The sequence below is a fragment of the Lactuca saligna genome, chromosome 1, assembly GCF_052625555.1.
Source record: "Lactuca saligna cultivar CGN05327 chromosome 1, ASM5262555v1, whole genome shotgun sequence".
In the NCBI taxonomy this organism is placed as follows: domain Eukaryota; kingdom Viridiplantae; phylum Streptophyta; class Magnoliopsida; order Asterales; family Asteraceae; genus Lactuca; species Lactuca saligna.
In genome coordinates this window covers 61,575,632-61,647,720 of record NC_136417.1, presented here as the reverse complement: position 1 = coordinate 61,647,720, position 72,089 = coordinate 61,575,632, and the positions used below count along the sequence as shown (strand labels likewise).

Genomic DNA, 72,089 nt, shown 5'->3' with positions numbered 1-72,089 from the left:
TGCTTTATCTAGTGTTCAAAACAGAGAGGGATTTAAATTATTAATTTTAGATAAAGATGGTAGACTAACAAACAAAACTTCCAATGTTGTTTATAAGGAAGTTTTTCGCAATCTATAACCAACTTTTTTGTAGCATCTTTTAGTTATTTTTAGCAGAGCACATTTCATCCATCATAATAAGTAAATACTTTATAATTACGTATTGTTTTTTTTATGTTAATTTCATGACAGACATCTTTTTTTTGTTTTAAATGAAATCAATTGTGATGTTTTTTTTGTCATTACATAAACGTATGTTGCATTATATAAAGTATTTACTTTTATAAAATATGTGGATTTACATTTGAAATTAAATACTTAAAGTTCACAAATTTATTCTAAATAGAAAACATATCCTAAGAAAAAACAGAAGAAATCAGCAAAAATTCTATTAACCTAACGTACAATCGACATGAAAGATAAGGAAAAAAAGTAAAAAATAAAGGTTTTAAAAATCTCCATTTGTAATTAAATACTTAACAATTTTTGTGTAACTACATACCTACAAATAAAATCCTTATAAAAAAATACAATATTAGTCTTCTAATTTAATGATATATTATTTATTACATAATTAAATTTAAAATTTTATTTAACATTAACACCCGTGGGTTCCACGGGTTTTCACCTAGTATATATATATTCACGGACGCCTCCTCCTACGGTTCCAACTGCCTTTCCCTCCCTCTTCGATGTTCCTAGCAATAACCCTTAGATGATGACTCCTTCACCACCCATCATCGGTGCCTTTCTTCACATCCATCACTTGCGATTTAGGAATTCATTTTATTGGATGCCAAATTGGTCAAGAACTCAATTGCAACCGCTAAGCTTTAAACAACAGGTGCGTAATCCCAGGAGTTTTTCATGCTATCGATTCTTCTTTTCGAGCAATTAATCATTTCATATCATCATCTCTTGTGTTACTTTGGTTATAGTATTATAAGTATAAAAATTATGTGTTCTCAATGATATTGATAGAATATATAAATTTTTGGTTCAATTTCATATATTGGATTTTGAAGTTTTCAGGAAATTTTTTTCCATTCTTTTTGGCTAGGTTCTTATTATTTGTAAGAACAAAAAAAATCAAATCAGATTCATTCTTGAGCTTTCCTTTGAAGATCAAATATTGGGTTCAAACTTTTGTGTTTGTGACTAACGGTCTTCTTCAACGTAGATTACAATTAAGTTATTTGGTTCATGGTTCGTTATTCATTAAATCTAGGTGGTGATATGCAAATGTGAGGTTGGAACTAGGGGTGACAATCATCGATCCAACCTGTAACTCGATACTGACCCAACATAATAATAAACGAGTTTGGGTTGAGATTTTTGATCTGCCAACCCACAAACCCGTCAATCCTGTTTATTTCATGGGTTGGGTTAGGTTACCTCTTTGGGTTCGGAAGTCAACCCGCCAACCCGATTATATATATATATATATATATATATATATATATATATATATATATATATATATATATATATAATGTTTAAAAATATATATTTAATTGAATATGTGATTATCGTTTAATTGTTTTCCGAACACCAAAATTACAAAACATCTTTTATTCGACGTAGCATCCCCTAACCCCTAAGAAACCCCAAATAAAAAAGAAATTTAGTCTTCAGTCTTCAAACTCATGACTCCATGTCTCCCGTCTCCGTCGATTGATGCATCAAGTCATCGACAATCGCAGTGTCGCACGCACACCACTCGTCTTCTCGTTCTCCAGCTGTCGCACACCACTCGTCGTCGTCACTCCTCCTGTTTATGACTTTATGTTTATGAATTTATGTTTAATATGTAAGACTTTATGACTTCATTTTATTTGTATTTTTTTAATTTCATTTTAAAACGTGTTGCTTATTAAATGGTTTATACGGCTTGGGTCTGACCCACTGACCCACGAACCCATGAACCCATATACTTATACGGGTTATATGGGTTGGGTTGGGTTGATGTTTTCAACCCATCAACCCGTGACCCGCCAACCCACCAACCCATATATTATATGGGTTGGGTTAAGTCAATGTATTTTGACCCGCCAACCCGAACTCAACCAAATTGTCAGGCCTAGTTGAAACCGGTACATGGCAGATAGGAACTAGGAAGTACCAAATTTACAGTTTTTTATTTGAAACACAAACCGAATATATATTCTTTCACATTGTAAATAATGAGTTTGCAACTATGGTAGATCTATCTCTTTACTTGCTTCTTTACAATCTTGGTAGGGGAAGGAGATGGAAGGTGGTTGTGATGATAATGGTAAGGGTGGAGTGGACGGTGGTTGTAATGGTGATGGTTGGGTGTTTGGTTGTGTGTGGTGTAATTGATTGGAGAAAAATCTATAGAACTCAGAAAAAAATATGTGGAATTTAATTTACAATGATTTTTTTTCTAAAGGATATTACATGGCATCTAAAAAAGTAAAATTGCAAATTTAGCCTAATCCATTGATTACTTTGTGGAAAATAGCCAAAAAAACCCAAATTACATTTTTAGCCACCAAAATCGCAGATGGATTAAATCCATCTGCGGTTTTAGCAAGTCATCTGCAAACGTACAAGTCGCTAAAGCACAGTCGTGCTTTAGTGACTTGTATGTTCATTAAAAACTTTTTTTTTGTTTTTTTTTATTTTTGTTGTATAAATACATGCAGTCTATTCTTAAAATCAAAAATGAACTAAGTTCGTCTATGATTTCCTCTCATTCCAACTGCGATTTCGATTTTTTTATTACGAAATTGATAGGATTTGACTACGAAATAACATTATTATATATGAAGTTTTGCAAAAAATTATCACTTTAGTTGTTATTTCTTTGGAATTTTTTTTTAAAACCTCTTTAATAAAATGAATGAATATTTGGTTTGCGTTGTAACTGATGGGAGGTGGAAAGTTATGGAAACAAATCTTGAATATGTATGTCTACAGGGAGGTATTTCTGAATTCGTTTTGATATATTCTGAGTATATTAGTTATAGTGAGTTTTTATCTTTGGTGAGAAGAAAATTCGCTTTGTTAGACAAATATAAAATTAGTTTTCATTTCCATCATCCTAAATTGAATCATTATATAGCCATAGTTGAAGACATAGATGTTAGAATGTTGTTCAATGTAATCAAATCGATTGGAGGAAGGGATGTGAAAGTCTTTACGGCTGCTGATGAAGGTGATGCAGTTACGGAGGGTGGCGAGAGTGGAAATGAGCCGGTTTCTAACTTATGTAGCGATAAAGGGAGCAACAATCCAATAAGTACTTTCATGACACCTAGTATACCTCAATTTCATAGTATTGCTAAAAATGTTAATGTGAGGTATTCATCTATTCACTATGTAGATCCTGAAAATTACAAGTACATTGGTGATGATGATGTTGGTACATATCTTAATGATGTGGGTGGTCGTTATGTTGATGTTCCCCAACAAGAAGTTAAAGTTATGAATAAGGGTGGTGGTTTCAAAGACATAACTTTGCAGGTATTAACTTAATTTTTAATATTAATGTTTTATTAAACGTTATTGATCTTAACTTCTTCATTTTGTCTATTTTTTAAAAATCTAGAGTAACAACACTCACCCCTTGGGCCGATGATATTGTAAAAGAAAACAAAAAAAACTTTTACTAAGTGGGATGTTCGCATGATCTTAAATACAAAATGCAAGGTCAAAAAGGGGGCACAAAACCTGATTGTTGATTTCTAACAAACGACATGTACATGTAGGCATTGACAACTTGATGTCATGTCATAAGATGTTTAACAGTCAACAATTACCAAGACTGCTCGAGGTTTGCATTAAATGCTTACTTTACCGAAACACTGAGGAAAACGTATGAGGAATCAATAAACCTTTTGCCAAAGCCATCAAAATGGGATATCCATGATGATCTAATGATTGTTAAGCCACTTATAATGGATAAACGTTAGCCAGGCAGACCAAGAAACACAGACCGCATTTCATCCCAAAGCGAGGGTCTAATTAGAAAAGAGTGTTCTACATGTGGTCAAATAGGACACACAAGAAACAATTGTACTGGAAGAGCGTCCGCTAGTGGAGCACGTCGCACGATAATTTCTACTACAAAAATGACATTTAATATTGGTGGTTCAGCGAGTTACTCACAAACCCATGACTTTAATTTTGACATAAAACAACCTTGAAATGAAGAGTTGTTAACTTATTATGTATTGTAATTTTTTAATTAAATGTTACATGACATTGTTATGTTTTCATATCTCATAGTCAAACTAGTTCATTTCACAGTCAAACATCGTTGATCAACAAGACAAGACAATGTACTTGTCTGCAGTTCATAGTTTAACTTTTTGAATTCATAGTCAAACATACATACCTGTAATATAATTTCTTCTATAAATGTGTGTAAAGTCACTCCATGAAATTTATCTGTGAAAGTAAGTCATATTTGATAGAATAAATAAGGCGAATGGCATGTTGTAATTGTGGAGGTGAACGTGTCATTAGGATTTCGGGTACGGCTAAAAACTCAAGAAGATTATTTTACGCTTGCCCATATATGATATCATGTTCTTAACTTCATTCATATTTACATTTTACACCCTCATGATTATATGACAACAATTCTTATTGTTAATGTTTAAATTTACAGGAATCAAAATGCAGGTTTATCAGTTAGGTTGATGGAAAGAATGACCAATCATCTATGGTAATAGGTAAAGTAGCTAACTTTAATAAACATTTTCAATCAGAAAATAAGAAGTTAAAGATAGCCTTGGTTTATAGTTGAGTATTGTTTTTGGCAATTATTGTTTACAAATTGTAATCTTTTTAATATTGTTTTGATAGTTTTGAAGTTGTTACGTCAATAAATTATGGTATTTGTTGTTATGTTAGTGTACTTGTAACGTTAAAACAAATAGTGGTGTCGTTGTTATGTTGTAAGTATTAAAGTTATTAGTAGGTTATTGAATTGTTGTTATGTTTAAACTTTTTATTTGTAATGTTAAAACTAAAAATAGACTAATGGTGTACTTGTTTGTAGTTGTAAGTAACATTAAATGGTTAATAATCAACTCCAACATTCAATTCCATATACAAATATATAATCCGACTACATAGGACCAAGACTCGACCCCCAAAAAATTTTTATCATCCGTTGACGAAACTCTAGAGCTATGTTCCTTGGGTCAATAAATTCACGTATTGGTTGGCATGAAACTAATTGTTCCATAAACATATAAACAAAAACACCACAATCTCCCAACTAACTACTTTGTTGGAGAACATTTGTTTCGAAAATGAATTGCATATTCAATGGAATCCTTAAAATGTTCCTCCAGGCCCAATAGTCAATCTTGTCTAAATAAGCTGCCACCCGAGCTTCAAATTTGGTAAAGGTTCCATAACAGTTGAATTTTTCATAAGCCCGTCTACCAAGACTATCATAAAGATGGACCTCCATTGACGTCAATCGTAGTTCTCAAATAACCAATGATTAGGGAATGAATGAATCGGCATTTTCACGTATTGGTTGGCCTGAAACTAATTGTTCCATAAACATAGAAACAAAAACACAGCAATCCCCTAACTGACTACTTTGTTGGATAACATTTGTTTCGAAAATAAATTGCATATTCAATGGAATCCTTAGGATGTTCCTCCAGGCCCAATAATTAATCTTGTCTAAATAATCTGTCACCCAAGCTTCAAATTTGGTAAATGTTCCATCAGAGTTGAATTTTTCATAAGCCCCGCTACCGAGACTGTCATAAATATGGACTTCCATTGACGCCAATCGTAGTTCCCCAAATAATGAATGATTAGGGAATGAATGAATCAGCCTTAGGACCTGTTTAAGGTAAAAAAAAAAAAAAAAAAAAAAAAAAAAAAAAAAAAAAAAAAAAAAATTATGTTTACATATCAGAATACAAAAGCATAACAACAATAACGAAAAAATTTTCAAAAAATAAAATTCAGTTTACCGTATCGACATCCCAACAAGTAACCATAAAGTTAAAGTATGTAGCAATACCAGACATAAACACCTTTCAATCGTACCCATCCTCCGGACCATGACAAGCAAAAAAATTTGGAGACATTATTGTATGTCGGTCGCTATCAAAACGTCTCTCCATCAATAGTCTATACCAAATGGTAATATGCTGCACAAAATTATGATACTTTTATTATTAACTAAAAAAACAAAAATCTTTTAAAATAATAAATTCAAAATTATTTACCGCTGCTTCGAACCATCCGTAGTGTGTATGCCCAAACAAGGCGCTCCAAAAATCTATATCTAACACCAAATTATACAAACGATGTTGCACATTATATGAATGAAATAAATAATTATGGATCACAACCTCACCGCCTACTACAAATATACAAACGATTTTTAACTTTCAAACTAAAAAAATAACATATTCTAACAATACTATAATAATTTTATATACAATTTTTCAAGTTATACAACTATAGAAATGACAAATAACATATTCTAACCATGCTATATAACTTTCTCAACTTAAACCACTAACCAAAAATATTGTAAACATTATTGTAACAATTTATTTAACTTCGAACTTAAAAAAAAACAACATATTCTAACCATATTACTAAATGTACAACAAGCCAATACACATTCTACGCAGTCTATACTTGTATATTCATACAACCACTAACAAAATAACATTAAAACTTCAAGGTTACTAATAAATAATAATAATATCTATCAAATACAACAAAATTACCCAATCACAAACAATATATTTTCATTTTTTACACTAGCTAATACAATAAATAATGAAATAATAAAAACATATACTAAATATATGTTAATTAAAACATAAAAAAAAGCTAAAACTAACCATATTTTCGGGATTGTTGAAAAATAAAGAGTGAAAAATGAAGAAAAAAATAGTTTTATAGTTTTTTCAACTGAAAATTGCAGGCGGAACCGGCAAAATCACAGATGGATTAATCCAGCTGCTAAGGTACAGAGTTGTGCTTTAGGTGCTTGTACCTTCGCAGATGGAAGGGCAAAACTGCAGATGGGTCATTTCCATCTGCGACAGTGGTTATAATTGCAATTTTGATTTTTTTTTTGGCGTTAATCAACTATCACTATAACACTATTATTCTACTACTTTTATTTTGGAAATAAAACAAATTCTAAAACATAATTATGTAAAAAATAGAAGTCGTCTCTAATAATTTTCCTAATTAAATTCTCTGACTCATTTTTTTAAGTCATGCATTTCTTGTTTTCCTTGAAGTTTATCTCACTAGTCAACACTTGCTGCATATCATAGTTCTATTACCTTTGTTCAATAAAAAAAATGACAAAAATAGTCATTTACACTAATTATATTACAAAAATAGTCAAAAAAAAAAAATCGAAGTTGCAAAAATAACCACGAAATTCGCAGATGCAATAGTCTCATCTGCGAAATGAGCTTTCCATCTACGAATATACAAGCAGCTAAAGCACAACTGTGCTTTAGCTGGTTATACATTCACAGGTGGTTTATTTTTTATTTTTTATTTTTTTCGCTATATATATTGAACTTGTAGGGTAAAACCGCAGATGGAATAGCCCCATCTGCGATTTACTCTGATTCCATCTGCGAAATTGCGGTTATTTTATTATTATTATTATTATTATTATTATTATTATTATTATTATTATTATTATTAGTTTGACTATGAAATCAATTGGTTTGACTACGAAATGATGTTGCTATATAAAAAGTTTTGTAGAAAATTATCAGTTTGGTTGTTATTTGTTTAGGAAATTTCTCTAAAATTCGCTCTAAAAATGATTGAATATTTGGTTTGTCTTGTAACCGGTGGGAGATGACAAGTTAATGGAACTAATCTGGAATACGTATGTCCACAGGGAGGTATTTCTGAATTTGCTTTGATATTTTCTGAGTATGTTAGTTATAGTGATTTTTTTATTTTTGTTGAGAAGCAAAATTGGTTTGTTAGACAAATATATAATTAGTCTTCGTTTCCATCATCCTTAATTAAATTATTATATAGCTATAGCTGAAGACATGGATGTTAGAATGTTGATAAACGTAATTAAATGTAGTGGAAGAAGGGTTGTGAAAGTGTTTGTGGTGGTTGATGAAGTTGATGAGGTTAATGGGGGTGGTCAAACTAGAAATCAGCTTGTTGGTAATTTATGCAGTTATAAAGGGAGCAACGATCCGATAGGTACTTTCAATACTCCTAGTGTACCTCAGTTTCACAGTGTTGCTGAAAATGTAAATGTTAGTTATTCACCTATTCACTATGTGGATCCTGAGAATTACAAATTTGTTGGTGATGATGATGTTGGTACGTATCTTAATGATGTGGGTGGTCATTGTGATGATGTTGCCGAACAAGAAGTTAAAGTTATGAATAGGCGTGTGGTAGATAAAAGTAAAAAGAAAAAAATTCAAGTCAACAAAATGAAAAAAAAAAGCATGTTTACGGGCATTATGTTGATGTTGGTGATGTACGTTTAGATATAACCGAGCTACAAAGCAATTCCGATAGAGATGAGTTGGGTGATGAAGTTAAAGGTAAGTTTTCCGATAACCTTTTTCACGGTATGCCCCCTGTACCAGCATGCCCAATTGATATTAATGAAGATATCCCAACAAAGATGGTAGACATGAATCTTCAAAAGATTGAATGTGAGAGTATATTTAAGAACAAAGAACTTTTAAAGCGGTGTATTGGTAAAAAAACGTCTTCGAGAAGGTTTCCAGACGAGGACAAGTAGATCCACCAAATCAAGGTATGAAGTTGTGTGTGTTTCGAAAAATTGTTCTTGGTTACTAAGAGCAAAAGCAATTAAAAATTCTGATGGCCTTTTCCAAGTGAATAAATTTGTTGATGTACACACATGTTCTTCAACATTTTTGCAATCTAATCATCGACAAGCAAACAAATATGTTTTGGGTGAATATGTTGCTGATGTTTTGGCTGAAGACTATAGTAGAGTTTATCGGGGAAAAGATATTGTTAATGATATGAATGCTCAATTGAATATCAATATCTCATACCATCAGGCATGGCGTGCGAAGCAATATGCATTGTTGTTGTTAAGGGGTACCAAAGAGGATTCTTTTACCAAACTTCCGGCGTATTGTCACAATCTGGTCTACGGTGACACATATTAAAACAGATGCTGATGACCGATTTGAGTTTTTGTACGTCGCATTCGGTTGCTCGGTAAGTATTATAATATTTTATTAACTTTTTAATTTTTATTTTGGTGTATTTGAATAGATATACAATGTATTGTAGGTACGCGCTTTTGTCAATTTTTGTAAACTGACCCTAGTAGTAAATGGAGCTCACCTAAAGGGCAAGTTCAAAGGTACCATGTTACTTGCAGTTACTAAGGACAGACAAAACCAAATATTACCGGTTGCATATGGTATATGCAAAAATGAGTGTACCGATTCTTGGACATGGTTTTTTCAAAAACTATGTGATTGCATAGGAAATATGCAGGAGCTTACAATTATATCTGATACGTCTCCATCTATGGCAACATCCGTTGCCAACATTTTTCCTCACGCTCATCATGGAATATGTGGTGTCCATTTATATTTCAACATAGTATCTAGATTCGGCAAGAGTAAGATGGTTAAAGGAATTTTTTGGGAGGCGTGTAGGGCGTACACAGTTGATGATTTTGATGCTGCCATGGATGTTATGAAAAAGATAAAAGAACCAGTATGGGAGTACTTAAAAAGTATAAATCCAGAAACTTGGTCAAGGACACCTTTTAAAGGGAACATATACAATCTTATGTCGTCCAACAGTGCGGAGTCTATAAATGCATTATCTAGACACGCACGTAAGGTGCCAATACTTATGTTGATCGATTTTTTTCGTGCTACAATGCAACAATGGTGGTTTCAAAGATGTAACTTTGCAGGTATTAATTAAAATTTTAATATTAATGTTTTATTAATTTTGATGTTATTGATCTTAACTTCTTCATTTTGGCTGTTTTTTTAGCGGAAGCAACAACAATACTTACCCCTTGGGCCGATAAAATTGTAAAAGAAAATAAGAAAACTTTTACTAAATGGGATGTTCGCATGATCTCAAATACGAAATGTGAGGTCAAAAAGGGGGCTCAAAATGTGATTGTTGATTTCCAACATATGACATGTACATGTAGGTATTGGCAACTTGATGGGATACCTTGTGGTCATGTCATAAGATGTTTAACAGTTAACAATTACCAAGACTGCTCGAAGTATGCATTAAATGCTTACTTTACTGATACACTAAGAAAAACATATAAGGAATCAATAAACCCTCTGCCAAAGCCATCCGAATGGGAGATCCCCGATGATTTGATGATTGTGAAGCCACCTATAATGGATAAACGTCAGCTAGGCAGGCCAAGAAACACAGACCGCATTCCATCCCAAGGCGAGGGTCCAATTATAAAAGAGTGTTCTACATGTGGTCAACTAGGACACACGAGAAATAATTGTACTGGAAGGGCGTCCGGTAGTGGAGCACGTCACATAATTTCTACTGCAGAAATGGCATTTAATATTGGTGGTTCAGTGAGTTGTTCACAGACCTATAACGTTGATTTTGATATAAAACAACCTTAAAATGAAGTGTAATTACAAGTTGTTAACTTATTATGTATTGTAATATTTTTATTAAATCTTACAAGACATTGTTATGCTTTCATATTTTAGTTTAGTTTGTTGATTATAACAATTAATGAAGCCTTTATATTATAAAATATAGTTTGCAGATTTTTTTTTAACAATTACAACATATTATTTAAAAAAACAACAAATGATCCTTTTGCAACCTAATCTGTATCATGATAATATCACAACAATTTTGTAACTAATTTTTAAACTCGGGGAACTGCAATGGGTACTTCTCTTTCTCTATTGTTATATAGTCATCCCTAATTCTCATTTTGTCTTCCAAACGATCCTATTTTACCATAATGTGTATCAACTGCTCATCCTTCTCAGTAAGCCATTTTTCAGTCGTTTTGATTGCCTTCTTACCCTTTTTTATCTAATATTTATTCTTTTTTATTTTGTTTTTATTGAGGTCTATCCATTCTTAAGCTTGTTTGCATTCCGATGCAATATCATTAGCACGTTGAGTGAGAAGTCGGGATGACTCTTTGTCCTCTTCTTGTTGTTCTTCAGCTTTCTTCAATTCTTCAAAATTTTCATGTGACATCTATGACCCGGTTGAAGAGGGTGTAAAAAAAGGTGTCACAACTAGAAATTTTGTGTCTTGTAATCACTATACTCAAGTAAATGTTAAATTCAAAAACTCAAGAGCATGTATGATGCTTACTCAATGGAAAACTAAACCCCAATTCACTACATCAAGTAATTGGAAACCCTAGAAGTTCTTGATTAGGTCCATTTTGGACTAGGACTTCCTTATTGGACCTAAATGGACCAATAAGCTTCCAATTTGACTATCATGAGCTTAGGACCCTTAAATAGGCTCTAATTGGAACCACATTTACTTATTTCAATATTTTGGGCCATATTGGGCCTAGAATGAAAGGAATTAAAAGCTTAGATCCATGAATAACCTAAACTAGTCCAACAAAAATGCAAAAATCCTACCACATTCTTTTAGGCTTAAAACATACCCAAACAAACTCTAATATTGGGCTTAGGGGCAAAAAGCCCAAAATTTTCCTTTTCCCTTCCAAACTCTCGGCCCAAGGCCCAAGTCCAAGAAGAAATGGAAGAGTTGACTATTTGCTTGCCACCTCACTAGTAACCAAAGGACTTCCATGCAAGAGACCCATACTTCCATGCACCATCCTTTCATGCATCTCTCTTCTTCTCTCTCTCTCTCTTGCTCTCGGCCATATTCAAACACACACACAAAATTCACTCATTCTTCTCTCAAAGATACTCTCTCATTCCTTCTCCATAATTTCGAGATTTAAGGAGCTTTCAAGGAGAATCCATCATCTAAGGTAAGTTGATGACTAATCCATGATCTAGCTACTTCATTTCATCAAAAATCTCTTCTAAATCTATTCCAACTTGTGATCATGCACCTTAGAAGTCACCAAACTCGAGATCTTCAAGAAAAGGGTGCTAAGGCCAAAAATCACTTCATTTCTTCCATCCTTTCTTCAAAAACCGAATCAACACCCAAGGTGAGCTTCATACCCCCTTATTTTCGGTTTTTATAAGTTTTTGTGGGATAGAATACAAGCAAAGGTGTAGATCCATCATTATGTGTATGTTTTGGTTGATTTCTATGTTTATATGTATGTTTTGTATGATTTTGATGCTAGATCTAGTTATGAATTGCTAAAAACCGAGATATATTTTATACTAGCATAAAATATACTACTACATGCAAAGTATACCAAGAAAAATAGCCAAATGGCTTGACAACACTTATTTTGGGCTAAAAACTCATTTTTTTGACACAAAATGTTAAAAATACAAAGTTGAAGGGCCTAAAATGAAATATTACAAAATCTGATGGGTGAGATGAGTCAAAACAGTTTCCATAATGTATTTTCTGAAAATATACTATTTGGAGGATTAAAAGCATAAATTTCAAGCTTAATGGGCTAAAAATGACAATTTCGGCCCAATAGAGCCCATTATGCGAAATTTTCTGTTTTGGAGGGCCAAAACTGTGTTTTTCTGTAAAACAATGGACCACTAGTGTCACAAGTACTTTTCAAAGGTTTAAAATGCTTTTCAAATTTAAAAAGGACCAAAGTTGCAAAAATTTTCCAATTTGGGCCAAAAATGTAAAGATTGCGAAAAAGAGGGGTTACAACCGAGAAAACTGCAATTTCAGGGACTTAAACTGTTTTCAATGAAAAATATGCTGAAAAATATTAATTTCAATAATTTTTGGTGTTAAAATGTCAAGAAAAATGGTTTAAGGACTAAACCGGAAATTATTTTACCTAAAGGGGTGAAAAAGTAAATTTACAAAATAAAGAGGGGTTGTAAACAGAAAATTTTCAATGATAATTCAATACACTCGTTGTGAACAAAGATTGACACTACGACTCTTGATGGATTACAATACACAATATCACCAACAATCGTTACCAAACGAATTGATTCGGTCTCGAATCAATAACAAATCCAAAACTACTAACACTACAACGCTCAATACACATATGGAACTCTTGGAACTCTTTACTCTCGTGGAATTACTCAATATGTCGACGTACACTCCTTAGGCCCAAAAGTTGCAAATCATGCTTGTCGAGCCTAGCTAGCCCGATGACATGATCTTTAGGCCCAAAGGACACTTGCTTACATGTAGTTGGGTCTAATACGACTCGACCGCGTGTAAAAGGACTTTCAATGGCAAACATGCTGCTGGTCCCCAAGGGTCCTTCAGTGCTGCTAGTAAAGTCGGGAACTCACGATTGCGGGTTGGACTTCGGGCCCTTCGCAATTGCAATGGTCTTGAACGACGTAGAGAAATACCGAGGGTTTCGCACCTTCACTTTTTCTCCTCGGTCGTGGGACTACACAAGCCCGGGAGGATTGATTTGCGTGAATAACTGCGAGTGACGCCTAAGGGATCGCTAGCACGGTTGTCAACTGGACGTTTTCATTAACGTACGTTACAACAATTCACCACCCTCTGTATACTCAATGCCTCCGGAGCTCAACGAACACCTCTAACGTAACGAAATAACAGTACACAAACTAAGTAAAGCAAAGTGATAGGAAAACGTCGGGTTTTCCTAGGGTTTTCAACAAGTACACTTATGAACTACATGTCGAATTTCACAACTCTTACGCTTACATCTATAGAATTCAAACAAGCATACTCACGGATCTTCACATATTTTTACGCTATTCTATTTTCAGAAAATATCGGATTTTCTGGTGGTTTTTCAAAACATTACAAACATTGGATTTCAAACATTACTTATGAACTCACCAACATTTCACATGTTGACGTTTTTCAAAATACTTGTATTCTCAGGTAACAGATAAGTGAAGAAAGGACTGTACTCTATAATTGTTTTGCGGTTGTTTAAGTAACAACGAACAATGTATTTTGGAATGTAATATTTTGAAACAATGAAATGGATGTAAACGCTACCAGTTGTATTATTCCAATTCTTGGTGATGTATGATGTTACATTTAATGTATATTCACTGTGATGGTATTCAATTGAGTCACAACAGCCCCCGGACGTTTCCGCCGTCTGGTTCGGGGGTGTGACAAAAGGGTCTACCGAATCACAGTAGTAACAATCTACTTCGTTGCATGAGCAAACTTCGAATTTGTGTGAGGAACTCATAATAAAGTCGACATTGTAATAAACTTGTGTTATAAGTGGTATTTATACATATAGATGGTAATGACAAGTCCAACTTTTAAATGACTAGATAGTAATGACAAGCCATTGCAGTAACCTACAAATTGTAGTGGAATCCTTAAGTGACAAGACATAAATGACAGTTTGACACGATAAATCACTGCATAAAGTTTGAAAATCGTAGTCCAAATGCAACCATTTCATAGTCAAAGTTTTAATTCATAGTCCTGTATTTATTCACATAAACAAATGTTTAAGATCTAAAAACCAAACCTCAAGGGTTCTCAAGGAAGCAACATGTTGTTGCTGTTCATGAGACCATGACCCCTATTACACCAACAACCAGGAGACCATATGTTGGAATCTTCCCAAATGCAACAAGTGCGGTTTCCATCACAATGGAGAATGCAAGGAATTTCAGTGCACCAGTTGCAACCGAAGGGGACACACTGCAAAGTACTGCAAGACTTACCCTCCCCAGAACCAAAATCAGGGAACCAACAACAACAACCATCGCAGCAACAACAACATCAATGCCGGCGGCAATAACGCAGGGCCTAGCCACACCTGCTTCGGATGTGGGAGGACTGGACACATCCGCCGAGACTGTCCTAACAACAACAATTTAAGAAATGGAGGAACAGGAAGGATGTTGACCATGGGTCAGGGTGAGGCTATTCAAGACCCCTCTGTTGTTACCGGTACGTTTCCCTTAAACCACACTTATGCATGCATCTTATTTGACACCGGAGCGGAGCGAAGTTTCGTAAGCAATAAGTTTAAGCATTTATTAAAACAACTGCCCCAAAAGCTAAATGAAACCTATACGGTGGAAGTGGCCAATGGGAAAACCGAATCCACTGGGGAAATCTACACCGGATGTACCCTAACCCTTAATCAACACGTCTTTCGAATAGATCTAATGCCAGTGTCAATTAGGAGTTTCGATGTGATCATCGGCATGGACTGGTTAAGCCCCCACCATGCTGAAATTATGTGCCACAAGAAGGCCGTTCGTCTTCGTCTTCCAAATCACGAAACCCTAGTAATTTACGGAGACAAATCTAGCATGAACCTTCGCCTCGTTTCGTGCATCAAGGCACAAAAATATCTACGAAGGAACAATCTGGCATTCCTGGTTCACGTGGTGGATAAAACCAAGGAGGAGATTAACGTTCGAGACATTCCTGTAGCGTGTGAATTTCCGGACGTGTTTCCTGAAGATCTTCCGGGAGTACCCCCAGAGAGACAGGTTGAGTTTCGAATCGACCTCATTCCAGGAGCAACTCCTCTCGCTAAATCACCCTACCGGCTAGCTCCTGCCGAGATGCAGGAATTATCCAGCCAACTCAGCGAACTTTTGGACAAGGGATTTATTCGACCTAGTTACTCGCCATGGGGAGCTCCGGTGCTCTTTGTCAAAAAGAAGGACGGATCTTTTAGAATGTGCATCGATTACAGAGAGTTAAATAAACTCACAATCAAGAACCGCTACCCACTCCCACGAATCGATGACCTATTTGACCAGCTCCAAGGAGCTAGTTATTTTTGTAAAATAGATCTACGGTCCGGATACCACCAACTCAAAGTCCGGGAAGAGGATATTCCAAAAACCGCTTTCCGAACTCGCTACGAACATTATGAATTTTTCGTAATGCCCTTCGGTCTAACGAATGCCCCTGCCGCATTTATGGACCTAATGAATCGAATCTGCCGACCGTTCCTTGACAACTTTGTTATTGTTTTTATCGATGACATCCTCGTCTATTCTCGAAGCAAGGAAGAGCATGGCCAACATCTTCGACAAGTCTTAGAAACTCTGCGATCAGAAAAGCTTTATGCCAAACTCTCCAAGTGCGAGTTCTGGCTGCGGAGTGTGAACTTCCTAGGTCATGTAGTCAGCCAAGATGGAATCCATGTGGATCCCTCTAAGGTCAAAGTTGTAGAAGGATGGGCAATCCCGATAACGCCCACAGAAATTCGTCAATTCTTGGGTTTAGCAGGCTACTATAGGAGATTCATTCAAAACTTCTCTAAGATCGCCAAGTCACTTACCTCACTTACGCGAAAGGGCGTACCATTCAAACGGACAGACAAACAAGAGATTGCGTTTCGAACCTTGAAACAAGCTCTCTGTAGCGCACCTGTACTATCTCTGCCTGAAGGAACGGAAGATTTTGTAGTCTACTGCGACGCGTCAAATCAGGGCTTAGGTTGCGTTCTCATGCAACGTGGGAGAGTGATAGCCTACGCATCCCGCCAACTAAAGACGCATGAAGTAAACTATACGACCCATGACCTAGAGTTGGGAGCTGTAGTCTTTGCCCTAAAGATTTGGAGGCATTACCTTTACGGTACAAAGTGCACCGTCTTCACGGATCACAAGAGTCTCCAACATATCTTGAACCAAAAGGAGTTGAACATGAGGCAACGAAGATGGGTTGAATTGCTAAACGATTATGAGTGTGAGATTAAGTACCACCCAGGCAAGGCCAACATGGTAGCTGATGCATTAAGTCGGAAGGAGTACTCTAATCGTTGTACGAAAACTCTCTCGATAACCATTCAATCTCACCTGGCCACTCAAATTGCAATATTCCAGTCAGAGGCTATGAAGACGGAAAATAGAGCAAGCGAAGTATTGCGCGGAATGGAAAAGAACCTGGAGGCAAAGGAGAATGGAGTATACTATTTCATGAACCGTATTTGGGTCCCTAAACTTGGAGGGTTTAGAGATGTTGTCATGAAGGAAGCCCACAAGACGCGATACTCCATTCATCCCGGTTCCGATAAGATGTATTTGGATATTAAACAACACTATTGGTGGCCTAACATGAAGGCGGAAATCGCGACCTACGTCAGTAAGTGCCTTACGTGCGCCAAAGTAAAGGTGGAATACCAGAAACCCTCAGGATTGTTACAGCAACCGGCAATCCCTGAGTGGAAATGGGAGGGGATTTCTATGGATTTCGTGACCAAGCTACCCAAAACGTCGGATGGATTAGACACCATACGGGTAATAATCGACCGACTGACGAAATCTGCCCATTTCCTGCCAATTAAAGAATCTTACAAGATGGAGAGATTGACGCGTTTATACATTCGAGAGATCGTGAGACTCCACGGAATACCAACATCTATCATCTCGGATAGGGACAGTAGGTTCACGTCACGATTTTGGCAATCACTCCATAAGGCGATGGGAACAAACCTCGACATGAGCACCGCTTATCATCCACAAACGGATGGTCAAAGCGAGCGAACCATCCAAACGCTCAAAAATATGCTCCGCGCATGCGTGATAGACTTTGGAAAGTCTTGGGATACCCACCTACCCTTAATCGAGTTCTCATACAACAATAGTTACCATTCGAGCATCAAGGTGGCTCCTTTCGAAGCACTGTACGGGCATAAATGTAGATCACCGTTATGTTGGGCTGAAGTAGGTGACACCCAGCTAGCAAAAACACATACGTCGGACAAAGCACTAACGGGACCGGAGATCATCCGTGAAACCACAGAAAAGATCGTTCAAATCAGAGCTCGATTGCAAGCATCGCGTGACCGACAAAAGAGCTACGCTGATAAGCGACGAAAGCCCTTAGAATTTCAGGTCGGTGATCGAGTACTGTTAAAAGTCTCGCCCTGGAAAGGAGTTATTCGTTTTGGGAAGCAGGGAAAACTAAATCCACGATACATTGGACCTTTCGAAATCGTCGCCCGAATTGGTCCAGTAGCATACAGACTGCAACTACCCGCAGAGCTAAACGGTGTACACCCCGTGTTTCATGTCTCTAATCTGAAGAAGTGTCTATCAGAAACACTCGTCATTCCTCTTGACGAAATCGAAATCAATGAGAATCTCCTGTTCATTGAGGAACCAATTGAAATCATGGATAGGGAGGTGAAGCGTACTAAGCAAAGTCGCATCCTGATCGTGAAAGTACGGTGGAACGCAAAGCGTGGGCCAGAATTCACGTGGGAACGCAAAGACCAAATGAAGCAAAAGTACCCTCACCTATTCTAGCATTCTCAAATCTAGCTTTCAAACAGAATTTCGGGACGAAATTCCCTCTAACGGGGGGATGATGTCACAACTAGAAATTTTGTGTCTTGTAATCACTATACTCAAGTAAATGTTAAATTCAAAAACTCAAGAGCATGTATGATGCTTACTCAATGGAAAACTAAACCCCAATTCACTACATCAAGCAATTGGAAACCCTAGAAGTTCTTGATTAGGTCCATTTTGGACTAGGACTTCCTTATTGGACCTAAATGGACCAATAAGCTTCCAATTTGACTATCATGAGCTTAGGACCCTTAAATAGGCTCTAATTGGAGCCACATTTACTTATTTCAATATTTTGGGCCATATTGGGCCTAGAATGAAAGGAATTAAAAGCTTAGATCCATGAATAACCTAAACTAGTCCAACAAAAATGCAAAAATCCTACCACATTCTTTTAGGCTTAAAACATACCCAAACAAACTCTAATATTGGGCTTAGGGGCAAAAAGCCCAAATTTTTCCTTTTCCCTTCCAAACTCTCGGCCCAAGGCCCAAGTCCAAGAAGAAATGGAAGAGTTGACTATTTGCTTGCCACCTCACTAGTAACCAAAGGACTTCCATGCAAGAGACCCATACTTCCATGCACCATCCTTTCATGCATCTCTCTTCTTCTCTCTCTCTCTCTCTTGCTCTCGGCCATATTCAAACACACACACAAAATTCACTCATTCTTCTCTCAAAGATACTCTCTCATTCCTTCTCCATAATTTTGAGATTTAAGGAGCTTTCAAGGAGAATCCATCACCAAAATCATCATCTAAGGTAAGTTGATGACTAATCCATGATCTAGCTACTTCATTTCATCAAAAATCTCTTCTAAATCTATTCCAACTTGTGATCATGCACCTTAGAAGTCACCAAACTCGAGATCTTCAAGAAAAGGGTGCTAAGGCCAAAAATCACTTCATTTCTTCCATCCTTTCTTCAAAAACCGAATCAACACCCAAGGTGAGCTTCATACCCCCTTATTTTCGGTTTTTATAAGTTTTTGTGGGGGAGAATACAAGCAAAGGTGTAGATCCATCATTATGTGTATGTTTTGGTTGATTTCTATGTTTATATGTATGTTTTGTATGATTTTGATGCTAGATCTAGTTATGAATTGCTAAAAACCGAGATATATTTTATACTAGCATAAAATATACTACTACATGCAAAGTATACCAAGAAAAATAGCCAAATGGCTTGATAACACTTATTTTGGGCTAAAAACTCATTTTTTTTTACACAAAATGTTAAAAATACAAAGTTGAAGGGCCTAAAATGAAATATTACGAAATCTGATGGGTGAGATGAGTCAAAACAGTTTCCATAATGTATTTTCTGAAAATATACTATTTGGAGGATTAAAAGCATAAATTTCAAGCTTAATGGGCTAAAAATGACAATTTCGGCCCAATAGAGCCCATTATGCGAAATTTTCTGTTTTGGAGGGCCAAAACTGTGTTTTTCTGTAAAACAATGGACCACTAGTGTCACAAGTACTTTTCAAAGGTTTAAAATGCTTTTCAAATTTAAAAAGGACCAAAGTTGCAAAAATTTTCCAATTTGGGCCAAAAATGTAAAGATTGCGAAAAAGAGGGGTTACAACCGAGAAAACTGCAATTTCAGGGACTTAAACTGTTTTCAATGAAAAATATGCTGAAAAATATTAATTTCAATAATTTTTGGTGTTAAAATGTCAAGAAAAATGGTTTAAGGACTAAACCGGAAATTATTTTACCTAAAGGGGTGAAAAAGTAAATTTACAAAATAAAGAGGGGTTGTAAACAGAAAATTTTCAATGATAATTCAATACACTCGTTGTGAACAAAGATTGACACTACGACTCTTGATGGATTACAATACACAATATCACCAACAATCGTTACCAAACGAATTGATTCGGTCTCGAATCAATAACAAATCCAAAACTACTAACACTACAACGCTCAATACACATATGGAACTCTTGGAACTCTTTACTCTCGTGGAATTACTCAATATGTCGACGTACACTCCTTAGGCCCAAAAGTTGCAAATCATGCTTGTCGAGCCTAGCTAGCCCGATGACATGATCTTTAGGCCCAAAGGACACTTGCTTACATGTAGTTGGGTCTAATACGACTCGACCGCGTGTAAAAGGACTTTCAATGGCAAACATGCTGCTGGTCCCCAAGGGTCCTTCAGTGCTGCTAGTAAAGTCGGGAACTCACGATTGCGGGTTGGACTTCGGGCCCTTCGCAATTGCAATGGTCTTGAACGACGTAGAGAAATACCGAGGGTTTCGCACCTTCACTTTTTCTCCTCGGTCGTGGGACTACACAAGCCCGGGAGGATTGATTTGCGTGAATAACTGCGAGTGACGCCTAAGGGATCGCTAGCACGGTTGTCAACTGGACGTTTTCATTAACGTACGTTACAACAATTCACCACCCTCTGTATACTCAATGCCTCCGGAGCTCAACGAACACCTCTAACGTAACGAAATAACAGTACACAAACTAAGTAAAGCAAAGTGATAGGAAAACGTCGGGTTTTCCTAGGGTTTTCAACAAGTACACTTATGAACTACATGTCGAATTTCACAACTCTTACGCTTACATCTATAGAATTCAAACAAGCATACTCACGGATCTTCACATATTTTTACGCTATTCTATTTTCAGAAAATATCGGATTTTCTGGTGGTTTTTCAAAACATTACAAACATTGGATTTCAAACATTACTTATGAACTCACCAACATTTCACATGTTGACGTTTTTCAAAATACTTGTATTCTCAGGTAACAGATAAGTGAAGAAAGGACTGTACTCTATAATTGTTTTGCGGTTGTTTAAGTAACAACGAACAATGTATTTTGGAATGTAATATTTTGAAACAATGAAATGGATGTAAACGCTACCAGTTGTATTATTCCAATTCTTGGTGATGTATGATGTTACATTTAATGTATATTCACTGTGATGGTATTCAATTGAGTCACAACAGCCCCCGGACGTTTCCGCCGTCTGGTTCGGGGGTGTGACAAAAGGGTCTACCGAATCACAGTAGTAACAATCTACTTCGTTGCATGAGCAAACTTCGAATTTGTGTGAGGAACTCATAATAAAGTCGACATTGTAATAAACTTGTGTTATAAGTGGTATTTATACATATAGATGGTAATGACAAGTCCAACTTTTAAATGACTAGATAGTAATGACAAGCCATTGCAGTAACCTACAAATCGTAGTGGAATCCTTAAGTGACAAGACATAAATGACAGTTTGACACGATAAATCACTGCATAAAGTTTGAAAATCGTAGTCCAAATGCAACCATTTCATAGTCAAAGTTTTAATTCATAGTCCTGTATTTATTCACATAAACAAATGTTTAAGATCTAAAAACCAAACACACAAATCACCTAAACGAAATGAACTCCCATTATTAGAAATGTCATCGAATGCAGCAAGTTCTTCGAATGAAGTACCTGGTTGCAATTCTGAAAGGTCGTGGACGACAAACGAGGTGTTAGTTCTTACACGATGTTGGCTAAGTGTTAAGGATGGTGTATCGTTAGTTGCTTCCCCGCATTACCTAATTGGTGATGAATGAACTCGCATAACATCTTTGTTTAACCATGAGATGGGAGAAAGACAACAAAGAAAAAAAATCAGATGTTGTTACTAAGTGGATGAATGTAAAGGAAGAAGTGACATGGTTCAATCGAGCCTATAATTATGCAAAAAATACTAATGTTCGTTGTCGGGACGAAAAAGAATGCTTGGAAGTTGTTACAGATTTTTACATCTGTGAGCATAGCGACAGAGATATCGAATATGAGGAAGTTTGGATGGTTGTTAAAAATAAACAGTATTTCATGTAGACCGCTCTAATTTCTGTTAAGAATAACCCATGGACTTGTATTTTACTTTAATGCTTTATTTGTACTATGTCGTTGTTTTTCATGCAATTGTTGTAATCTTTGTAATGGTTCATAAAATTCTTGTTAGTAATGTATTCTAATGTATTGTGAGAACTAATGCAATGGACAATTATTAATTCAAATTAATCATAGGAGATGCATCCAATACATACGAAATACATGAAAATAACCTAATACTCACATAATAAACTAAAATAGATTTTAAACAAACAGGATATATTTCAAAATATTCCAAGGGCTTCAAACTGAAATTCCAACCCATTACTTAATGACTTGTATTCCTCCTTAGCAGCTTCCAAGAAGACCTCCTCAATAGCATTTAAACGAGTGTCGTCAATTTTGGTATAAAGATCGTTGAATAATAGAACTTCGGTTTTCATTTCATACCATCTTGCTAAGATGTCTAGTTCATCACGATCGTCTCTTGTAGCCATTCGGTTTTCAGCGTTGAAAATATTGGTTAAACGGATCCAAAACATTGGATCGTTCAACTTGTTTGTCTCGTACACATGAATATAAGCACATGTAAGAACCAAGAACTCTTCATTGCTTCATGATATAGAACTCATTTTGATTGAAAAAAAGAGAGTAGAATCTATAACAAACTCGTCGTCTTCAATATCACCAAAAATATTTTCAGTTGTATTGTTTTTATTCATCATTTCATCTTGTACAACCTATATTTTCAAATATAAAATATGAACACAGATATTCATATATGTTAATAAAATTTAAAAAATAATGTAGCGTGTAACTAACTTGTTCATCGTATTTTCTTTGTGACATTGTAGGATCCTCAAAAGTAATGTCATTCCAAAATTGTTTAGTATTCACTTCTTCAACAAAAACCTTTGTAGGTTGTCGGTTCATAAACACATGCTGCTCCAGTGCATGTAGTCGTTTCAACACCTCGTCTAGGTTGTGTTTCCCACTGCCCCTACCTCTACCATGAGAGCGACCACTGGTCGACATACTAGAAGAAGATTCGTCTTGTCTCCTAAAATGGTCCCGTACTGGGGACGGAACTGGTTTTCGTTCACCATATACATACTCTTGAAATGACATATAATAACAAGATATCATCTCACCATCACTCGGTAACATGTTTTGTCTTGGTGGTTGAAACATATTATAAATGCATATAAAAGTATAATAATCAAGTTTATTAATAATAAACGAAAAATTTATAAACCTGTATCTTTGAAAAAATCTTGTTCACGTCAACCCATTTCAATTTTTTTGTTCCACTCCATCGTTTCATCCGAGGCATGTCTTTATTTTTTCTCAATACAAATCCACATGCACGAACAGCCGGAAAATATTTTGTTTTTAAAATATATGATTATTAACTGCAATAAGTACATAAACAATTATAATTTTAGTAATGAAAATACAAATTCTTAATTAATAATTAGAGAAAATGACAAAAATAGCCCTTTACACTAATGACATTACAAAAATAGCCAAAAAATATCGAAATTACAAAATTAGCCAACGATTTCGTAGATGGAGATGCCCCATCTGCGAAATCAGCATCTCATCTGCGAATGTACAAGCACCTAAAGCACAGCTGTACTTTAGGTGCTTGTACATTCGCAGGTGTTTTTTTTTTTTTAATTTTTTTGTGTATGTATAGTGGTAATTTTGCAGATGGAGAAGGTCCATCTGCGATTTACTTTGAGTCTATCTGCGAAATGGTGAATTTTTTTGTATTTTTTTTAGTTTGACTATGAAATGAATTGGTTTGACTACGAAATCATGTTGCTATATAAAAAGTTTTGTAGAAAAATATCATTTTGGTTGTTATTTGTTTAGGAACTTTCTCTACAATTTGCTCAAAAAATGATTGAATATTTGGTTTATCTTGTAACCGGTGGGAGATGGCAAGTTAATGGAACTAATCTGGAATACATATGTCCACAGGGACGTATTTCTGAACTTGCTTTGATATTTTCTGAGTATATTAGTTATAGTGATTTTGTATCTTTGGAAAGAAGCAAAATTGGTTTGTTAGACAAATATAGAATTAGTCTTCGTTTCCACCATCCCGAATTAAATTATTATATAGCTATAGTTGAAGACATGGATGTTAGAATGTTGATAAACGTAATCAAATGTAGTGGAGGAAGGGATGTGAAAGTGTTTGTGGTGGTTGATGAAGTTGAGTAGGTTAATGGGGGTGGTGAAATTGGAAACCAGCTTGTTGGTAATTTATGCAATTATAAAGGGAGCAACGATCCGATAGGTACTTTCAATACTCTTAGTGTACCTCAGTTTCACAGTGTTGCTAAAAATGTTAATGTTAGTTATTCACCTATTCATTATGTGGATCCTGAGAATTACAAGCATGTTGGTGATGATGATGTTGGTACTTATCTTGATGATGTGGGTGGTCGTTGTGATGATGTTGCCGAAGTTAAAGTTATAAGTAGGCGTGTGGTAGATAAAACTAAAAAAAAAAAAAAATTCAAGTCAACAAAATGAAAAAAAAAGCATGTTTATGGGCATTGTGTTGATGTTGGTGATGTATGTTTAGATATAACCGAGCTATAAAGCAATTCCGATAGAGATGAGTTGGGTGACGAAGTTAAAGCTAAGTTTCCCGATAACCTTTTTCACGTTATGCCCCCTGTATCAGCATGGCCACTTGATATTAATGAAGATATCCCAACACAGATGGTAGACATGAATCTTCAAAAGATTCAATGTGAGAGTATATTTAAGAACAAAGAACTTTTAAAGCGATGTATTGGTAAAAAAATGTCTTCGAGAAGGTTTCCAGACGAGGACAAGTAGATCCACCAAATCAAGGTATGAAGCTGTGTGTGTTTCGAAAAATTGTTCTTGGTTACTAAGAGCAAAAGCAATTAAAAATTCTGATGGACTTTTCCAAGTGAATAAATTTGTTGATGTACACACATGTTCTTCAACATTGTTGCAATCTAATCATCGACAAGCAAACAAATATGTTTTGGGTGAATATGTTGCTAATGTTTTGGTTGAAGACTATAGTAGAGTTTATCGGGGAAAAGAAATTGTTAATGATATGAATGCTCAATTGAATATCAATATCTCATACCATCATGCATGGCGTGCGAAGCAATATGCATTGTTGTCGTTAAGGGGTACGAAAGAGGATTCTTTTACCAAACTTCCGGCGTATTGTCACAACTTGGCCAAACATAATCCGGGTACTGTCACACATATTAAAATAGATGCTGATGATCGCTTTGAGTTTTTGTACGTCGCACTCGGTTGCTCGATTAGTATTATCATATTATATTAATTTTTTAATATTTATTTTGGTGTATTTGAATAGATATACAATGTATTGTAGGTACGCGCTTTTGTCAATTTTTGTAAGCCGACCCTAGTAGTAGATGGAGCTCACCTAAAGGGCGAGTTCAAAGGTACCACGTTACTTGCAGTTACTAAGGACGGACAAAACCAAATATTACCGGTTGCATATGGTATATGCAAAAATGAGTGTACCGATTCTTGAACATGGTTTTTTCAAAAACTACGTGATTGCATAGGAAATATGCATGAGCTTACAATTATATCTGATAGGTCTGCATCTATAGCAACATCCGTTGCCAACATTTTTCCTCACGCTCATCATGGAATATGTGGTGTCCATTTGTATTTCAACATAGTATCTAGATTCGGCAAGAGTAAGACGGTTAAAGGAATTTTTTGGGAGGCGTGTAGGGCGTACACAGTTGATGATTTTGATGCTGCCATGGATGTTATGAAAAAGATAAAAGAACCAGTATGGGAGTACTTAAAAAGTATAAATCCAGAAACTTGGTCAAGGACACCTTTTAAAGGGAACATATACAATCTTATGTCGTCCAACAGTGCGGAGTCTATAAATGCATTATCTAGACACGCACGTAAGGTGCCAATACTTATGTTGATCGATTTTTTTTCGTGCTACAATGCAACAATGGTGGTTTCAAAGATGTAACTTTGCAGGTATTAATTAAAATTTTAATATTAATGTTTTATTAATTTTGATGTTATTGATCTTAACTTCTTCATTTTGGCTGTTTTTTTAGCGGAAGCAACAACAATACTTACCCCTTGGGCCGATAAAATTGTAAAAGAAAATAAGAAAACTTTTACTAAATGGGATGTTCGCATGATCTCAAATACGAAATGTGAGGTCAAAAAGGGGGCTCAAAATGTGATTGTTGATTTCCAACATATGACATGTACATGTAGGTATTGGCAACTTGATGGGATACCTTGTGGTCATGTCATAAGATGTTTAACAGTTAACAATTACCAAGACTGCTCGAAGTATGCATTAAATGCTTACTTTACTGAAACACTAAGAAAAACATATAAGGAATCAATAAACCCTCTACCAAAGCCATCCGAATGGGAGATCCCCGATGATTTGATGATTGTGAAGCCACCAATAATGGATAAACGTCAGCCAGGCAGGCCAAGAAACACAGACCGCATTCCATCCCAAGGCGAGGGTCCAATTATAAAAGAGTGTTCTACATGTGGTCAAATAGGACACACGAGAAATAATTGTACTGGAAGGGCGTCCGGTAGCGAAGCACGTCACATAATTTCTACTGCAGAAATGACATTTAATATTAGTGGTTCAGCGAGTTGCTCACAAACCTTTAACGCTGATTTTGATATAAAACAACCTTGAAATGAAGACTAATGACGAGTTGTTAACTTATTATGTATTGTAATATTTTTATTAAATCTTACAAGACATTGTTATGCTTTCATATTTTTGTTGAGTTTGTTGATTATAACAATTAATGAAGCCTTTATTTTATAAAATATAGTTTGCAGAATTTTTTTAACAATTACAACTTCTTATTTAAAAAAAAACAACAAACGATCCTTTTGCAACCTAATCTGTATCATGATAATATAACAACAATTTTGTAACTAATTTTTAATAAACTTGATCTATAAGCGGTATTTATACATACTACACAGTAATAACAAGTCCAACTTTGAAATGACTAGATAGTAATGCCAAGTTACTGTAGTAACCTGCAAATCGTAGTGGAACCCTTAAGTGACATGACATAAATGACAGTTTGACATGATAAATAATTGCATAAAGCTGAAAATCGTAGTCCAAATGTAACAATTTCATAGTCAAAGTTTTAATTCGTAGTCTATTTATTTATATAAATAGATGTTTAAGATCTAAAAAGCAAACACCCAAATCACCTAAACGAAACGAACTCCCATTATTAGAAATGTCGTCGAATGCAGCAAGTTCTTCGAATGAAGTACCTGGTTCCAATTCTGAAAGGCCATGGACGAAAAACGAGGTGTTAGTTCTAACACGTTGCTGGCTAAGTGTTACGGATGGTGTATCGTTACTTGCTCCCCCGCATTGCCTAATTGGTGATGAATGGACTCGCATAACATATTTGTTTAACCATGAGATGGGAAAAGGACACAAAAAGAGAAAAATTAGATGTTGTTACAAAGTGGATGGATGTAAAGGAAGAAGTGACATGGTTCAATCGAGCATGTAATTATGCGAAACGTAACAATGTTCGTTATCGGGATGAAAAAGAGTTCTTGGAAGTTGTTATAGATTTTTACATTTGTGAGCATGACGGCAGAGACTTCGAATATGAGGAAGTTTGGAAGGTTGTTAAAAATAAACTGTATTTCATGTAGACCGCTCTAATTTCTGTTAAGAATAACCCATGGACTTGTGTTTTACGTTAATGCTTTGTTCGTATTATGTCGTTGTTTTTCATGTAATTGTTGTAATGTTTGTAATGGTTCATGGAATCCTTGTTAGAAATGTATTCTGATGTATTGTGAAAACTAATGCAATGGGCATTTATTAATTCAAATTAATCATACAAGTTGCTCACATAATAAACTAATTTAGATTTTAAACAAACGAAATACATACGAAATACATGAAAATAACCTAGTACATGAAAATAACCTAGTACTCAAATAATAAACTAAAATAGATTTTAAACAAACGGGATATATTTCAAAATATTCCAAGGGGCTTCAAACTGGAATTCCAACCCGTTACTTAATGACTTGTACTCCTCCTTAGCAGCTTCCAAGATGTCCTCCTCAGTAGCATTTAAACGGGTGTCGTCAATTTTGGTATAAAGATCGTTGAATAACAGAACTTCGGTTTTCATTTCATACCATCTTGCTAAGATGTCTAGTTCGTCACGATCGTTTCTTGTAGCCATTTGGTTTTCAGCATTGAAAATATTGGTTAAACGGCTCCAAAACATTGGATCATTCAACTTGCTTGTCTCGTACAAATGAATATAAGCATGTGTAAGAACCAAGAACTCTTCATTGCTCCATGATATAGAACTCATTTTGATTGAAACTAAGAGAGTAGAATATAAAAAACAATATTTGAACAGATGTATTAGTTTATTTAATAAAGTATTTATGTAACATAAGGTCAATTTATAGTAGTTTCTACACAAAATCTCAGTCCAATCTTCTAATAGGTCTGCAATTCATAGTCAAAATTAACTGACGAATGCAGTGTACTATACTTATAACACAACAGAGCACTGTTCGAGTTGACAAGTCATCCCCGGTCGAATGACAACACAATACATTGTTGCTTGAATTGACAAGCCATTGCAGCAGGAAAGTAAGGAATCGTTATAAATAGATTTTAATATCCGTTGTAGTTGTTTCGTATTACTTCCCTCCTTGCAATTATGGACTCACCACATACATGGAGGAACGTAGAGGAGGTCTTTGGTTCAAGCTTGGATTATAACTGTAGAGGAGGATTTTCCACCGGGTCCCCATAAGTTCGTGCTCGATCATTTTGGTCTCGTGTCTGTTATTTGTTTCACCATTTAATGGGGCGTACTCAATATCGAAGAAGAAAAGATGTCAAAGCGAAGTTTCTGGATTTGAAAATGAAGGTGAAAGAATTTCAACGTATTTACAACGAGTTGGATAACGAACATGCAAATACGGATGAAGACTGTCTACGGCAGGTGGCTTTGGAACTATACCGTTTTGAATATGATGGTAGCGAGTTTACCCACTTAGATGCATGGAATCTTTTAAAGAATGTCCCTTATTTTTAATATGCATGTTGGTTAAGGTAATTGATTTTCGTTATTTAAGTTGCTTGTTGTTGTATGTGTGTAGTCGTCACTATTTAATAAACGTCCATTTCTTTTAATGTATGTTGTTTCCTCAATAGCCAATACATAATACGACATAAATTAAATAACTAATACATAATACGCCATAAAATATGAATGAGGTACATAAATAACTAATACATAATACGACATAAAATATAAACATGTTTCATGGATAACTAATACGTAACACGACACTAAAATAAAAACGGGGTACATAAAAAACTAATACATAATACTACATAAAATATAAAGGTGCTACATAAATAACTACTGCATTGAGGGAGGTAACAGGACCACCGTTTCATTTGGTATTTCCCAATGCACATGTGATGGTATAGTATTCACCAACTCAGATCCATATGCAATTCGATACACATAATTAGTGAACTTGTAATCAACCATTCTGTTAATGGATTCAGATGTACGGGTTCTTAGACATGCTATAGCGTGGGCACATGGTATACCGCTTTTTTTCCATTTACCACAACTACATACCCTTCGTTCAAGTTGTACGTTGGTGGTGGCAAAATTGTCATCGACTTCAAATGTATCCCCATACAAACGTCTTGCATTCCAATTATAAGACTTCTTGACACATTTTTGAACCTTACTCTCAACGTAAGGGGTCAACCCACCAGACAACCTCCCTGTAAAATTTGATATTTTAATAAAAGTAATAGCACATTAAAAAAACTAAATATAACAATCTCCCTTACCCGCCACGTCGGCCCGTTCAGCATACTTTGATTGTATCGACGTGGTGATTAACTCAATTATCGTTGTTATAGGAAACTCACGTGTGGATATAATTTGCAAAATTTCAGGGACGTCAATCGATTTAACATTGTAGTGTATTTTTGGGAAAAATGCCCGTGTCCATTTTGAAATCGGTATATCGTCAAGCCAGTAAATTGGACTCCTAAGCAAGGTGAAGAAAGGTGATTTCCTACATGCACTTTGCAACCTTTCCAAACACAAGTAAAAATCATCAACGCTATATGCATTGCATGACTTCCAAAACAACGATTCAACTTCCGTATTGTTATGTCCCACATAGTCACGTATCTTTCGAGCTATATCTTTAGGACAATATCCATGATAGGAATCCGGGTAGGCACTCTGAACACCAAAGTCTATTTTATCACACATGTTGCTTATGAAACCAACCGCTATGTCCTTACCTAAACAATCTTTTAACCTCATCATGAACCATCTCCATGATTCTTCACACTCTAAGGTTCCCAAACCAATTGCTAAGAGTAGTGGTTCATGATTTCCATCTAAAGCCATTGCGAAGTACATTGTTGTCAGATAGCTCCTAATAAGGGGTAAATAACCCACATATATCAGTGGTATCATGCACCTAAGGAAGGTACAAATCTACATAAAAACGAACACATATTAGTGATGAGTAAAAACCAATCGAGATACATTACCATGAAATATTATATAACTCAATAAAAGAAGTATGTTATACCACGCAACCTAAAGCCACAAAACAGAATTGAAAGCGGTTGGTATCGGTTTTCTTGATGGTTGTGAAGGTATTATGATTTGTTCTTTGAAGGTTATGCAAGAAAATTAGTAGTTGAGAAAAGTTTCTTTCGGTGTAAGTACTCATTTTCAAAACCGATGAAAGTGCTCTACAATCATCACACAAATGCAATATCAATAAAATGCGATTATAAATAGAAAATATTGTATCTCTACTGTTCAAAATTCATAGTTTAACCTTTTAAATTCATAGTCAAACCAGTTAATTTCATAGTCAAATTTCACTAACCGACATGACAATACTACAGAACGTACTTGTCTAGATTTCGTAGTTCAACTTTTTGAATTCATAGTCAAACCATTTGATTTCATATTCAAATTTCACTGACCGACATGACAATACTACAGAATGTACTTGTCTGGATTTCGTAGTTCAACTTTTTGAATTCATTGTCAAACAAGTTCATTTCATAGTCAAATTTCACTGACCGACAAGACAATACTACAGAATGTACTTGTCTGGATTTCGTAGTTCAACTTTTTGAATTCATAGTCAAACCAGTTCATTTCATAGTAAAAAAAATTGTCTGTAATATGATTTCTTCTATAAAAGGGTGTCACTCAGTATGAAAAATTTATCTGTGAAAGCAACTCCTATTTATAAGAAAAACAAGGCTAATGGCATACTGCAATTGCGGAGGAGAACGTATCGTTAGGATTTCGGGAACATCTAAAAACCCAGGAAGATTGGTTTACGCTTGCCCATATTGGGTATCATGTTGTTAACGTCATTCAAATTTAAACCCTCGTGTTTACATGACAAAAAATTAATTTCTTACTGTCAATGTTAAATTTAACAGGGACCAAAATACGGGTTTATCAGTTGGGTTGACGAAGAGAAGGACCAATCATCTATGGTAATAGCTAAAGTAGCTAACTCTAATAAGCTCTTTCAATCAGAAAATAAGAAGTTGAAAATAACGTTGATTTGTAGTTGGATGTTGTTCTTGGCAGTTCTTGTTTACAAGTTGTAAGCTTTTTAATATTGTTTTTATGGTTTTGAAGTTGTTAAGTCAATAAATTGTTGTATTTGTACTTACGTTTAGAACAGTGTACTTGTAACGTTAAAACAAATATTGTAGTCGTTCTTATGTTGTATGTATTCATAAGTTATTAGTAGGTCATTAATTTGTTGTAATTGTCGTAACATTAATTTTTTTTGCCATCCATTCACGAAACTGAAAAAATAAACTAATAATCATATCCAACATTAATTTAGATATACAATTATATAATCCAATTACATAGGACCAAGATTAGACCCCCAAAAATTTTTTGCCATCCGTTGACAGAACTCTAAAGCTGCGTTCTTTGGGTCAATAAGAACACATATTGGTTGACCTGAAACGAATTGCTCCATAAACATACAAACAAAAACACCGCAATCTCCCAAATGATTACTTTGTTGGGGAACATTTTCTTCATAAATGAATTGCATATTCAATGGAATCCTTGGGGTGTTCCTCCGGGCCCAATACTTAATCTTATCCAAATAATTTGCCACCCAACGTTCAAATTTGGAAAAGATTCCTTCAGAGTTGAATTTTTCATAAGCCCCTCTACCAAGACTATCATAAATATGGACTTCCATTGACGCTAATCGTAGTTCCCCAAATAGTCAATGATTAGGGGATGAATGAATCGACAATAAGACCTGTATAAGGATCATAAAATAAAATTATGTTTTTTTACATCACAATACAAAAACATAACAAAATAACAATATTATTTTCAATATAAACAATTAAGTTTACCGTATCAACATCCCACCAAGAAACCATGAAGTCGAGATACGTAGCTATACCAGACATAAACGCCCTCCAGTCCTCTCCTTCTTCCAAAGCATGAGAAACAAACAAATTTGAAGGCATTATTGTATGCCGGTCGCTCTCAAACCGTCTCTCCATTAATAGTCGGTACCAAATGGTTATATGCTGCACGCATGATACTTTTGTTATTGACTAAAAAACAATTAACTTTTAAAATAATAAATTAACAATTAATTTACCGATGACTCCAACCATCCGTCGTGTGTATGCCCAAACAATGAACTCCAAAAATTTCTATCTAACACGAAATTTAACAAACGATGTTGGACATCATATGAATGAAATAAATAATTTTGGATGACAACCTCACCGCCTGCTACGTAAGGTTGCAGGCGCAACATGGAGAAGTCATGAGCAACACCAAAAACTGGAGGAAGAACGGGGCTTGTTGATTTGATATCAACCTTCTTTTTTGTTCTTCTTTTTGGTTTCGGTGTTGTGTGCAATTAAAATCAATATTCAAATGTTTAAATCTATATCTTTCAGATAATAATGTAAAACCACTCGATGCACACTCTACGCAGTCTCTACTTGTACATTCAAACAACCACTAACAAAATAACATTTAAAGTTCAAGTATATTAAAGGAATATTAAAACTATCAAACACAATAAAATTACCCTTTCACAAACATCATAATTTCTATTTGACAAAACTTCAAAAATGGTCCCTGTGGTTTCCAGAAATATCAAGTTTAGTCCCTAAGTTCAAAAAACCTCACAGATGGTCCCTGTGGTTTCAAAACTTTTAACAAATGGTCCCTCCGGCTCACTCCGTTAGCATTTCACCGTTAACTCATTTTTTAATAAAATATTGCAGGGGTAATTTCGTCATTTCAGTTGTAACCTCCTCTCTTTAATATGAAATGATTACTTGCTTGCACATCACTACCCGTCCCTCTCCCAAGAAGATAACCAGTTACAGGTTTAGTCATCGGGTTCATTCCCATCGAAGAAGCAAGAACAGAAATTGGGATTTAGGGTTTTAAGCTGCAGAAATTGCAATAGTGCTATCAATATGGTGTTTTCGAGAAAAATTTGTAACCGTGGAGGACTTAGGAAAAACATACGGTACAATACTACAACAAAACTTGTTTTTTCTTGGTCTATTGTGTTGACGTAAGGAAATCATTGATTTTACTCTTTCTTTTTTTTGTGTTTACAGAAGGTTATGAGAACTATTTCACGTTGAAGATACACTACAGTGGTGTCTTCACCAAAGCACCTGGAAGGAAATACGTTGATGGTGTTGTAGCATATGTAGATTATGTTGACACTGATTTATTTTCAGTTCATGAGCTTGACGACATGGTTCGAGAACTAGGGTACAAAACTGAGCAAACCCTTTACTACCATTTCTGTATCCCTGAATACCCTTTGGACTATGGCTTAATGCCTTTAGGTAATGATCAAGATGTACTTAAAATGGTATCATATGTCCCTAAACACAGACTTATTAGGGTGTATATTGAAACTGGTCAGACAAGGGTAGGTAGTTATTACAAGTCTCCTTCTAAAGTTGTTATTGAAGAGTTGGAGCCTGATAGTGTGTCACCTGAAATGAATAGAAAGAAACCTTGTAGGAGAGAAGCAGGCTCATGTAGTAGAAAGCTTGATCTAAACAAGTCTATGAACCCTGATTATGAGCAGTCACAAGTGTTAGATGTTGATGAAGGCCATGATTACTCAAAGAGTATTGTACCATTTATAAGGTCACAAGGTAAAGAAAGTCATGTCATTCAAAAGGAAGTGGTGAATCATGAAATTGAAACTCAAGAAGAAGTGATCACTAGTGCAGTTGAAACTGAAGAACAATTGGGAACTTACCATGTACAGGAACCAAGCTGCCAAGCTGATAATGGAGCTAATACTACAACAGTTGATGACTATGAACCATTTGTAGAGGATTACTCACTTTATGCTGATTATGATGCTGAGTTTAATGTTCAAACTTCATTTGAAAAACAACCAGAAGTGGATTATCTAGAGGGTATGGTGAGTGATGATAGTGGAGATGCTTTCTACTCTGAGAGTGGCCATGGTTCTGAGGATAGTGGAGATGATTCTGATGACAGTGAATACAATGTGGATGAGTCTAACATACAATTTGATGTAGATGTAGACATGAGTGAATTCCATAATGCTGTTGATGTAGATGAACATGGAATCTTGAACAATCATTCAAAAGATGATGGGATTGGAGTGGTTGACTTTGATAATGAGTTGGAAGTTATTGCCACTGATGATTATCAATTTGCAGGATTTCATGAAGATGATAGGAAGAGACTGCTAAAAGAGTTGAGTAAGTCAAGTACATGCTCACATGGAGAGGTTCATGTTAAACCATTTCAAATTGGTCAGGTCTTCAAAACCAAGGTTGATGTTAAAAACTACATGAACTCACATGCTGTAGCAACAAGGAGGTCTTTATACCTAGCCAAAAATGACAAAATCCGGATTAGGGTGAAATGTAAAGGTGTTGTAAGTAAGCCTTCTACAGGAGTTGATAGTGGTGGGCCCTCAACCAGAAGTAGGGCAAAGTGCAAGGGTAAAGATGTAATTGCCAATAAAGGTACATGTCCATGGGCAGTCCAAATATCGAGGGCTAATGAAAATCAGGATTGGTTGGTGAAAACAGTACAGGATGAGCATAAATGTTTGCAAACAAGGGCGGTTAAAGCTTGCACTTCCAGATGCGTAGCAAACTTAATTGTTCAACAAATACAGAGTAACCCTAAAATTCCAGTGAAAGCTTTACACGAAGAGTTGTGCAAGAAACTGGAGGTAGGAATGTCATTGCAAAAGGTCACTAGGGCAAAGTCAATGGCTGAGCGTATCATTAGTGGGGACTACCAAGTACAGTATGGATTTTTGAGGGATTATGTGTTGGAGCTACTCAACACTAATCCTGGTACAACAGTTAGGATTGATGTGTATCCAGAAACCTCCCTGTCTGTTACCACAAGAACTTTTAGAAGAATATATGTCTGTTTAGGTGCATTGAAGTTAGGATTCAAATCTGGATTAAGAGATTTTCTAGGTCTGGATGGTACTTTCATGAAGGGCCCTTACCCTGGGCAAGTGTTAACTGCTGTAGGGTTGGACTCAAACAATGGCATATACCCTGTAGCATATGCAGTGGTAGAGACAGAATCAACAAGTAGCTGGACCTGGTTCTTGGAACTGTTAGGAGAAGATCTGGATCTGGGACCAAATTCAAACTTTACCTTCATTTCAGATAGACAAAAGGTGTGTACCACCTAACTTTTTTATTACCTTTACTAAATACATTTGGTTAACTAATGTTGATTACATTGACTTTTGTTTAGGGAATAATACCAGCAATGGAGAAAGTATTCCCTAGTGCAGAACACAGGTTCTGTTTGAGGCATATCTAGGAAAACATGAAGAAGCAATGGAAAGGAAAAGACTTAAGTGACCAGCTTTGGGAGTGTGGTAGAGCAACAACAGTCAATCATTTTAACAGAGCAATGGATGAGTTGAAGAAGATCAATGCAGAGGCTCATGCTTGGGTGTCTAAGATCCCAGCAAACACTTGGGCTAAATCTCACTTTAGTGGTAAGTTTCTAGAAATTTATTGAGAATTGTTAATCTTCCCTTTTGTGTGTTTACTATATGTGTAATTGTCTTCTGTTAATATATATTATTCAGGAAGGGCACATACTGATTGTTTGTTGAATAACCTTTGTGAGGTATTCAATTCAAAGCTAGATGAAGGTAGGGATAAACCTATTATCACTTGCTTAGAGTATATTAGAGAGTATCTCATGAAGAGGTTATGTGTGGTGCAAAAGGAAATAGATAAGTGTGAAGGACTTCTAACCCCTACTGCAACTACACTGTTTGAAAAGATTAAGGCTGATGCATCAAAGTATGTGGCTAAATACAATGGGACAGGGAAGTACCAAGTGGCACGCACATGGCAAGACCAATATGTGGTAAATTTGAATGATCACAGTTGCAGTTGTAGGTTTTGGGAGATTACAGGTTTCCCATGTAGACATGCTGTTTGTGCTATATGGGACAAAATTGAAAATGGTGAAAATGCCCCACATGTTGATGAATGGGTCCATCCTTGCTATAGGTTATCAACATGGAAAGCCATGTATTTCAACAAAATTGATCCATTGAATGGACATATAATGTGGCCTAAAAGTGACTGCCCATTCACTTTACTTCCACCAAAACATAAGACACAGGTTTGTATTTAAAGTACACAAAATATATAGTATACATGTGAACATGGAATGAATTCAATTTTAACTATAGTATATCAACATGTGTAGGTTGGGAGGCCTAAGAAGAAGAGAAGAAGGGGTGTTGATGAGCCAAACAGCCAAGCTGGTAGATTGAGCAGGAAATATTTGGCAGTCACTTGTTCAAAGTGTCATAACAAAGGGCACAATTCCAGAACATGTAAAGGGCAGGGAGGCAGTGGTGAAGTTGGAGGAGGCTGAAAATTGACTTTTTAGTGGTTATTAGGATGTTGGTGTTGTAGGTATTTAGAAACTTATGTAATGTGTACTTGTTTGAAGATGTGTTAAGAACTTGAAAACTTTGCATGTAATGGTGTGTATGCACTTTTTGGATCATGGTTGTGTTAAGAACTTTATAACTTTGAATGTAATGGTGTGTATGCACTTTTTGGTGATGAATTAATCTGTTTTGTGTACTACCCTTCACTTCACAGATCAATTAATAACAATGTACATTTCAATTGCAAATGAAAACCATCTTCAAGATGCAATTACAATACACTTAACAATTACATTTCAAAAACATTCAAGAAATTGAACAATGAACTATAACAAACTACATTCCATTACCATTACCATTACCACTGCATTACACATTAATCTGATACATAAACCAAATACAACACCACCAATTCCAAAACCACCTACATAAACTGAAAGCAAAAAAACCCCTATCCGATTAAAATAAAAAAAAAAAAACCCTGCAATGGTTACAAACCAAAAACCAAAACTCCATTACCATCCAAACCTTCAGAAGATATTTAGAGATTAAAATAATACCAAAAAAAAACACCCATGAACAAAACAACATCAGCTGGTAGTTCCACAATTCTGCAGTTACAATGGCGACCCTCTCCTCCAATCGATTCTTTGATCTTATCAAACCTGGAATCACCACCAATGCCCTAGCACACATAGGGGGATCAGACCATCGAATGAAACCACATCTTTTACAGTTCCAAAATTGCCTTCCAGGGTTACGATCCGTCCATGAAGTGATCTTCGTTGCTTCATTCCCACATCTGCAAGTCACCATCTTTGAATCAGAAGCGATTGGATGTCGTGAAGGGTGCAACGGTCGAGCAACAGTAGAAAGGAGGAGAGATGATCGACTGATGAAGCTAAAGGATTTGCCCAAAAATCGGACATGCAATTTCTTTTAAAGAGAGGAGGTTACAACTGAAATGACGAAATTACCCCTGCAATATTTTATTAAAAAATGAGTTAACGGTGAAATGCTAACGGAGTGAGCCGGAGGGACCATTTGTTAAAAGTTTTGAAACCACAGGGACCATCTGTGAGGTTTTTTGAACTTAGGGACTAAACTTGATATTTCTGGAAACCACAGGGACCATTTTTGAAGTTTTGTCTTTCTATTTTTTTACATTAAATAATACAATAAATAATAAAATAATAAAAAGTTAAAACATTAAAAAAGTTAAAATCTAATCATATTTAAGGGATTATTGACATAATCTTTAATTTTCTTAAAAAAATAGCCAAAATCACGAAAATAATCCCGAAATAGAAAGAGTTTTTGTGTAGAGAAGAGTGAAGAATGGAGAAACAAAACGTTTATATAGAGAAAATGAGGGAATTTCGCAGATGGACCTTTCCATCTGTGAATGTATAAGCAGCTAAAGCACAGTTGTGCTTTAGCTGCTTGTACATTCGCAGATAGAAAGCCCATTTCGCAGATAAGACTATTCCATCTGCAAAATTCGTGGTTATTTTTGAAATTTCGTTTTTTTTTTTTTTTGCTATTTTATAATGTAATTAATGTAAATGATTATTTTTATCATTTTCTCTAGAAATCGTCTCTAATAATTTTCCTAATTAAATTCTATGACTCATTTTTTTAAGGTATGCATTTCTTGTTTTCCTTGAAGTTTATCTCACTAGTCAACAATCGCTGCATATTATTGCTGCATATTATTGCTCTATTACCTTTGTTCAATAAAAAAAAAAAAAACAAATTCTAAGCCTAACATAATAACTATATGAATCTCAAATCTTAATATAAATTATAAACCCTAACTTCAAAGTCACAAGCATACACAACAATTATTTCCACAGATGATAAAAAAAGCAAAAATAAAATACATAAAAACTCATACCTTTTAAACAGGGAAATCGCGGCTGAAAGACTTTAGACCGAGTCGGAAAAACCATCGCCGATATTTCACGAACTAAATCCATCGAAAACAATACATACATATCGAAATCAACAGAAAAATCACCGATTCCAACCTCCGTCTTCAATAATCGGCGACTTCCATTATATGATTTGCAGAGAACGGAGATTTTTTTTAAAAGGTGAAAAGAAATGCAATGCAGAAGCTGATTCAGTTGCTTGCAAACAGACAAGAGTATTTACACGGAAGAATGACCACCAAATTCTTGAAGCTCATATCCATGGCGGCGTGGGTACAAGCCCTAAATCGCTACATGCTTTTGGAAGGGGAGATGGTTTAATAGTATAGGCGGAACCATTTACGTTAGACAATACGAAATTACCATATTGACCTCGCAGGATGTTCCTAGTTTGCCTCACTCCAAATGCAATGTCACTGTAACATTCTTAATTCTTTTATGCAGTGAAAAAAACATGATATACTTTTGGGTTTTTTTTGTGTTTCATTAATTCGTGTAATAATATGCATTGATCTAATAAATTATTGGTTTTTATTATTTTGTAAAACTTAAATATAAAACTTAAATGTAAAACACATTATGTTTAAACCCATAGAAACCACAAATTAAAAAAAAAACTATTTATCATTGAAATCTTAATGATTAATCAAATATAAATAGAAAAATTATTAATTACAAAGAAGTTTGTATAAAAAGTCTAAAAAGCTCAAATTTTTGTAAGAGAAAATAATTTTAGGAAAGGTTTGTAAACAAATAACCGAATTTAAAACAAAAATATAAATATACAAATAACTTGTAACTTAATATAAGTATAGCCGATAAAAAAACATATAATTTGTGCGTTTTTTATATTTTTACATAATAAATTAAGCTTTAGCAACTTAAAGACAATTTGAATAATTCATTTTTCAAAATCAATGTCGACACTTACTAATATTATCTTCGGTTAGTTAATATCTAATATAGTAAAAATGTTTATTGTAATTGGTTTCCCATGATATTCATGTTTGTATTATACCAAAAATACCAAAAGATGTGAGGTAGGGGAAAAAATCATGTTAATAATAACCTTTTTACAAACAAAGCTTGTGTTTTGTGGCAAAAATATGAAAAGTTTGACGGTTGTCTTTAATATTAATAGTTTTCCTCTAAAAGCGTCCAATTTCAAAACGCTTTTCATTTATATAATGGGTAAACTTTATTGTTCTACTAAAAAAAAGTATTAATTGGGTAGATTCTTCAAAATATGTAAGTATATTAAACTATGCATCAATCAAAAGTTAACACATTTTATTCATTAAATTTAAAAAAAGTGGAGACAATTAACATTAACTTATAACCCCACTACATAACATTTTTCAAACCACTTAATTGCGCTTAAATCTAAAACTGCATAAATTTAACAATGCTTGTATTCCCCTGCATTTACACATGAATTTCCGTCGAATGGACATTTTAACACTTGATATAACTAAGTCTTTGACATGATCAAAAATCAATTATGTGTAAGGTCCAAATAGGCGTTAAAATATAAAGATATAATTAAATTGTTATTCTCACGTGTAGTTTACATAGTCAAGTTTTTGTTGTAGAGATCCTATTTTATCTACTTAGTTAACTGCTAATTGTATTATATATACCAATTGTACCTTTAATGTGTTTAATCAATATAAAACAGATCTTTCGATCCCTTTATTCTTCTGTTTCTTTACATGGTATCAGAGCAAGGCTCTCAACCAAGCACTCCGATAACCTCACCACAAAATTCCCCTCCTCCTTCACCCAAACAATCAAACATGGCTGGCAGTAGCGATTCCTCACTCATCTCAAACTTCTTTCCCAAAGACAACATCACTGTCGTCAATTTTCCTTCAACTCTCAAGCTCACATCCACGAATTACTTAGGATGGAAGACACAGATTGAAGCCTTGCTGCAGGGACTTGACCTCTATCGTTTCATAGACGGAACCCATCTCGCTCCAGAACCCATAGTTGTCGCCGACGGAACATCTACACCACATGTTGATCATTCAAAGTGGTTTAGGCAAGATCGACTGCTTTTCGGTGCCTTGGTGGGAACCCTATCTCTACCAATCGTACCCTTCATCACAAATGCAGTGTCCTCCTATGAAGCCTGGAAAACCCTAGCTGCCACATACGCTTCTCCCTCACGTGGCCACATAAAACAACTTCAATTTCGTCTCAAGAAGATTACCAAAACCTCAGATCAGACAATCACAGAGTACATGCAGACAATCAAAACTGTGATCGATGAGCTTGCAATTCTTGGCAAGAAACTCGATCAAGAAGACATCATTGACATTGTTCTCAATGGACTCGATCACAACACCTACAAACCAATTATGGATGTCATCCTTGCGAGAGACTCTACCATTACCTTCAATGGGTTGCACGAGAAACTCATTAATCACGAGCTAACTCTCGCACAACAAGCACCTGCTGCCGAAATTCACCAGCCTATTACTACTTTTTATGCTAATAATCAACAAACTAAGAAACCATGGCCTCTTCGTCAGAACAATTTCAACACTGGCCTTCTACCTACACCACAACAGGCTCATTAATCGACTGAATCTTGATCGTTCCTTGGCAAATGTCAATGGTGCCATCAGAGGGGACACTCACTCAACAACTGCTCCACATTTAAAAAGTTTTTCCATACTATTTATGTGCCTATCCCTAACCGTAATGTGCAGGTCAACAATGCTCAAGCGCATCTCATGAATCCACAACCTCAACAGCCATCTTCCACAGCAAGCTGGTTATTCGACAGTGGAGCCAGTTTTCATGCTACAAATGACCTCAATAACCTTTCAATTCATGCACCATACGATGGCACATAAGAACTAGTAATTGGAGACGGTTCGTGTTTACAAATCTCTCATATTGGCTCAAAAACGTTCTCTATGTTCCCTTATTATCTCGCAATATTATTTCCATCTCCAAACTATGCCTTGATAATTCGTTTCTAATAGAATTCTATTCATTTGTGTTTGTCATAAAGGACCTAGCAACCAAGGCTCCTATGTTCAAGGGCACCGCAACCAAGGGGATGTATGAACTACGCCCCTCTTTTCATCCTCAAATCTTCCTAGCCTATCGAGCACCTACATCTACTTGGCACCACCGGCTTGGCCATCCCCAAAATAAAGTGCTCAAGCAACTAGCTTCTTTTCTTTCGTTTAATTCTAGTCATATTGACAATTGTAATTCTTGTCAAATTAATAAAAGCAATTGTCTTCCTTTTCATGAAACATCTTTAACTTCTCATGCTCCATTACATCTCATATTTTCTGATGTATGGTGCTCAACTGTTGAATCCATTGATCACTTCAAATATTACATTATTTTTGTTGATCACTACACAAAATATACCTGGCTATATCCTATGAAAAGAAAATCAGATTCTCTTGCCATTTTCACTCGATTCAAATCACTGGTTGAAAACTATTTTAAAACCAAAATCTGCCAACTCTTCTCTGACAATGGTGGCGAGTATTTAAAATTATGCCCTCTCTTTTCTGTCTGTGGTATCACTCACCTCACTTCACCACCCCATACTCCTCAACATAACGGTTATGCTGAACGCAGACACCAGCATATAGTCGAAACGGGTCTCGCATTACTCTCTCATGCAAATATTCCTGCTACTTTCTGGCCATTTGCATTCACTACAGCCATCTACCTCATTAACCGATTACCAACTTCTACCCTACATAATCTTTCCCCATATTACTGTCTCTTCCAAAAACATCCTAACTACTCTAAATTACGAAGCTTTGGGTGCCTTTGCTACCCTTGGCTACGACCCTACACTAACCATAAACTCGACCCTAGATCCACCCCTTGTGTTTTTGTCGGGTATTCCTCCACCCAAAGTGCATATTATGCGTATGATCCCTCCACATCTACAGTATACACCTCCATACATGTCCAATTTGTTGAAACTGAATTTCCATTCTCAAAACTAAACACCACTTCCCTTCCTACAACCGACATAAACACTGAGCATTGGTTCCCTCTTTCAATCTCCCTCACCGAAAACACTACCTCACCATCTGATCCTATCCTAAATACAACTCCACCAAATTCTGCACTTCATACTCCTACAAATTCCGTACCCACCACTCCCATAAATTCTCCCTTATCCTCTACAAACTCCCCCCCCCCCCCCCTCCTGTCCACTCTTCTTCCTCATCTAATACTACTAATGTTCCCACTCCACCTCTCACTAAAATGGCTACCCGATCCCACCCTAAGCCAAACACAAAATACTATAACTCTCAGTTCCATTTATACACAGCAACTCCCTCCTACCCCACTAAACCTAAAACCATCTCTCAAGCATTAAAACACCCATTCTGGCGACATGCAATGCAACAAGATTTTGATGCATTAGAAAGAAACTCCACCTGGACCCTAGTACCCCCCTCTGAAGCTCAAAATTTAATCGGATGTAAATGGGTTTATCGAACTAAGTACAAACCCGATGGATCTATCGCTCATCTTAAAGCCCGTTTAGTTGCTAAAGGTTTTCATGAACAACCCGGAATTGACTATCGTGAAACATTCAGTCCAGTTCTCAAACCTGCAACTCTTCGTCTTATTCTCTCTCTTGCCATTTCCCAAAACTGGTCTCTTCGTCAACTTGACGTAAACAACGCCTTTTTACAAGGCCACCTCCATGAAAACCTCTTTATGTCTCAGCCCCCGGGCTTTGCAAATCTTGAATTCCCTACACACGTATGTAAACTCAATAAAGCCATTTATGGCCTCCGTCAAGCCTCCCGTGCATGGTATGATGAATTAAAACCGTACCTCATATCTCTCAAGTTTAAACCCACCATTTCTGATTCTTCACTCTTTCTTCGAAAAACATTCTCCTCCATCATTCTTGCTCTTGTTTACATTGACGATAGCATCGTCACTGGTTCCTCTCCCGCACACATATCCACCTTTATCTCCCATCTTTCTACAAAGTTCTCCTTAAAAGATCTTGGTCAACTTTCTTACTTCCTAGGAATCGAAGTCATCCCTCATACTCGCGGTGTTCTTCTTTCCCAGCGTAAATATATTCTTGATATCCTAACCCGAGCTAAAATGAGTGATTGTAAACCCATATCTACTCCAATTACTACCTCTGCTCCTCTTACTCTTACAGGTGGTACTATGCATCCTACACCTACTGAATATCGCACTCTTGTTGGAGCATTACAGTACCTGTCTCTTACTAGACCGGATGTGGCTTTCACGGTAAACCGTTTATCCCAGTTCATGCACGCTCTGACTTCATTACATTGGCAGACTCTCAAGCGTTTATTACGTTATTTACATGGCACAATACATCATGGTATCATTATCTGTCGTGATTCACCACTTACTCTTCATGCATTCACCGATGCTGACGGGGCTGGAGACAAAGACAATTACAGAAGTACCACCGGTTACATAGTTTATCTTGGCTGCAATCCTATTTCCTGGAGATCTAAACACCAAAGTACCCTTGCTAGAAGCTCTACATCAGCTGAATTTCGAGCAATTGCAGCAACAACTACAGAAGTACAGTGGTTAACATCACTACTGAGCGAAATTGGATATTCATCTGTTACCACTCCTACAATATATTGTGACAATTTAAGTGCTACTTCCTACTCTGCAAATCAGGGTTTTCACTCTAGAATGAAGCATCTTGCCTTAGATTTTCATTTTGTATGCGAAAAGGCTCAACAAGGCACTCTACGAGTTCAACACATAGCAGGAGATGACCAGCTAGCTGATGCTTTAACCAAACCCCTACTCAGGCCATGATTTCACTATCTTCTATCCAAGATTGGTCTCCTCTCCGGATCGTCCATCTTGCGGGGGCATGTTAAAATATAAAGATATAATTAAATTGTTATTCTCACGTGTAGTTTACATAGTCAAGTTTCTGTTGTAGAGATCCTATTTTATCTCCTTAGTTGATTGCTAATTGTATTATATATACCAATTGTACATTCAATGTGTTTAATCAATATAAAACTGATCTTTCGATCCCTTTATTCTTTTGCTTCTTTACAATAGGCATGTTGATAATATCAAATGCATTTTGGTGGTTAGCCAATAGTTTCAGTGTATTATTCTTGGAAGACGTTTGTAAAGTCATTACAACATTCATAATCTCACGGTTTTTTCATTAACATGGACTTCCAAAATATTTTCCACAAATCCTTATTTTGATATTTTATAACATTATTGGTCCTTGGATGGTCGATTTTCATATCTTATCTGTTAAATTTTAAAAAGTAACCATTTTGCTACTATCTTTTTTTTATGTTCAAGAATCATAATTAAAACCTTGAACCAAAAATAATAATTCCTTATTGTCCAGACTAGATAGTAAAACAAACCAAAACCAAAATTAGAGATTTAGAGTGGTTCCTGATCCAACCATTAAAACTGAAATATTTGTCATACGTCATGATTTCGTTATTGCTTAATGCAATTTGTCATACGTCATACAATCTATCTCACAATTTCTTGAATCTCCCTCATCATTTCTTTTATCACCCTTCTTAGTTGAAACACTGGAATCAAATAACAACCATTAAAACTGAAATATTTTTGAGGTTTTGTTCAAAACAAACACATAATTTCATCAAAATTACATCTTAGATCATATAAAATCGGAACCCCAAACTTAGATTCTAAAAGATCAAAAGGAATGAAGCCACAACCTTTACATACGCACAGAAAAAACAAAAATCATTATCTTTTGCCTACCCTTGTATTAAAAAGTTAAAAAAAACAATAATGCCTCTTGAATCATGATATAGCTTGCCTCTTGTGGCTTCTGTTCCTTAAAAAAAAAAAAACACAAATTACGATGGGGTACACTCTATTTTTCTCTACTCATTCACATTTTGTTTACTAGAAAAAGAAAAAGTATTCTTTAAAAATACATCATAAATGACTTCAAAGTCAATTAAGTATCCGAAAATAGTTGGCTAGCTCACTATCTTATTTTTCTAAGCTTAGTAGGTAAGAAATTATATATCATAAACATAAATATATTATAGTGGGATTTGCCCATCTTTTTTACATACCTGTTGACTTTGATTTGTTTCAGAACAAAAGAGATGGTTTAAAGACCTAAAAAAGCTAGGTAGAAGCCAGAAAGGGAGAAAATCAATTCGTCATGACCTTACTTGAATTAAGTGTATAAAACAGCTGTTTTTGATGAAAAAGTTTGTGCAATTAGACAGATATGTGATTACCTCCGACCATCTTGCTTGTCGCCACCGCCAAATGAACCAGACCGAACGATGGATATAGAGATGGTGGGAAAAAATGAATTTCCAAGGGTAGCAATGTAGACACCATCTTTCAATCGATCCTATGGCTGATTAAATCTTTCTTAAACCCGAAATCGAACACTAATATTGGTTGATTATCGATTGCTCATTGAAATCACGAAAATCGGTAATATGAAACGTAATTTCTTGGCATGATTTTGAAAAGTACAGTAGTCTCCATTTTTCTAGGTAACCTTGAATTTGAGAGAAGATAGGATTTTCAAATTTGCATTAAATTTTTTATAAAGAATCCTTGATTTGTAGTTCAAAGTATTTCAAATGCCTCTTTAAGACCAACTCCAATATTAACACTATAAATCACACCATTTTTGTAAAAATCCCACAAAAATCATTTTTAACTTTAACCACACATTATATATTAACACTAAAAACATATTTTAATATTATAATTATAAGAATAAAGCTTTCCTATTATTAAAAAATTATAAAATTAAATATATGTAGTATATATATATATATATATATATATATGATGAATAGTACCACACAAAATTGACGTAGCATTACACAAAAATGCATGCAAATATAAAGGTCCATTAGAGGAATTTGGGCTTGCAAAATACAAATTTGCAGGTCCATTGGAGTTGCTCTAATCAACATGCTGTGTTTTCAAAGGTTGGAGGGCATTTTTGGAACTTCACTTAAAAGTTTGGGCGGGAAAAAATGTTGAGGATAGATGGAGGAGATGCCATGTGGCATTATTGTATTGCTTTATTAGATTAGGGGATTTCATTTTACAAATAGTTTCCATCAAACAATGCAAACTAAAATTGATTTTAAATAATCCAATGAATATTAAATATATTCATAAAAAATATAAATGTGTCAAGAAAACAGTTGTGTTTACGTTTATAGTTTTTCTTTTCCAATTTGAATTATACATATATATTCTTTTCGATGAATGCTACATTACCATGACACAAAAGGCTAACATTCAAGGGGAATCAAATTTGATTAACGAATTCGATTTGTATATAATGTATATACTAAACTTGATTGCTAAAAATTTGCCTCAACATAATAAACATGTATCATTAAATTTGTAATGAGTTTGACGTCAAAGTAATTTACAACAAAAAAAATAACATTATCAGTTACAAATAGTCTTTTATGAAGAAGCAAGAGCGATACATGCCACAACTGAAGTCGCATTACTCCAAACTTCTCATGTCGTGATAGTCGTCCTTATTTACCCCATAAACTTCATCATAATGGGTCACATGTTGCAAATAAATTAAACAATAAATATGAGGCCCTTATACAAATTTAAGGAAACAACTAACTTCCATGTTTCTTGTTTAACCAAATTTCTCGTATCTTTGATAATCATCCTTATTTACATGTGATATGCATCATGATCGGTTACATGTTGCAGATAATCAAGCAATAAATATGAGGTTCCTATACAAAATTTAAGAAAACAAATTAATCTCTTTGGTTGTTCCGAAACGAATTACAAATTGGGTCAACTATAAGAAATGTAAGGGTACATGGAATTCTATGTTCATTTTTATAATTTAAGACTATATTTGCAACAATAATAGAAAACAACAAAATCGAGAAACATTTATGATGTCACAACACATAGATTTTTCTAAAATTTAAGTAAAACATTAGGGATCTCCAAAAATAACCATTAATTCAGAGGTTTCATCTGCGAAATTACCTATTGGACTTGCAAAATGCACAAAACGCCATTTTAAGGAAAAAATTAAAAGGTTTGTGTCACACCCCCGATCCAGGACGGCGGAAACGTCCGAGGGCAGATGACATCATTGTATAGTATCATCACAATTGAATATAAATGGACATAACAACCAAACGAGATACATTAAGATTACATCCTTCATAAGTTTACAATTTGTAATTGTTAAAATGTTACACAAAAGTGACAGAATTGTAAATTTCATAATGCAACAAAATATCCAAAATCCATGGCTCGAGTATCTGCTTACTGGTTTCCTGAGAATACAAGTCGTTTTGAAAAGCGTCAACATAGAATGTTGGTGAGTTCATAAGCGTTTTTGTATGAAAATAGTTGGTATCTATTTTGCTTGACAAAAATGTGTATGCTTCTAGAAAATCCAATATTTTCCATAAAGGTGAACTGTATGTTCGTTTCCAAAACCATGAATATATGTATGCACGTTTCTTTGAATCATGTGAATGTATGTTCCTAGAAAATCTCATAGTTTCTGATTGTATGAAACTGTAGTCTTAGACCCTAAGACTGGAATAGTGACAATTGAATACTAAAAAGAGTGTGTAGTTTTATACTTTATAAAAACCAGTGAAGTGTAAGGTTTACCTTAAATCGAGATGGAATTGTTATCCCTATGTGGTTCATTATAACCATGCTTGATGTGACTGTTATGCCTGTCATGAAGTTCTTCAGGATTCGGATGAGGTTCATTATAAACATGAATTGATATATAATACTATGATTTCAAAAAATTTGAGTGCCCAACCCATGTCCACAACTTTTGAAAATAACAAATATGTTAATGAACATGTTCATCATGATTTTTATGAAGCTACATAAGAAAATAACCTTTTTACACACGTATTTGTTCCATATTCAACACATAATCATGATGCATGCAATTATCCAAAGGATAAACTTAATCGAGAATACTTGAAGCTTGTAAATCACGAGTTTATGGTGAATCAACATGAGATATTCAACATTATAAGCTCAAATTGTTACATAAACGTGTAGGTGCATGTAAATATCCATTGGTTAAATGAAACTTGACTTGTATTCCCCCCCCCCCCTCCCCCACCCACCCAAAAAAAAGTATGAAAAACATGAAAATAGTGGGGTATAAAGCTCACCTGGATTTCGTGTGATAGGAAGAAGAAGAAAGAAGTTGTTGAGTCTAGCTTGTGTATCTTGATGGTCACTCGAAAATGGATGATGTTCTATGAAGCTACACACGAAATGTGTGTAAACATGGAGTTCTTAACTTAAATATGTAAAAATACTAGAGGTTTACAAGAGAGTTACCAAGTTGTTATGAGTTTCTTGAAATAAAAACCCTTGAGGATGGGACACGAAATCTTTGAGGGAGAAGATAAGAGTGAGTTATTGAGAGTGAAGTGTGTGAAATGATTCTTGTTGTGGGTGAGTGTGGGTTCGGCTGAGAATAAGAAATACATGGAAGGATGGTGGCTTGGTTGCATGGTGAATAATCTTGTGTGCCATGCTTAGTTGTTTGATGGGTAATGCAGTGCAAAGCTATGAGGTGTCAACCTTTTTCATTTTTTTGCTTATTTCTTCTTTTTTTTACTCATGCCCTAACCGAAACCCTATAGGGTTTTCAGCCTTCATGGGCTTTTTAATGGGTTTTCGGTTTTTCGAGTGATCATGGGCCTTCGGGCTTAATTTGGCCCACTAAGATAGTTTCCGGCCAAAGTGAGGCCCAAGGGAAAGGTTTTTGGTTGTCGAAGTGTGTATGGCCTTTTCGGGTTTAATTGGGTCCAATAAGGCCAAAGGAAAAAGCTTTTGGCCCAATAAGGCCCAAGAAAAGCTTTCGCCCCAATAAGGCCCAAGGAAGAGAGTTTTCGATCCAATAGGGTATTGGGGCGAGAACTCTTGGGCGAAGGCCCAAAAAATGACTATGTTTATCTATTTGATCCATTTTTGGCTTACAATAGTCTATTTCAATTTGATTCCTAAATGTATGCTCATATGATTTCATATAACATTGTAGTTTGAATTTCACTAATAAGATGCAACAATGTTACATGGAGGAAATTGTTGTGTACAAGCTTCACAATCTAAGCCCTAAATTGCTAGTTGTGACAGTTTGACTTAAGAATTTAAAAATCGCAATTGAATAATAACTTTACTATTCATCAGCGAAAATCATTAGTTTTTTTGTCAAAAAAATGTTTTTTAAAGTTTTTTTTATGATATAAATCTTAAGCTGTTTTTACACAGCAAAAGGAATTGTATATAGTATAAAAATGATGTCTTTTTAAGGAATGCAATTTTCATCCACGAAAAATGTAAATATAAATTCGAAGGTCAGAACTATGAAATTACTATTAACCCCGGAAATTTTTTGTGTCAAAAACATTTTCTTTAAAGTTTAGGAGTTTCAAAACCATTTAACAGTAAAAAGAAAAGTGTATATACAGACAAATTCTTTTATTGAGAGATTTTACCAAAACAAAATATGGTTTGATAATGAAAAAAAAAAAACATCATTTTTTTATGCCTATGTTTTCTCCATATCTGAAGTTTAGTCCCTAAGTATCAAAAATTTCATAAATGGTCTTTGTGCTTTCAAAGCTTTTGATGTTTGGTCTTTAAGCCTCACTCTGTCAACTTTCTACCATTAAGTCTTATTCTATTAAAATAATGGAAGGGAACTTTCATCCTTTCACTTGTGACCTCTTCTTTAATGAGGGAAATCATTATGTCACTGTGTCTTCTTCATGTCAACTCTCAAACCCATTCCTCTCTCAAGATAACACTGACTTCATCTTCATCAAACCATTCGAATACAACATACGCAATTGGGTTTTAGGCTTTACATAGAAGTAAACGACAATGGTTCTCTCTATGTTCGTGATAGTTAGTTTTGTTTACTTCTTTTTATAGTTTATTTTAGCATATCTCATTCATAATTTAGATAATTTCCATGCATATTTTCCTTTTTGTTATTTTATGACTATTTCGGGTACTCTCGAATCTTGTGAGCATAATTGCAGGTTTTCGGGTCTAGCGGAGCGGGAGTGTTCGGGACGTATAGGAGGCGATGAGATTTGGTAGACAAAAATGACGTTGGGCTTGATGGGTAGTGGAGATGATGCATGGAGTGATCTTGATGATTATTTGAAGACTTGGAGAGAAATAAACTTTAAATTTGCAAGATGCGGGGGAATATTCAAGCGTACGTAAATTATTAATCGGGCGAGTTCACGAGGTTTGGAGGATTTGGAGAGGTCAAATTGGGCTTAAAATGAAGAAAAACTTGAAGAAAATGGGCTAGGAGGTGATTGGATTCGATCTGGGCCAATTGGGCTAAGCTATGGAGGCCCAAAACCTCAAAGATGCTACATCCAGGGACCACCCGCGCAAGAGCACGCGGGTCGCGCAACCTCCTGCAGGGGCAGTTTCAGAAATTCTTCCTTTGAGCTATTTGAGGAAGGTTGGTGCCCATCTTTTGCAGACTCTTAGACATCCGATTTTTAGAGATTCTCTCTGGAGTTTTGAAGACTTTTGAAGGCCAAGAACCCTTGAAGAACATCATATTTTTACCTCTTGATTCTTGCTTAATGTTTGGTACAATTTTCTCTAACTTTGTTTCTTTGGGTTTAGCCATGCTTGGCTAAGCTAATCTTGGTTGACTTTTGGTTAATCCTTTGAACTTTTGTTGAATGTTGAAGAATCCATGAACATGTTCTTGAATCTTTTATGGGAATGTTTTGTGTTTTAACATCTTATCATTACTTGTATGTTTTAGTTCATTAGTTTAAATGTGTTTGTAGTGATTAGTTGGCTAATTTCTTGATTAAGTAAAGGATCCTCAAATTAGCAAGCAACAAATGATTTTTGTGTTGTTTTTGATTCACACAATCATAAAAACATTTCCTCCAACATGGTGGTGAAACCATTTGACCCCTCTTGGATTTGGTGACTTTTTGGTTCTTAATGCTAGTTGACTTTCACTAATTACATGCTATTTGGAATTAGTGACTTTGACTAAGGAAATTGTTATGAGCTTCTCTAGCCATTTCAACAATTAAGAAAAGTCTAGGTAATCTCAAGCTCCTTGGATTACTATAGCCAAATTAAGGATTTAAATCAAAGTATTGCACCATTGGATTCTAATGATATGTTCATCAAAATTCAAAGTGAGGAAACTTTAAGTCAACCTTCTCTCCCTTATTGATTTTACATCAAACTCTTATTTTTGTTGCATTTGTCTATTTAAATCATAGTTAATTCTAGTTTGTTTCAAGTGTTTTAAAACACCAACCCCCCCCCCCCCCCCCCCATTTTATATTTATTGTCATTTTACAAGTATTTTTACAATGAGATTTTTTTCATAGAGTTATAAATTGAACCAATCTCCGTGGATTCGATCCCTTTACCACTATACACTATTTTAGTGTGTAATATTTAGGGTTATTATTTGTGTTGGCCTCGACAACCACCAGTTCGCATGAAAAAAATCCGATCTTGAAGGACGTGCAATCGAGATACAATATGATTTTTCAAAAAATCATTTTTTTCCCTTAAATGTGTTCATGAAGATAAATTTGTGTCTTTACTCTATCTATTTTTGTGTTTACCGAAGGATATGACAACTATTTCACGTTGAAGGTACACTATGGTATTTTCACGAAGCCACGTAGAAGAAAATACATCGATGGTACTATATCATATGTAGATGATGTTGACACTTATTTATTTTCAATCCATGAACTTGATGACATGGTTCGAGAATTAGGGTACAAAATTGAACAGACCCTTTACTACCATTTTATATCCATGAATACCCTTTAGACTATGGCTTATTGCCTTTTGGTAATGACCAAGACATACTTAATTTGGTTGTGTATATCCCTAAACATAAGCTTATAAAAGTGTATATTGAATATGGTTAGACTAGGTTACCTACTTACTTTAAGTCTCCTTCCAAAGTTATTATTGAGGAATTGGAACCTAAGAGTGTGTTGCCATAATTAAATAGAAAAAACATTGTACAAGAAAAGTAGGATCATGTAATAGAAAACTTAATTTAAACCACCCTATCAACTATGTTGTTGACCAGTCATATATAATAGATATGGATGAAGGGCATGATCATTACAAGACGATTGTCCCATATGTAAAGTCACAACTTAGCCAATAAATTAATGTCATCGATGTGAATGAAGGAGTGACCATGGGCCACATAGAAGAAGTGTTTAAATATAATTTAATCAATAATGTAGTTGAATATGAAGAACCAAAGTACAATTACCATGTTGATTGCAACTTCCAAGATGTAGAAGAACCAATTTGTGTATCTGATGGTGGAGTCCGAAGTGTAACAGTTGATGAATTTGAACCATTTATATAGGATTATTTAGTTTTTACTGAGTATGATGCTACGAACACTGTACCAAATGGTGAAGACACTCAAGTAGGAGTGGATATTTTAGAGGGCATTTTGAGTGATGATAGCGGAGATGCTTTCGATAGTGAGAGAGGAGATAGTTCTGATAGTAGTTGATAGATTCTGATGATAGTGACTACAATTTATATGAGGCTAACATACAAATACAAGTGGATGCAGACATGAGTGAATTCCATAGTGTTGTGGATGTAGTTGAACATCGAGTTTTAAACAAGCCTACCAAAATTGCAGTGAATGACATAGTTGAATAGGATTTTATAATGATGATTATTAGTTTGTAGGACTTCATGAAGATGAAAGGAAGGAGTTGAGTAGGTCAACTACATGCTCACATGGAGAGATTTATTTAAAACCATTTAGGGTGGGTATGAGTTTCAAAACAAAAAAGGAAGTTAAAAATTACATACTGATATGGGCATATTTAGTTATAAAATTCATGCATTATCTTAATGCTTTATGTTGATTTTATCTTATTTAATGAAAAAAGGTGCTTAATTAGTTTATAATTTCATTTTTTTACCAACAATTACATGATCGGATGGAAAAGGAAGTGGAACTAGCGATTGGAAGCTTGGATCTTGGATTTTGAAGAAAGAAGGGTGTAGCTGGACAGCTTGACCCCTCATCAGTGTTTTGGACATATCTCATGAACCGTAACTCCGATTGACAAGATTAAAAATGTTCTGAAAACTAGACACAATTTCGGACGACTTTCGTGTTTTGATAAAATGCTGATTCCAAATGGACTCGGCGAGTAGTCCATCAACTCGACGAGTTTTTCAGAAGTTTCGCGATTCTGGACGCGCTGACTTGCCGTACACAGGTTTTAAGTGACGGACTCGCCGAGTAGGCCACTGGACTCGCCGAGTAGCCCCTATTTTGTGAAAATCTATACAAAGAGACTTTCAGATCGATACCCTAGGATATAGATGAACCCTTGGAGGCCAATTGTCGACTAAAGGTGTTGCTGGAGCGTGGGAAGCAAGGGAATCAACCCTACATTCAATTTTAAGGAAAGTCAAAGCAAAATCAAGTTTACTCTTTACCTAATCTCTTGTTTGAACTATGTTTTTACCAATTGATTTTGTTTTTTTGCTGTTAGTTACCTCAATCATGAGCTAAAACCTTTAAACTTATGTTTGGGGAGATAGAATTGATACTTTGGTTTGATATATGGTAGGATTGATTTAATATTGGTGATTTTGTTAATTATAGCTTGTTAAAGGACCTTATGTGTGAATGGTAACTACTTTTCTGCTAACAGGAAGATAATTAAGTTGCATGAACATCTCTTAATTGCTACCTCATATAATTTATGTGACCACTTTATTATATGACTAGGATTAGCGACCGTGAAACTAGAATTAATAGAAAAATAGGTAAATTCATGTGTGAGCTTGTGTGATGACCATCAAAAAGAGGTTAACTAAAGGACCAAATTAGTTAGCTATTACAAGTCTAGATTAACCCGAATAAATAACCTAGTGAATTAAATTAAATTAGGAAACTGGCCACTGCTTGAGTTAGTTTGTTCTCTAAGGATTAGTGCAGCGAACGTGAATCTAATTACTTGAATCGGTAGCCAATAGAAGAATTAATCCATTGCACTATTACCATAATATCAACCATAGGATCAATTGCGTTGAACTAAGCAGAAGTTCCCTTTGTCATTGAATTTAGTTGAATCTTTGCTTTTCTAGTTCTTAGTTTAAGTTTTAGTTAATTGTTTAAGTTTCTAGTCTTACAAAACTAGAGAAACCCCATTTCTATGACTTGTTTTAATTAGATAACATTAACATTTATTTTAATTGTTTACCGTTCCCTGTGTTCGATACCCTACTTACCTGAACTAAATTGCTAATCGATAGGTACACTGCCTTTCATGTGTTTGTCTTTGTGTTTAAGTTAGTAGGATTAAAACTAGTTGGTTTTACACACATCACATACATTCACATAGGGCTGTCAAAATTGTACCACGGAAAACCAACCAACATGCTACCAATCGAACCAAAAAAGTTGGTAGCCAACATATTTGGTAACCAACATGTTTGGTTGGTAGTACCATACAAATTAAACAATCTTGGTATGGTAATGGTATAAAATTTTGAATACCATGTTAATACCATGCAATCAATTCATATATATATATATATATATATATATATATATATATATATATATATATATATATATATATATATATATATATAACAAAATCGTATATTTCAATTGTCAATTGTGCTTAGTGTTTACAGTTTTAAGAACATTATATAAGTTATTTGGTTGCATTAGTCGATAGTTATTACCACGTTACAACACAAAATTGAAATGTTACTTTAGTGTTACATTAATAGAATTCTTTTGTAAATTAAAACAACCATGTAATTAATTTCTTTACTAAACTTCAAAATTACCTGATGTATTTACTTATTTTAAAATCTCACAATAGAAAATTAAAAAAAGTCGGTATATGACCTTACCAATTTGTACCAACCAAACTTGTTGGTAGCCAAATATATTGGTACCAAGCATACTTGGTACGGTACCGGTAGTAATTTTTTTATACTAATTATAGTTGGTACGATACATGGTTTAAGGAAAAACAAATTGGTATCGTGCAAATTCCACCCCTACATTCACATGCTGTACAAACAAGGAAGTCCCTTTAATTAACAAAAAATAATAAAATCATAATAAGGGTGAAATGCGGAGGTGTTGTGGGGCAATTTACTGAATATAGTTGTAATGCCCGGATTTCAGGGCTAAACATTTTTAGACAATGTAATAGTCTAGGTTAACTATTGTAACTCTTTCTGAAATAATAAAAATGAAATATTTAAGTATTATGTGAATTATGTGTATTTATGTGCTTATTACTCATTTATAAATGTATAATAAATAAAGGATAAAAATAAGCATCAAAATTAAAATGTGAGATAAACCCTATATCTTTACATAAAGTTGTAGTGGTCGAAACAAGGATTCCGAAGATATAAAGAACGCCGAAATCCGAGTTGTAATAAAGAAGTTATGACTCGTCGAAGTTTCGCGATGGAACCGGTACGATACCAAGAAGCGTAAATAGTGAATTTACGATAGAGCGAGTTTTAGCCTTAACGATCTAACCAAAAGTCATAGAATACGTCAAACTGAGAGCGTCCATAAAAAGAACATCCAAATCTGACTTTGTATGAGTAAGTTATGATTTTTCGAAGTTTCGGCTTAGCAGTGTACAACCCGAAACTCGAATTGTAGATCGAGCGGTTTTTGGCCTACGCGACCTAAATGAGAATTGAAGATATCATTAATAGGAAATCAACGGTAAAAATACAGACGAAAACAGAGTCCGTATGTAGAAATTATGAATTTTACGCTGACATTTTACAGTATAATCTCCTCGTACTGTTAAATTTAAGATCGGTCAAGAATTAGCCAACGGAGTCAAAATGAAAGTTTAAGATCGGTCGAGAATTGAAGATCCTATTGCTTTCTCCCCAAGGCTTGACACCAGATGGTCACATGTGGCACCAAGTTCAGCCACATTTCACCCTATAAATACCACCTCTCCCACCCTCATTTTCTTCAAACCTTTACCATTCTTTCTTCTCTTTACTCTCTCTATAGAACCTCTGTCTAGCCCCGAAATCCCCCGAAAATCCTAGGGAACCTCCCTAGCACGAGGCGAAGCCCTGTAGTGCTCGACGACTTCGAGAAAAAGAGCTTTTTGGCTCGGGAACGCTGCTCCAAGCAAAGTCTGGTTCTCTATAAAACCCGCTGTAAGTGAGCTACACCTACACTATTTTTAATGTAGCTTTTATTTAATTATAGTAACGTTATTAGGAACTTATAATAAATACTTGGCTATTATTATGTGTTATATAAATATTTTTTTAACGCTTATATAATAGTAATAATAGCTAGACTATTAATTAGTCTCGGAGAATAACAGACTAAACTCTAGTGGTAATAATACTACGTTTCGTCGAAGGAAATTATTTTTAAGAAAGCGAAACGCTATCTGAGTTCGGAATCACCACTTTTTCAAGTGAGTGCATGGTCCCTTTCATCTTAAACATATATATGAAGTATTTTATATAAACTACGTGCTATGTGTGTATATTATTTTTATACTTGCTATCTATGCTGGATGAACGATTTTATACAAGTTTAATATGATTTTAATTGTATATGTATTTTATATCTACAAAAATGTTGGGGTAAAACATGGGTAGATGTAATAGGTGATGTGTGATAAATGAGAGGACTCGATGTTGTTGTTGGTGATCTAGTCATCTAGCAGAGTATAGATGACGACCACGAACTCTTCTAGACAGTCCAGTGGAACGCTGGCAGACTCGCAGCCTGTAGGTGTTGTGAACGATGTGTTCACCGGTGTACTCCATCCCCCTCATGGTTGCCTTTAGGACATTTATTGCTGAGGAACCCCCATACCAGTAATGTCCATCCCGATGTTGATCCTTAGGATAGGTCCGTTATGATAGGTGTTTAGGGATGTAATGTGAGGATAACGGGAATGGGTAATCGGGTTATTGTTGGTCGATGAAATTAATAAACTTATTTATTGTGGGTTGAAAACCCTATGTGCTCACTAGGCTCCCAAGCCTAACCCACTCAGTTTTATGTATTACTGGTAGTGGCGCTCGATCATAGTTGTGATGTATTGGGATGAGGGATTACGGATATAGGCCTGTAGATATGAAATAATGTAGTAAGGCTTATATTGTATTGTTTATACTTATGTACTGTATCGAACATGAAATCCCGAGTCTTTTAATGAAATACATTTCTAAGGAAATGCTTTTGATAACTCTTTATCATATTATTGTTTTGGGACAAATTCCGCAACTCTTTTATTAAAAGGTTACTCTGATTTTGAAATAAAGTATAAACAAAAAACCGGTCTTTTCTGGCCATGATTTTGGGGATGTCACAGTTGGTATCAGAGAATTAGTTTAAGCGAATTAGGAATTTGTAGGATTTCTAGAATTAAACTTAGAATGCTAAGCGATGATTGTGAGATGTGAGCACTATTTTATTTTAGGAATTATGCCTAAAATGCTTTTATGTGCTAAATGCTTTGTGCCTGATATGTTGTTATTTATTCGTATCTATGGTCTGTTGTCGACCGGATCTTGAAACCTTATGTGTTTAGGATTGTAAACGTACAAGTACGATATTAGAACTAGCATATAAACGTTTTGAAGTGATAAGGATGATTTAAAAGTCTATCCTAAATAAAGATCTAAATTCACCTTATTCGGTGTATAGATCAAAATGACAAGAACCCGTAGTGGAGCTGGGAATGCGAATAGGAATAGGAATCAAACCCCGCTGATTCAGCAAATACCTATTGTAGTAAGAGCTGCACCAGATCCAGTCACCATGGCTGGAGTTCAAGCCATGATTAGGGCTATGCTAGCTGAACAAAGGGAAGAAATGAGACAGATGTTCCACGAAAATAGGGACGAACCTACCATACACGTTGAGCCGACCGAACCAATTACCGAGCAATCCGAGGAAGGGAACTACAGCCGCCAAGGGAGTCAAGTAGGGACTTAAGGTGAGCAAAGGGATGGCCCGGAGAGGAGAAACAACAAGGATGGTGGGATGTACAAGAATTTCTTGGGTGCAAAACCACCAAGTCTCTCAGGAAGCCCAAAGCCTATGGAGATAATGGATTGGATCTCCGAGATGGAGATGGTGTTTGAAAGCTGTGACTGCAGCGAGAAGCAGAAAACCGTCTTCGCTGTAAGACAACTGAAAACTGGAGTCTTGAGCTGGTGGAAACTATTAGCGGATACAATGTTGTGACATCCCCAATTTCACGGCCAGAAAAGACCGATTTGTTTATGCTTTGTTTTTAAAATTAGAGTAATCTTTTAAAGAAAACAGTTGCGGAATTTGGTCCCAAAAAAAAATATGATAAGAATTTATCAAAGCATTCCTTTAAAGACATGTATTTTCATTATATAACAAAATCTCGGGATGTCATGTTCCGATACAGACACATAATCATAAACAGAACTTACATTTATTTACACTAATGATTTACATCTCTTTTAATCTCTTAGTGAAATATGTCTTCGTATTGATACCTGTGATACAAAGAAAACTGAGTGGGTCAGGCTTGGGAGCCTGGTGAGCATATCGGTTTTCGACCCACAATAATATAATTATTATATTCAACCATCAAACAATCAACCCAATTACCCATCCCCATTATCTTCTTTATTTCTTAGGATTTTACCCCAAGAATTCAACTACACGTCATCCATTCATTCCTAAGGATTGACCTAAGGAATTGGCACAAAATCTATTGCTACATAAGGCGCATCTACCAACATCATTCTTTAAGCGCCTCTGCTAGGATTACGTCATACACTATGAGGCATGACTGCCAAGTTTATGACATTCTCTTTTAGGTGCATCTGCCGACATTTTCCTATAAGCGCATCTTCTAGGATTATCCCATAAGCACATTTGCTAGTATTATGATATTCTCCATTTGGTGCATCTACCAATATTATTCTTAAGAGCATCTGCTAGTATTATGACATTCTCTAATTGGTGCATCTACCAATATTATTCTTCAATCATCTTACATACCTCATCATTTTATCACATATCAACTATCTCATCTACCCATGTTGTACCCAACATATTAGTAGATATAAAATACATATATAGTTTAACTCATTTAAAAACCATATAAAACATCCATTCCACACTTATCTCAAATAAACAACAGTACATAAACACATAACATGTATTTCAAGCAAATACTTCATATTTATATGTTAGAAGAAAGTAACTATACACTCACTCCAAATAAACAACAATATATATATATATATATATATATATATATATATATATATATATATATATATATATAAACACATAACACTTATTTCATAGCAAATACTTAATATTTATGTGTTAGAAGAAAGTAACTATACATTCACTCCAAATAAACAACAATATATATATATATATATATATATATATATATATATATATATATATATATATATATATATATATATATATAAACACATAACACTTATTTCATAGAAAATACTTAATATTTATGTGTTAGAAGAAAGTAACCACACACTCACTTGATCAGAAGATGATCAAACAGCACTACGGCTTGTAGAAGTAGTATTTTTTGGTAGATCTGGAAGATCTTCACACAAACCGGGCTCCTCGTGGGCAGAGCTTCGGCTCGGAAACTCTTTTCTTCTCGGGATCTTCGAGCTTCAGGACTCGGGATGATACCGGGGCTTCGGGATATTTCTTGCACGTAAATCAAGGTAAAACAGGAGAGAGAGGAGAGAAAATAGCAACCTTAAACGACTGGCCCTTCAAATCTATTTATTGGGCAAAATTTGCCCTTGTTACGTCGTGACACCCTTTTCCACATCGTGGGCTTGGTCGTCACTGCATGTGTCATCGCAAGTTGCATTTTCAGGGGACTCCAGCAGGTGTCAGAAGACTTGCCACGTTGTGTTATCTGACAGTTTTGGGATTTCACGCCCCAAACTTCATAAATTCATAACTTTGGCATACGAACTCCGTTTTCGACGTTCTTTATATCGACGCGTAGGTGAGATTATGCTCTACAACTCTCGTTTAGAACGGCTAATTTTGACTTTAGTTTTAATATATTATAGATATATTACTTATATATTATTTTTAGTAGGCCGGGACAGGAAAACCCCATTCGAAATTCATAACTCCTTCATCTGAACTCCATTTTCGTTTGTATTTTTGTAGTTGGACTACTATCAACCAGATCTTCGACTCTCATTTATATTTTTTCGGCTAAAAAAACCACTCGATCTCAAATCGAGTATTCGAGCTGCGTACTGCTAAGTTGAAATTTCAGAAAATCATAACTTCCTCATATGAAGTCAGATTTGGGCGTTCTTTTTATGCACACTCTCGGTTTAATAAACTCTTCAACTTTCGTTTATATTACTAAGGCTAGATATCGCTATATCTTAAATTCATATTTTACGTCATTCGGCGTCGTGCTGGTTCTGTCGCGAAACTTCGATAAATCATAACTTCTTCGTTATAACTCGGATTTCGACATTCTTTATATATTCGTAAACCTTGTAACATATACTACAACTTAGTTAAGATCACTCCTTCTAAATAATCTTCCATCAAAAAGTCATTTTTGACGCTTATCATCTCTAAATTGACTAGCCCGGATCTACGGGCGTTACAAATGCCGCGAGGAGAAGGTATGAAAATGTCATGGGATGAGTTTTTGGAACAGTTGAAGATGAAATATTATTTAGAAATAGATCTGATCGACCTGAACAATGAGTTCCAATGTTCTTCAGAAGATTGGGAACCAAGCTTACAAGCTCGAATTACCCGAAGAACTAGATGGTATTCTTAACACCTTCCATGTGTGTTATTTGAGGAAATTCACGGGAGAAGTTCCCGACATAATTCCAATCTCAGAATTAAGAACGGATGAGAACAATAGACTGATTGAAGAGCCCGAGGCAATTGTTGACCGTACGACGAAGAAGTTACGATGCAAGATGGTCAACTTAGTGCTATTCCGATGGAAACATTCGAATAGGCCAAATCTCACTTGGGAAAGAAAGTGACATGATGAGTCGCTGCCCACATCTGTTTGTTGATGCATGATTCCAGGATGGAATCATCCTAAGCAGGAGAGAATTGTAACGCCCGAGTTTCTGGGCTAAGCATTTTTAGACAATGTAATAGTCTAGGTCAACTATTGTAACTCTTTCTGAAATAATAAAAATGAAATATTTGAGTATTATGTGAATTATGTGTATTTATGTGCTTATTACTCATTTATAAATGTATAATAAATAAATGATAAAAATAAGCATCAAAATTAAAATGTGAGATAAACCTGATATCTTTACATAAAGTTTTAGTGGCCGAAACAAGGATTTCAGAGATATAAAGAATGCCGAAATCCGAGTTGTAACGAAGAAGTTATGATCCGTCGAAGTTTTGCGATGGAATCGGCACGATACCAGGAAGCGTAAATAGTGAATTTACGATAGAGCGAGTTTTTGCCTTAATGATCTAACCAAAAGTCATAGAATACGTCAAACCGAGAGCGTCCATAAAAAGAACATCCAAATCTGACTTTGTATGAGTAAGTTATGATTTTTCGAAGTTTCGGTTTAGCAGTGTACAACCCGAAACTCGAATTGTAGATCGAGCGGTTTTTGGCCTACGCGACCTAAATGAGAATTGAAGATATCATTAATAGGAACTCAACGGTAAAAAGACAGACGAAAACAGAGTCCGTATGTAGAAGTTATGAATTTTACGCGGACATTTAACAGTATAATCTCCTCGTACTGTTAAATTTAAGATCGGTCGAGAATTAGCCAACGGAGTCAAAATAAAAATTATAGATCTTATTTTTACCTACGCGTGGATGTAAAGAACATCAGAAACAGAGCTCGTATGTGAAAGTTACGGAGTTTAGAAGTTGGAAGTGTACTGTGCGAAAAGGGGTGACGTGGCACAATCTTGGCCATTGCTTTCTGCCCAAGGCTTGCCACCAGATGGTGACATGTGGCACCAAGTATAACCACATTTCACCCTATAAATACCACCTCTCCCACCCTCATTTTCTTCACACCTTTCCCATTCTTTCTTCTCTTTACTCTCTCTCTAGAACCTCTCTCTAGCCCCCGAAATCCCCCGAAAAGCCTAGGGAACCTCCCTAGTACGAGGTGGAAGCCCCGGAGTGCTCGACAGCTCCGAGAAGAAGAGCTTTTTGGATCGTGAACGCTGCTCCAAGCAAATCCTGGTTCTCTATAAAACCCGCTGTAAGTGAGCTACACCTACACTATTTTTAATGTAGCTTTTATTTAATTATAATAACGTTATTAGGAACTTATAATAAATACTTGGGCTATTATTATGAGTTATATAAGTATTTTTTTAATGCTTATATAATATTAATAATAGCTAGACTATTAATTAGTGTCGGAGAATAATAGACTAAACTCTAGTGGTAATAATAATAGGTTTTGTCGAAGGAAATTATTTTTAAGAAAGCGAAGCGCTGTCTGAGTTCGGAATCACCACCTTTTCAAGTGAGTGCATGGTCCCTTTCATCTTACACATAGATATGAAGTATTTTATATAAACTACGTGCTATGTGTGTATATTATTTTTATACTTTCTATCTATGTTGGATGAACGATTTTATACAAGTTTTATATGATTTAAATTGTATATGTATTTTATATCTACAAAAATATTGGGGTAAAACATGGGTAGATGTAATAGGTGATGTGTGATAAAATGATGAGAGGCCTCGATGTTGTTGTTGTTGATCCAGTCATCTAGCGGAGTATAGATGACGACCACGGACTCTTCTAGACAGTCCAGTGGAACGCTGGCAGGCTCGCAACCTGTAGGTGTTGTGAACGATGTGTTCACCGGTGTATTCCATCCCCCTCATGGTTGCCTTTAGGACATTTATTGCTGAGGAAGCCCCTTAGCAGTAGTGTCCATCTGGATGATGATCCTTAGGATAGGTCCGTTATGATAGGTGTTTACGGACGTAATGTGAGGATAACGGGAACGGGTAATCGGGTTATTGTTGGTCGATGAAATTAATAAACTTATTTATTGTGGGTTGAAAACCCTATGTGCTCACTAGGCTCCCAATCCTGACCCACTAAGTTTTATGTATTACAGATAGTGGCGCTCGAGCATAGTTGTGATGTGTTGGGATGAGGGATTACGGATATAGGCCTGTAGATATGAAATAATGTATTAAGGCTTATATTGTATTGTTTATACTTATGTACTGTATCGAACATGACATCCCGATTCTTTTAATGAACTACATTTCTAAGGAAATGCTTTTGATAACTCTTTATCATATTATTGTTTTGGGACAAATTCCGCAACTCTTTTATTAAAAGGTTACTCTGATTTTGAAATAAAGTAGAAACAAAAACTGGTCATTTCTGGCCATGATTTTGGGGATGTCACAATAGTGGGCCATCAACTAGAAGTAAGGTAAAGTGCAAGGGCAAAAATGTGATTACCAAGAAAGGAATATGTCCTTGGGTAGTTCAAATCTTGAGGTCCAATGAAGATCATAATTAGATGGTTAAAACAGTACAAGATGACTATAAATGTTTAGAGCAGTTAAAGCTTGCACTTCCAAATATTTAGCAAATATAAATGTTCAACCAATTCAAAGTAACCCTATAATTCCAATCAAAGATTTACAAGAGGGGTTGTGTAAAAAACCAGAGCTTATAATGTCAACTCAAAAGGTTGCTAGGTCAAAGAAAATGGTTAGACGTATCATTAGTGGGGACTACCAACTACAATATGGTTATATGTGTTGGGTTATGAGCATTCTAACACTCCTAAGTATACATGCAACCCTAAATACCTTGGATCTATGTTTTCTCTATTATACATGCAAATATGAACATCCAAGGTATTATCCTAATCTAGCATACAAAACTATCAATATAACAAGATAGAATACATACCTCTTTGATGTAGAATGTCTTCATGAAGCTTGAGTGCCTAGTGCCCCAAGTGTGACACCTCAAATGGTTCACACAACACCAAATACACTTGGAATAACTTGAGAGAATTCTACACTTCATGAAAATCGGCTAGCCCTTTCTTACTCTCTCTAGTGGCCGATTTTGATCAAGAATAAGATGCTTATATAGTTATACAATTAGGGTAAACCCTAATTGTCATGAATTTCCATTTCCTAGGATCCATGGGTTCAAATACACCATGGAGCATCCATGAAGCATCATATGGGTTTTGGCCCAACTAGATAATCCATGGAGCATTAGCCCACTATATAAGTATGGATGATTTGCACAATCAACCCATATATTTAATTAGTCTTCTTTTGATCACTTAATTAATCCTAGATTAATTCTTGATCAATACTAATTAAATAATCTTATTATTCTTATTATTAATATACTAGAACTTATAATATATTAATAACCATAAGTGTCTTATTTCTCTCATTATAGTCTATCCAAGTGCATGATGTCATGCAACCCAAATGGACCATGCCGGGTCGGGTCAGGTCTTACCAATTATAGTTATGGACTTAGACATTAATCCAACAGTCTCCCACTTGGATAAGTCTAAAACTATTATTGCGTATGACTTCAGGAACCAACTGGCAATCGTAGCTCTCAAAAGCTTCTGTCGAACTCTGACCTTGTCAATAAACGCTGACCTTTGTCAATGACTTGTCCATTAGATAAGGGATCATATATTCCTCCATTCTAGATATCATATGGATTGAGACATGGATTATAATCATTCTCTCTGTCCATTAGTTGTTTCCCGATTTCCGATTTATGACGACTGACTAATTGAACAAATCAAATCAGTCCTGGCCCGGCCGAGCACTTCCATTTGTCATCATCAAATCATCGAGGGGCCCACAGATATCACTTTTATCCCGAAGGTAAAAGGAATGGATAAACTTCGACTCATATAGCTTGTTCTACTACTTGTTGAATCATACACAAAGGCACGTTTTATAGCACAGAGTTACCAAATGCGTTTTCGTGCAATCAATGTACAACCAACTCATAGTAACAACTCATATCTCTAGGTTTGAAGAATATAAGATATTATCGTCTCATGATCACTCGTGATAAAACCCATGAAGTGATTCCAATGAGCGCGGGTTGAATCCAATACTCAGAACTTATGAGCACTCATGAGTGTTGTAGCCCTTTGTCTAACACCTTAGACCTCTACAAGCCAACCCATGACAGTCTTAATTCATATCTACTTCCAACATATGACCGACTGTGGATGGTTTGAATAACTTAGTCATTCCGGAAGAATAACCTAGTTTATTCTGGAAGTCAAAACATGCAAAATGAAACACAATAATAATTGAATCCAATATGGTATCAAAACCTATGAACATAAATAAAACACCTTTTATTTATCACCATATGATTACACATTATTCATTGTATACTGTTTCAGCTATCAACTTTATTCTTGAATTTAAAACAATAGTGGTCCCATGCTCCAAGCATGTACACTATGTTTTCTAAACACTAGTCATGCCATACACCAAGTATGCAGACTATGTTTGTCTATGATCTTTACTTTGTGAACTAGATCCATTGAACATAACTTCAATGATTCTCTTTTCACACTCCCAAATCCTTACTGTAAATACAAGAATTCCAAATTCATGTCATTTACTAAAATCTGTTAGACTCTAAACTTATATGCATTGATCCTCTTGTAATGATTATGCACAAAGTCAGAAAGACTTGGCAACAATCATTACAGAGTATTCCAAAGGAGATCAATTCCTTGGAAACATCCTTCTTGCATTAAGTTTCCTTGATCTTACACAGATTGAAATTTCTGACTTTGAAACATTTCCAGATTCATTTTGACTATAACTTCTGAACAAGAGTTGCCTCCTTACAGATTATGTCAATATGGTCCTTCCAGAATTATCACTATACTTCCAATTGTCCTTGAGAAACCAATCTTTGGTAAACCTTAGATTGTCCTCGACAATTGTTTAATCCTTTTAGTCATATCCAGTTCTAAACCTTTTCCCTTCTTAATGCCCCAGGCATTTGGAAACTTTTAGAAAGGATGAATATAGCACATGTAATCGAACCTATATCCGAAGCATATGGGACACGATTCATGATGTCTCACATAAAGACTAAACTAGTATTTTGCTATAACATTTCCATTTCTATTTGCCAAGTTCTCATAATTCAGATTATGAAAAGGGATGCCGTAATCATAATCGAATTTTAGAACGCAAATAATGGACCCATATACAGAATTTCCTTATGTTGAGCCATTCCAACATGAAATTCATATATATCCTTGACTAAATGATTAAAACCTCACGATCTAAGCTTATAGATTTGAGATGAAGTATAATTTCCTTTCCCTTAATTATAGCAAAACAACTTTTTCCTAATTGAAACCTTTTGTTTTCTATAGTTAACATTGCTAACTTGCAATCTATATCATAATTATCATGCTCCCACTAACATGATGATTATTAGCATAACACTTATGCTCCCACTAGCTTTGACATGTACTCAGAAATCAGCTGGACTTCTAGAAATCAATACTTTATTGACTTTCTTACCAAAGTTCAGATTTCTGACACTTGATTGTTTTGATAGAACTTTATCAAAATCATACACCTTCCCTTAGATAGCACACTCGTGTGTCTACACAATTATGAAGAGGGATGCCGTAATCATAATGGTTAGACCTTTTTGGCACTTCTCACAAGTCCAGGTTAGTGTGCCGGTAAACAACACACGCTCCACTAACGACTTTGAGAATGCAAATATCACAATTGCTATCTAACTAAAATCTACTTAGTGAAAGTGTTTCCTCACCATCATTTTCATGAATCGGAGAGAAACCTTATGAAACTTAGATTTATTGGTGTATATGTTCTTATCCATGTGAATTGTCAAAACCATAGTCACAAGACAAGGATAATGACAAATCCAAACTCATATGGACTGAACTCAATCTTAATTTCTTGCCACCTGGCAGCTCAAGGGCCTACCATTGCTTCCAAGTTGTTGTGCAACCAATTGAGAACTCTAAGAACTCAACTTTAACATTGCAACCAATTGAGAACTCTAAGAACTCAACTTTAACTGGAATTGGCACAGACTATGTCAACACGATAGGTTATAAACCTCAAGTCGTGTGCTAGTGAAGAAGTTCAGGTTTTTATTCTTGATTAGTTCTTGAGACTTTCAAGACCTTTAAGACTCCCACTGTCCTCTTGACCTATAAGACTCCCTTGTCAAACATCCAAGAGATAGTGTGGATTCTAACCAAGACAAACACTTCACACAATTGGCCTAAGTTGGGCTTTGTTTTATCCAAAACATCACAACTTACCAATTTCAAATGTACAAGAGTAGAAAACTTTTACTCTTACATTTGATAAGTGTTCTTAAACCTTCTTTAAGACATGTCACTCATATTACAATCTTGGAGTATGACTCTAAGACTTGTATTGGAACGAAGTATGACTCATCTTCTTGATTTAACCATTTCAACAATTTCAAGATCCCTTCTTCTTAGTCATAAGAATGCACTAAGACTTCCTTAGAGAACAAATTTTGATATGGTTTCTTAATCATTAAGATGATCACAAAGCTGATACTAAAGTACTCTCCCATCTTTTCAGATTTGAGAAACTTTTATCCTTCTGCCTAATTTGATTCTTCTTATCCGCTCTGCTATGCATTGAAACCTTTTCCAATGTCTCAGAGTTACACTTAAGCTTGTAAGTATAATCATATTTACTGAGCTTTAGTAAACTATGACGAATAGCCTTACATCTTTTGTGGTGGACTTAATCAGTGCACATGACTATGTACTCGATCCCTTAGTCCATTACTTGACTCACACATCCATGTGAATAAGTAATTAGTCTTAATTTTCCAATACTTGAAAGTTCTCATTCATCATGCTATACACCTTGCATGATTCCAAGTTCCGGTCCAATTGAAACTTGGGTGATGAGAATCTTTCCTTTATTTGATAAATTTAGACATTACCACAAATGAAAGAATCAATTTCATACTTCCACTCTTGCTATTAATGGAATCATATAAGCAACAATTTTTCCTCAAATGCCATTGTAGGATATTTTAAAATAACTAAAATAAAAAATTTTCTTTTATTTTAAAACTATGCGGAAAAACTTATCCTTACAATCCATATGAAAACCTGTTGTTATCTATTCCTTAGCAATATCTCATAACTCCTAAGAAGTAGCTCAAGAATCCGATTTTCAAACTACGCGATAGAAATCCATCTATGCGATCAGATTCAGCATATTCTTTCTTTAAGTTCCTTTACTTTTCTTTGATTCTTAAAACATCATCATGTGACCCAGTCACATCATGTATCAAGAATCTCAGAATAGAAACTTAACAGAGTTAGATAGTGGACTTTACCTGAAGTAGAGTCAAACTTATTGACTTTAACATCCTTAGGTAAATTTGGAAGCTTCGCAACTAATGACCCTTTCTTTGGCAACATAAACATATGGACCCTTTGATAATGGTACACGGGACTATCACAGACTTAGCTTTTCTCTTTACCATTTGTTCAACCGAGTTGACTATGGCCGATCCCTTTCCATTGGGAAGAGAATGCTTTTCTGGATTTCCTGTGTCACTATTGTCAATGTCCATCAAGTTTTTGAGGAAGTTGATCTTAACAAATAAATAAGATCATTAAGGGTTTTGTCATAGTCTTTTTCATAGGTGTTCCAAAAAGAACTCACTATGTGACTTAGAAAGTAGTTGAACCACCAACTTTCTCAAGACTTTGACACCCAACTCTCACGGCTTGTCAATATGTGACTACATCTCCAAGATGTGATCACACCTAGACCTTGCCTTGCCAATAGGGCTTGAGTGACCTTAAACTTTTCAAGAACTTGTGGGTTAAGGAGAATAATTGGAGGAGGTGAATGAAGTATGATTTCCATGGGACATCATCTTCATTTAGGAAAGCTTGTTTCAAGAGATTTGGGAAGATCATAAATGTCTAAACCAGACATGTTATGGGAGATATTCAAGATAGTTGATTTATAGTCCTTAATATGACACCCAATATGAAATATTAAGGCTAGGACCCAACAAACTATTTTATAACTTAGAAGAGGTATGCCGTAATCCAAGCTATAAAATATTTGAAGGTAGGTGAATGACGATTCACCAATTTCCACCAAGATAAACGAAATGCATTATTAGGTTTTAATTGGATTTGAAACTCCTAGATCTTTGAGATTCATTGAACTGTTCAATGGCATGTTTCAATCTCAAGTGTGCCCTTCAAGTTTTGTGACTGGGATGCCGAGGATCACAAAACAAGGTGTGAAGTAACCATGCAAATTACTTGGTACCCTTAATAAACTACCCCTCAATCGATGTGCCGGTTAACCACACACGCTCCATCGATACTATGATAAATATTAAGTCACCCTTTACTTACCTTGTTAAATCCAAGTTAGTGTGCCGGTTAACCACACACGCTCCACTAACGACTTAGACAAAGTGTAAAGTGTAATTTCATGGATTAGCACCTTATTCACATTTTTCCTAAGTAACTAAGATTGGGAATTATTAAGAGTTTAGTTACTTAGTATTTATCATTAATACTTTTAATGAAGGGAGAATTATAGTCCTGTCAAACCCGTTCGGCTAACGACCCTCCACCAGTCAAGCAAGCGGTGGGTGAGAGTGGACACCCATTAAGTTGCCATTTTATAGGCAACAACCTTATACCCACCTTATAGACCGGCTTCGTGAATGAGGCGTACTGGCGGTAAGACCGACTTTACTCTTATACATATATATATATATATATATATATATATATATATATATATATATATATATATTATTAACTTATAATATTATAAAGTATAAGGGTTGAATTTTAACTTTTAAAATTCTAAGGGCTAACTTGGAATTAAAGTATTCATATGAGAAAACTTTACAAATTCCAAAACTTGAGGGCAAGTTTTGAAACTATTCAAAACTAATTAATTCCATAACTTATATATTTAAAGTAGTTTTAATCCAAAAAGTCTTCAAGTTCCATAACTTGTGGACAAAATATGGAAGACTTTAAACTAATAAAGAATTAACTTTTCTTTATTTTATAACTTATGGAATTAATTAAGGTTACATTATTTTTTATTTATTTATTTAATGAAGAGACTCTTGGTCCTCCATAACTTGAGGACAAATTATGGAGTCATAACTCCAATTAATTAGAACTAGACTCTTCATTTTTGTAACCTTTACCAACTTTTATGAGTTTTATGAAACTTAAATGTGACTTTTCATATAACTTGAGGACAAGTTACAAAAACACATTTTAGAATCAACTCTTAGATGAATTTGGTTTGAAAACAACTATTTCATTCAACTTTTCTATTAATCTAAGCAACTCATAAGAACAAGATAATTCAAATCAAACTTTTTCATGTAATTAGTCTAACCTTTAAACTAATACAAAACATGAATCTATTGACAATTATCTTTGAAAATGGATTAGCATGAACATTACCACATTAAAAAACAAGTTTATAAGTTCAAAAACAACTTAGGGTAATGTTCATAGTCCATTTCTAGCCAAAAAC

General features: G+C 35.2%; 3 protein-coding genes and 2 long non-coding RNA genes across 5 annotated transcripts; 3 read left to right on the top strand and 2 right to left on the bottom strand.

Annotated features, from left to right (window-relative positions):
- Positions 1-29,784: 29,784 nt before the first annotated feature.
- Positions 29,785-30,807, bottom strand: LOC145007099 (uncharacterized). The gene is made up of 2 exons (XM_078966090.1): positions 30,234-30,807; positions 29,785-30,164 (listed from the first exon to the last, which is right to left on the bottom strand). The coding sequence occupies exons 1-2, from the start codon at positions 30,805-30,807 to the stop codon at positions 29,785-29,787; spliced, it is 954 nt and encodes a 317-aa protein (XP_078822216.1).
- An 882-nt stretch (positions 30,808-31,689) lies between these two features.
- Positions 31,690-35,600, top strand: LOC145007092 (uncharacterized). The gene is made up of 6 exons (XM_078966085.1): positions 31,690-31,782; positions 31,872-31,928; positions 32,026-32,041; positions 33,908-33,970; positions 34,065-35,455; positions 35,538-35,600. Exons 1-6 carry the CDS (start codon positions 31,690-31,692, stop codon positions 35,598-35,600), a joined length of 1,683 nt encoding a protein of 560 aa, XP_078822211.1.
- A 114-nt stretch (positions 35,601-35,714) lies between these two features.
- LOC145037503 (uncharacterized) lies at positions 35,715-36,809 on the top strand. The gene is made up of 4 exons (XM_078986188.1): positions 35,715-36,148; positions 36,229-36,478; positions 36,572-36,637; positions 36,715-36,809. Exons 1-2 carry the CDS (start codon positions 35,723-35,725, stop codon positions 36,295-36,297), a joined length of 495 nt encoding a protein of 164 aa, XP_078842314.1. The 5' UTR covers positions 35,715-35,722; the 3' UTR covers positions 36,298-36,478; positions 36,572-36,637; positions 36,715-36,809.
- A 252-nt stretch (positions 36,810-37,061) lies between these two features.
- LOC145037498 (uncharacterized) lies at positions 37,062-37,575 on the top strand. The gene is made up of 2 exons (XR_013678883.1): positions 37,062-37,119; positions 37,207-37,575. It is a non-coding gene; the product is annotated as an uncharacterized LOC145037498 (long non-coding RNA).
- Positions 37,576-37,725: 150 nt separating this feature from the next.
- LOC144998697 (uncharacterized) lies at positions 37,726-39,704 on the bottom strand. The gene is made up of 2 exons (XR_013660401.1): positions 39,294-39,704; positions 37,726-38,375 (listed from the first exon to the last, which is right to left on the bottom strand). It is a non-coding gene; the product is annotated as an uncharacterized LOC144998697 (long non-coding RNA).
- Between the last annotated feature and the right edge of the window lie 32,385 nt (positions 39,705-72,089).

Excerpts from the sequence above, each read along its gene's own strand:
- LOC145037503 (XM_078986188.1), top strand. The coding sequence starts at position 35,723 with ATGGCTGAGCGTATCATTAGTGGGGACTACCAAGTACAGTATGGATTT. Across the intron at positions 36,149-36,228 it reads TCATTTCAGATAGACAAAAG|GGAATAATACCAGCAATGGA; the intron begins GTGTGTACCACC and ends ACTTTTGTTTAG.
- LOC145007092 (XM_078966085.1), top strand. The coding sequence starts at position 31,690 with ATGGCATACTGCAATTGCGGAGGAGAACGTATCGTTAGGATTTCGGGA. Across the intron at positions 33,971-34,064 it reads GGACTTAGGAAAAACATACG|AAGGTTATGAGAACTATTTC; the intron begins GTACAATACTAC and ends TTGTGTTTACAG. Across the intron at positions 35,456-35,537 it reads CAAAGTGCAAGGGTAAAGAT|TACAGGATGAGCATAAATGT; the intron begins GTAATTGCCAAT and ends TGGTGAAAACAG.
- LOC145007099 (XM_078966090.1), bottom strand. The coding sequence starts at position 30,807 with ATGGCTTTAGATGGAAATCATGAACCACTACTCTTAGCAATTGGTTTG. Across the intron at positions 30,165-30,233 it reads TGAACGGGCCGACGTGGCGG|GGAGGTTGTCTGGTGGGTTG; the intron begins GTAAGGGAGATT and ends CAAATTTTACAG.